This window comes from Hordeum vulgare, chromosome 3H (genome assembly GCF_904849725.1).
Source record: "Hordeum vulgare subsp. vulgare chromosome 3H, MorexV3_pseudomolecules_assembly, whole genome shotgun sequence".
In the NCBI taxonomy this organism is placed as follows: domain Eukaryota; kingdom Viridiplantae; phylum Streptophyta; class Magnoliopsida; order Poales; family Poaceae; genus Hordeum; species Hordeum vulgare.
In genome coordinates this window covers 95,824,126-95,895,276 of record NC_058520.1, presented here as the reverse complement: position 1 = coordinate 95,895,276, position 71,151 = coordinate 95,824,126, and the positions used below count along the sequence as shown (strand labels likewise).

The window sequence follows — 71,151 nt, the reverse complement described above, 5'->3', positions numbered from 1 at the left end:
GCATGTTGCACAAGCTTGGGAGAGAATGAAATTAATGATTAGAAATTGTCCCGCTCATGGCTTCAGCCTTTGGATGATTATTCAAATCATTTACGCTGGCTTGAATTTTGCTTCTAGAAATATCTTGGACTCCGCCTCAGGTGGAACGTTCATGGAAATCACGTTAGGAGAAGCCACAGAGCTCTTAGACAACATCATGACAAACTACTCTCAATGGCACACTGAAAGGTCACCTACTAGTAAGAAGGTACACGCTATAGAAGAAATTAACACGTTGAGTGCTAAGATGGATGAGTTAATGAATTTGGTTGCTAGTAGAAGTGCTCCTTTGGATCCTAATGATATGCCTGTGTCTTCTTTGATTGAGAGTAGCAACGCTAGCTTGGACGTTAATTTTGTTGGTAGGAATAACTTGGGCAACAACAATGCTTTTAGAGGAAACTATGTTCCTAGGCCTTTTCCTAGTAACTCCTCTAATAATTTTGGCAACTCCTACAACAATACTCATGAAAATTACAACAGATTACCCTCTGATCTAGAGAGTAATATCAAAGAGTTCATCAACTCTCAAAAGATTTTCAATGCGTCCATAGAGGAAAAACTACTCAAAATTGACGATTTCGCTAAGAGCGTTGATAGGATTTCTTGTGATGTTGATGCTTTGAAAGTTAGGTGTGCTCCTCCCAAAATCAACATGGATGAAACTTTAAAAGCTATGCGTGTTTCCATGATTGAGAGCCAAGAAAGAACCACCCAAATTCGTGCTAGACATGAATGGCTTAAAAAGGCGTGTTCTCGTGATGAGAATCATGAAGATCTTAAAGTGCTTGGTGTGACTCCCATTGAATCTTTGTTTGCTTGTGTCAAACCTAACTAGCAGAGTTACCCGCGCACTTGCGCGGCTAGATTCGATATGTACTACCATACATCTCTTCATTTATACATGTTCTTGATGATATGATTTTGACTAATACTTTACCTATGAGCATGCCTTTGCAATATAATACATGGTAGTTATATGAAGAACTCCGTGAAGAATAAAAAATATATTTATTTTTGTTTTGAATTTTATTAAATTTTGTGTTGATCGATAATATTTTTTATTGTGCATATTGTTCATGATATACACTTTTTTGATTCATGAACCATAGATAATTACATACCAATGAATACCAGTGTATAGTTGTTTTGGAATACCTATTTAGATAAATGTTAAGCAAAAAATGAATTAAATATCCATGGCTTACATCTAGACATTTCTTATTTTCTCCACCTATATCATATTGGTGGTGTTGCTATTATACGTTACTCGGTTAGTGCGATACCATGCATCCATATGCTCCAATATCTGTTCATCTTACTCAAAACATGTCATTCATGTATATTTGGAATTATTTGTTGGTTTCAAGAATTTAGGATGGTCTTTCGCAAGTCTGTTTCTCTTTCAATATGCGCATTCATAAGTGGGTCACATGGACATACATGAAAAACTTGCTTAGTGCATCTCCTATCGATTTTTATACACAGAAATTTACGATTTTGATGTTCTCAAGTTAGCACTTATAGTTGTTACTATTTCAAGTAATGGTGAATGTTTTCACTCATTTCATTCTACTCAGGTCAAACACACTCTTGCACTGCCCAACATACTCATGTTGTACTACTGTTTTTATTTATATACTGAAAGAAACACACAAAGTATGTCGATACATATGAGTTATGTTATATTCACATATTCATTCTCGCTACATCTTGCCTTATTTTAAAGAAATCAAATTCATACATTAACTGAAGTAGTTGGATGGCCTACACAATTGCACGTCTAGATTTACTTGAAAAATTCATATTTGCTATTAATTTGTTATTCTTATTTGACTATGTTATCGACTATGATTTTGGTCAGGCTACTGATATATTAGTACTTCTATACACTTAAAAGTGAAAATAGACGTATAAAATGTAAAGTATACCAAAGGATGTATGCCTAGAGAAATATGATTGTGTACTTTCGTACAAACATTCCATTGCATTGGATTGCATCCAAGGACTTTTCTAAGTCAAACAAAAGACAAATGGTACTCATATATGTGTCTGTCATACAAAACCATACATTGGTGTATGGCATTTTCTCTTCCACTCTACATTAAGGAGATGTACTTTTCCAATGACAAATTTGATGGCATCTTACACTATTGGCCCATCATGCAACACATTTATCCAGCTTCCTTCCCATGCATCGCTGGGTCAGACGACCAACCTGGCGGCACGCATGATAGCTATACGCGTTAATCCGCATGGCAAGGTATTCCAGTACAAATTGGTGGTCTTATGGTAATTAGAAATCTCTTCACTTTATCCATGAACGTATGTTTGAAAGCGGGCCTATAATATGCGAGAACTTGCACAAATATTACAACACGTGAGGTCTTGTATGATATCGCTTTTTGTACTAATCGTTTGCCCCCTGTCGAAATTAAAAGGTTTTACTTGCCACTACATTAGCCTTGTACATCCACCTGTTATATATATAAAAAGTCATTGTTGAATAAGAAATTGTATCTAAACACCATAGACAGCTGACTGCATGGGAGCAGCCTCATCGTCGTCGGTGTTGTGCCCGCATACCGGCGAGATCGCGTAGAGCATGAAGTGGTCATATGTCATGACTTGTTGGTTCGATCTAGAAAATCATTACGTTCCGAGAAGCCTCAGTTCCGTGCGGGCATGTTGTTTTCATCTAGAGAATCAATATGTCTCCCTTTCCTTTCAACTCATAATTTATTTATTTTGTTTGATCTGCAGCTCATAATGACTTTGACTTGCGTACGTACGTACGTACGTACGTACGTACGCTGAAGCAAACCTATTTTAGGTCCGACTTACTCAGCGAGACGGTCATGATGTTCAAAAAGAACTTGCTTTTCCTATCAAAAAACACGAATTGGCTGCTGCAATCAATCTTTACCTACTAATAAAGCAAATAATGCTTCTGTCGTCCGTCATGTAATTTATCCATGTATTTTGTATGATTTACCTCCCTATGCCATTGGCAAGTGCAGAAAACGTTTCGTTTGTATAAGTCGGTCGTTACATTTGAGTCAAGAGGTAGGTGTCCCTCATTGAAACAAAAGTCCCAGCCCACAACAACTGGTTTGCTACCTGCTCCTCTGCCCATGGGATGCAAGTTCGAATCCTCATTTCTCCCCAGCGTGGCCGTTTATTTTCTATATTTGCTTTGTTTTTTATTTTGGCTTTATTTAGATATACTTTAAATATTTAAATTATAAAAATACCAAACTTGAATAGAAAAGTTCTCCATTATATATAGAAAATGTACAATACATATTGATAATTAATATATATTTTTTCTTTCTTTTTAAAATTTTTTATCATGCATTTATTTTATTTTAATGTGCATACAAAAAAAATTTGATGTATATAGAAATGAATACAAAAGTGTACGATGTGTATGAAACAAAGTAGACATAAAAGGTATAAGTTTAGAAAAATGTTAACTATGTATTCAGAGAATGCCAAAGTGTATATCAAAAATGTTCTTAATGTATACAAAAAATATAGAATGTGTATTGAAAAATTAAACATCAAAACTAAATATATTTTGAAAAATGTTCACCATGAAGTAGGAAAATATTAAACACATCTCTGGAAAATGTTTCTAAATGTATTTGAAAATGCACAATGTTGCTGATACAAGTTTTACGTAAACCAATGGCTTAACTTTGATTTCATGTTGTTTTAAAAAAACATAATGATTTTTAAGACCTAACAAACTTGCCCGTCGGTCACAAAGTAGAGCATTTGGTATGCATGTCCTTACAAATTTACTGTTTTTGATGGAGTTGCCTAATATGTTTAGAATCAAACGACGCTATCAGCAATCAAGAGAAGAGTTAAGTTGGCATGCATCTCTCTGTATCTCGTCGGAGCCGCTCGTCGACGCAGTCGCTGGTCGCAAATCTTGCTCGCCTTCCTTGGTAGCAAATTTCGTTGTCGGTCGTAGCAAACAGAAACAACGATTGCAACAAAAAATGTTGTCATCCTCGCCGACGATTGTAGCTCACCGTTGCAGGTTGCCGCATTTTGCGTCAAAATGGATGAATATAGAAAAAAATATTATCAGATGTATTAAAATTCTACTACGGTTACATCAAAAAACATCATTGACATTGTTGCGGGGTCGCACCTCAGTCTTGAACGTATGTAGCAAAAACTAAAAAGGGTTATAGCAAAGAGTGACATTGGTTGTAGCAAAAATGTGACCTCGATTGTGCATTGTAGTAAAACATGACAGTAAAACATGACACCGATGGAAGTTGTACAAAATGTCGTTTGTAGCAAATTCTTACGCTGGTTGAAGCATGTAGCAAAAACTGTGACGTTAATTTTTCCTCGGACGAGCGTTGCTCGATCCTCGCTATACTGCAATCACTATGCTCACTGTCTCATGGCCGGTCGCAGCCTTCCCAAACACCGGTTGCAGTCATTCGTGAATCATGTGTCGCTATGAACCTTGGCTTATTTTAGAAAGAAAGAGAGATGTATTTTGAGAAAGTAGATGTGTGAAGGAGGACGGCTCAAAGCAGATAATGTAGTTTGCAAGGGACGTGGGACCATCAAAACGCATGGTTTCTAAGCGAGGGACGCACGACATGAGATGTATGATGCACACAATTGAACGATGCGCGCTGGAACGGCTGAGCGTTCCGTCGGTCTGTCGTAGAGAAACGTTTTCCATTATTATTTTTCCCGTTGCAACGCACGGGCATTTTTACTAGTAATATCAACGAATGCAATCTTCCTTATGGTACTGGATTAGCCGGCATGAGTTTTCTTAAAAGAGATTTTTTAAATATGGTTAGCCTCTTTTTTTGTCTTTGGTAATCCATATACCACGTTTTGGCAGCATGAAATACTTTTTTTGCATTGAGCAGCGTGAGAGATCTTATCAATAACGTTTGCATACTCCTTCCGCGTGAGTTTTCTAAAAAGAGATTTTTAAAATATGGTTAGCCTGCGCGCGTGACATATTTGGCTTGTTGCCTCCATTTTTTTCCTTTGGTAATCCATGTACCTCGTTTTGGCAGCATGAAATACTTTTTTGCATGGAGTAGCGTGAGTCGCCTAATCAATAACGTTTGCATACTACTTCCGCTCACGCATTATTCTTGTTGCCTTTTTTTTTGTAATCCATGTACCTCGTTTTGGCAGCATGAAATACCTTTTTTGCATCGAGCAGCGTGAGAGACCTAATCAATAACTTTTGCATATTCATTCAGCTCATGCATTATTCTTGTGTATTACATTAAATCTATATGCTATGAAATACCATTTTTGCATCGAGCAGCGTGAGACCTAATCAATAACTTTTGCATATTCATTCCGCTCACGCATTATTCTTGTGTATTACGTTAAATCTATATGCCTGGTATGTGACACGTGACATCTCAACCTATTTGTACATTATAATATTTTTATGTAACGCTACACTTTTTAATCTAATGTGTCCTTGCCTAATCATAACCGTTGATATATCTTATTTTTCTTGTGTATTACGTTAAATCTATATGCCTCGTATGTGACACGTGACATGTCAACCTATTTGTACATTATAATATTTTTATGTAACGCTACACTTTTTAATCTAATGTGTATTACGTTAAATCTATATGCCTCGTATGTGACACGTGACATGTCAACCTATTTGTACATTATAATATTTTTATGTAACGCTACGCTTTTTAATCTAATGTGTCCTTGCCTAATCATAACCGTTCATATATCTTATTTTTAGAGTGTCAAATGATCACCTTTCGTTTTCTATCGTTTTAAGTATATAATAGAAGATGATTATGGGGCTGGATATGAATCCACTTTAGTTGAAAAGTGCCCTAATGATTCGGAGTCCATCTATCTTGATGCTAAGAGCATTAAAAGTGGAGCAGAAGACGTAAAAACTTTGAGTAGTAATGAAATTACTACCATGGATTTCAAGGAATTCAATTATGATAGTTGCTCCTTGATTGAATGCATTTCTTTGATGCAATCCATGTTGAACTCTCCACACGCTTATAGCCAAAACAAAGCCTTTACCGATCATATCATCGAAGCTATGATGAAAGTTCTTGAAGAGAAACTTGAATTGGAAGTCTCTATCCCTATAAAGCTTCATGATGAGTGGGAACCTACCATCAAAATCAAAATCAAAAACTATGAGTGCAATGCTTTGTGTGATTTGGATGCTAGTGTTTCTGCGATTCCAAAATCTTCATGTGATGTTCTGGGTTTTAATGAGATTGAAGAGTGTTCACTTAATTTGCATCTTGCCGATTCTACTATCAAGAAACCCTTGGGAAGGATTAATGATGTTCTTATTATTGCAAATAGGAACTATGTACCCGTGGATTTCATTGTGCTTGACATTGATTGAAATCCTACATGCCCTATTATTCTTGGTAGACCTTTCCTAAGGACTATTGGTGCTATCAATGATATGAAGGAAGGGAATATTAGATTTAAATTTACTTTAAGGAAGGGTATGGAACACTTTCCTAGAAAGAAAATAAGATTGCCTTATGAATCCATGATGAGGGCCACTTACGGTTTGAGCACCAAAGACGACGATACGTGATTCTATCGCTCCTATGTCTAGCTAAGGGCGTTAAACAATAGCGCTTGTTGGGAGGCAACCCAATGGATTTATCTTTTTCTTTCTCTTTTGTTGCGTCCACATTTTCATAATTCTGTTGTGATTGTGTTTTTTGTGTTTCTTTTTGTGTTTGAGCCAAGCAAAGCCTTTATGATAAGTCTTGGTAATGGTCGTTTGATCATGCTGGAAAAAGACACAAACTTTCTGCTCACGAGATGATTTTTCATTTTTATTCAGAAAGAGATTTTGAGTTGATTCTTTTTTCTGCTGATTGATATGCTTTTCCCCCAGACCGTCGCAATTTTTCAGATTGATGGAGGTACAAGAAGTATACGAAGTATACAGATTGCTACAGACTGGTCTGTTTTTGACAGATTCTGTTTTTGTTGGGTTAGTTGCTTATTTTGATGAAACTATGGTTAGTATCGGGGGTACTAGCCATGTAAAAGTGAGAATACAGTAGCCCATCATTAATATAGATAGAATTCAAGTTTTCCACAGTACCAAAAGAAGTGGTAGTTTGTTTTGTTGTACTAATGATATCACAAGTTTCTGTTTAAGTTTTGTGTTGTGAAGTTTTTAAGTTTTGGGTGACGTTCTCATGGACAAAGAGACAATGAGTGGAAAGAGCTCAAGCTTGGGGATGCCCAAGGCACCCCAAGTCAAATTCAAGGACACCAAAAAGCCTAAGCTTGAGGATTCCCCGGGAAGGCATCCCCTCTTTCGTTTTCAATCCATCGGTAACATTACTTGGGGCTATATTTTTATTCACCACATGATATGTGTTTTGCTTGGAGCGTCTTGTATCATAGGGGTCTTTTATTTGTTGTGTCACAATCATCCTTTTTGAACACCTTTTTGAAAGAGAGAGACATGCACTCATCGTGATTTTGCTAGAATGCTCAATGAGCTTCACTTATATCTTTTGAGCTAGATACTTTTGCTCATGTGCTTCACTTATATTTTTTGAGCTAGATACTTTTGCTCTTGTGCTTCACTTATATCTTTTGAGCTAGATACTTTTTCTCTTGTGCTTCACTTATATCTTTAGAGCACGGCGGTGCGTGATTTGGTAGTTGGCTTATGCTATGAAAGTAGTCCCAAATGTGATAGGTACCCAAAGAGGATGCAAAAACCTCCATCTTCATGTGCATTGAGTAGAAAGAGAAGTTTTGATTCCTCTCAATTAGTTTTGAGACATGGATTTGGTAACATTAAGAGTTATGTTAGGAGGGTGTTGTGAATCTAGAAATACTTGTGTTGAAGTTGGTGATTCCCGTAGCATGCACGTATGGTGAACCGCTATGTTAGGAAGTCGGAGCATAATTGATCTATTGATTGTCATCCTTTGTGTTGAGGTTGGGATCGCGCAATGGTTAACATCTACCAACCCTTCCCCTTGGAGTATGCGTTTAGCACTTTGTTTCGATTACTAATAAAAACTTTCGCAACAAGTATGTGAGTTCTTTATGACTAATGTGAGCCCATGGTATAGATGCACTTTCACCTTTCACCATTGCTAGACTCTCTAGTGTCGTGCAATTCTCGCCGGTGCACAAACCCACAAAATTCCTTCCTCAAAACAGCCACCATATCTACCTACTATGGAATTTTCATAGCCATTCCGAGATATATTGCCATGCAACTACCACCATTCCGTCTCATGACTTGTGTCGTCACTCTCATATTGCCATTGCATGATCATACTAGATTGTTGCACATCCCGGTACACTGCCGGAGGCATTTCCTATGGAGTCATCATTATTGTGATCTTTGAGCTATGAGTAAATAAAAGTGTGATGATCATCATTATTATAGCATTGTCCCATGTGAGGAAATAAAAAAAGATGCCAAAGAGCCCAAAAACAAAAAAAATGTGAGAAAAGAAAAAAAGAGGCCTAAGAGCCCAAATAAAAAAATGAGAGAAAAAGAGAGAAGGGACAATGCTACTATCTTTTTCCACACTTGTGCTTCATATTAGCACCATGTTCTTCACGATTGAGAGCTTCTTGCTTTGTCACTACCATATACTAGTGGGAATTTTTTATATAACTTGGCTTGTATATTCCAATGATGGGCTTCCTCAAAACTGCCCTAGGTCTTCGTGAGCAAGCAAGTTGGATGCACACCCACTAGTTTTCCTTTTGAGCTTCCACATACTTATAGCTCTAGTGCATCTCTTGTATGGTAATCCCTACTCATTCACATTGATATCTATTAATGGTCATCTCCATAGCCTATTGATACGCCGAGTCAATGTGACCATCTCCTCCATTTTTGTCTCACAACCACCACCACACTCTATTCCACCTGTAGTGTTATATCCATGGCTCGTGCTCATGTATTGCGTGAGAGTTATAAAAAGTTTGAGAAAGTAAGAGTGCGAAAACAATTACTTGGACAATTCTGGGGTTGTGCATGATTTACATTAGTTGTGTGAGGATGATGGAGCATAGCCAGACTATATGATTTTGTAGGGATAACTTTATTTGGCCTTGTTATTTAATTTGAAAGTTCATGATCACTTTGCTAGTTTGCTTGAAGTATTACTGTTTACATGTCAATAGCAAACTATTGTTTTGAATCGTACGGATCTGAACATTCATGCCACGTGAAAGAAGTTGCAAAGGACAACTATGCTAGGTAGCATTCCACATCAAAAATTCATTCTTTATCACTTCCCTACTCGAGGACGAGCAGGAGTTAAGCTTGGGGATGCTTGATACGTCTCCAACGTATCTATAATTTTTGATGGTTTCATGCTATTATCTTGTCAAACTTTGGATGTTTTGAATGCCTTTTATTCATTTTCTGGGACTAACTTATTAATCCAGTGCCAGTTCCTGTTTTTTCCATGTTTTTGACCCCTTTCACAAGAGATTTTGAAACGGAGTCCAAACGGAAGAAAATCCCCGAAAAGATTTTTTCTGGAACGGAAGAAGATCGGGGAGCTTGGGGGCCAAGCCAGAAGAGTCCCAGGGGCCCCACAAGCCCCCACCCCGCGGCCAGGGGGCGCGCCATGCAGGCTTGTGGGCCCCCTGGAGGTCCCCTGACCTAGATCTTGCGCCTATAAATTCCCAAATATTCCTAAACAAATCAGGGGAGCATCGTAATCACTTTTCCGCCAACTAGATTTCTTCTGATCTCTCATATGCATGATTTCATATCCTTGTAATTCTCTTCGAGTTGTGGGTTTTGTCTGGCCAACTAGATCTATGATTCTTGCAATGGGAGAAGTGCTTGGTTTTGGGTTCATACCGCGCGGTGACCTCACCCAGTGACAGATGGGGTAGCGAGGCACGTATCGTGTTGTTGCCATCAAGGGTAAAAAGATGGGGTTTTTATCATTGGTTTGAGATTATCCCTCTACATCATGTCATCTTGCTTAAAGCGTTACTCTGTTCGTCATGAACTCAATACACTAGATGCATGTTGGATAGCGGTCGATGTGTGGAGTAATAGTAGTAGATGCAGAAAGTATCGGTCTACTTGTCTCAGACGTGATGCCTATATGCTAGATCATTGCCTTAGATATCTTCATGACTTTGCGCGGTTCTATCAATTGCTCGACAGTAATTTGTTCACCCACCGTAATACTTGCTATTTTGAGAGAAGCCTCTAGTGAACACTATGGCCCCCAGGATCTACTCCACACCATATTTTCAGCCTTACACTTTTTACTTCGTTGCACTTTCCGCCTTCAGATCTCACTTTGCAAACAATCTTGAAGGGATTGACAACCCCTTTGAAGCGTTGGGTGCAATCTTGTTTGTGTTTGCGCAGGTACTCTGGACTTGACGAGACCCTCCTTCTGGATCGATACCTTGGTTCTCAAACTGAGAGAAATACTTACTGCTCTTGTGCTGCATCACCCTTTCCTCTTCAAGGGAAAAACCAACGCAAGCCCAATCTCTGTCAACGTGTCAATTTCTGGCGCTGTTGTTTGAGAAGTAGCAGGTTACAAGTGATGAACTAGGGTTTGGAGATGATATGGTGCTGATGAAGATGCTCATGGTGATGAGTCCCCTCCGATGAGAGGAGTGTCGGTGATGACGATGCGACGATTTCCCCCTTCGGGAGGGAAGTTTCCCCAGCAGGATCGTCCTGCCGGAGCTCTAGATTGGTTCTGCTCAAGTTCCGCCTCGTGGCGGCTCCGAATCCTCCGAAAAGCCTCCTCTTGATTTTTTTTTTCCAGACCAAAACCCTTCTTGTAGCAAAAGAGGGGGGCCAGTGGGCCAACAGGGAGCCCACAAGCCCCCTAGGCGCGGCCAGGGGGTGGCCGCGCTAGCAGGCTTGTGGCCACCTGCTGGCGCCCCTCTGGCACTTCTTCGGCCCAGTATTTTTCATAAATCCCAAAAAAAAACCACGTTGATTTTCACGGCTTTTGGAGTTGCGCAGAATAGGCATCTCAAACTTGCTCCTTTTTCAGGCCAGAATTCCAGCTGCCGGCATTCTCCCTCTTCATGTAAACCTTGCAAAATAAGAAAGAAAAGGCATAAGTATTATACCGTGAAGTGAAATAACAGCCCAAAAAGCGATAAATATCAACATGAAAGCATGATGCAAAATGGACGTATCAGGGAGCATTGTGCCTTCGCACCGCTCCAAATGTTGGAAATATGCCCTAGAGGCCATAATAAATTAGTTATTATTATATTTCTTTGTTCATGATAATCGTTTATTATCCATGCTATAATTGTATTGATTGGAAACACAGTGCATGTGTGGATACATAGACAAAACACTGTCCCTAGTAAGCCTCTAGTTGACTAGCTCGTTGATCAAAGATGGTCAAGGTTTCCTGACCATAGGCAAGTGTTGTCACTTGATAACGGGATCACATCATTAGGAGAATCATGTGATGGACTAGACCCAAACTAATAGACGTAGCATGTTGATCGTGTCATTTTGTTGCTACTGTTTTCTGCGTGCCAAGTATTTGTTCCTATGACCATGAGATCATATAACTCACTGACACCGGAGGAATGCTTTGTGTGTATCAAACTTCGCAACGTAACTGGGTGACTATAAAGATGCTCTACAGGTATCTCCGAAGGTGTTTGTTGAGTTAGTATGGATCGAGACTGGGATTTGTCACTCCGTGTGATGGAGAGGTATCTCGGGGCCCACTCGGTAATACAACATCACACACAAGCCTTGCAAGCAATGTGACTTAGTGTAAGTTGCGGGATCTTGTATTACAGAACGAGTAAAGAGACTTGCCGGTAAACGAGATTGAAATAGGTATGCGGCTACTGACGATCGAATCTCACGCAAGTAACATACCGAAGGACAAAGGGGATGACATACGGAATTATATGAATCCTTGGCACTGAGGTTCAACCGATAAAGATCTTCGGAATATGTAGGATCCAATATGGGCATCCAGTTCCCGCTATTGGATATTGACCGAGGAGTCCCTCGGGTCATGTCTACATAGTTCTCGAACCCGCAGGGTCTGCACACTTAAGGTTCGACGATGTTTTATGCGTATTTGAGTTATATGGTTGGTTACCGAATGTTGTTCGGAGTCCCGGATGGGATCACGGACATCACGAGGGTTTCCGGAATGGTCCGGAAACGAAGATTGATATATAGGATGACCTCATTTGGTTACCGGAAAGTTTTCGGGCATTACCGGAAAAGTTTCGGGCTCATTGGTAGTGTACCGGGAGTGCCGGGAGGGGTGACAGGGACCATCGAGAGGGGTGTCACGCCCCAAGGGGTCTCATGGGCTATGGGAAGAGATAAACCAGCCCCTAGTGGGCTGGAATAAGTTCCCACTAAGGCCCATAAGGTTTGAGAAGGAAAAAACACAAGGTGGAAAGAGTTTCCAAGTGGGAAGGTGGAATCCTACTCCAAGTAGGATTGGAGTAGGACTCCTCCACCTCCAATTTCGGCCAAACCTTTAGGTTTTGAGGCTGCCTCCTCCCCTCCCTTCCTCCTATATATAGTGGGGTTTTAGGGCTGATTTGAGACAACTTTTGCCACGGCAGCCCGACCACACACCTCCACGGTTTTACCTCTAGATCGCGTTTCTGCGGAGCTCGGGTGGAGCCCTGCTGAGATTAGATCACCACCAACCTCCGGAGCACCGTCACGCTGCCGGAGAACTCATCTACCTCTCCGTCTCTCTTGCTGGATCAAGAAGGCCGAGATCATCGTCGAGCTGTACGTGTGCTGAACGCGGAGGTGCCGTCCGTTCGGCACTAGATCGGAGCGGATCGTGGGACGGATCGCGGGACGGTTCGTGGGACGGTTCGCGGGGCGGATCGAGGGACGTGAGTATGTTCCACTACATCAACCGCGTTTCTTAACGCTTCTGCTGTGCGATCTACAAGGGTACGTAGATCGGAAATCCCCTCTCGTAGATGGACATCACCATGATAGGTCTTCGTGCGCGTAGGAAAAAATTTGTTTCCCATGCGACGTTCCCCAACACCAAACGGAGATTTGCATCCTCAAGGGTGTGAACTTCGAGATACATCGTCGTCTCTGCGTGCCTCGGTTATCTCTTACCCGAACCCTGTACTTATGCACTTTACTTTGTGATAACCATATTGTTTCTTGCAATCACTTAGTTTTTTATCTTGCTTAGCCTAAGTTGTTGGTGCACATAGGTGAGCCTGGTTGTTTTAGGTTTTGTGCTTGACAAATTAAACGTTAGTTTTATTCCGCATTTGTTCAAGCCTAAACCGTAATTATTTTAAAGCGCCTATTCACCCCCCCCCCCTCTAGGCGACATCCACTTCCTTTCAAGTATATTTCAGAAAAGTTCAAAGATGCTTTGGCCATAGGATTGTGAGGAGATGCCCCTTGATTCAAGGAAGGAATAGGATTGTCTCAAGCTTCAAGAAAGAAGACTCTTCATTTTATAGTTCGTGAGAATCACTTTGAGTCCATAGAAAAGCCAATACTATTAAAAGGGGATGAGGTATTATGATGAATTTTTTGCTCAAGTGCTTAGAGGTAGCCACCAAAAATACTCACCCATTCTCCCACAAAATATCTGTGTCCAAACCCAAACCAGCAAAATCGGTGATACCAACAATTTCCATTCGGCCCTACCGATTTTACACTTGACACATCCAATGCCAAACCCTACCATCTCGGTACCACCAACATTCCTATCGGTGCCACCGAGATTCAGTGACCAACTTTTTGTTGATAAGATTTCAAGAATCGGAATTTCTGAGTTTGAATCGGTCTCACCGAGATTTGGAAACTAGTCTAGGTCATCGTATCGGTACCATCGAGATTCCTATATCGGTCTCACTGAGAATTCAAAAGTTGCCACATTTAGTGCAACTCGGTACCACCGAGATTCATTTCGGTGTCACCGAGTTGGACAATAATGTTGTAACGGTTGGATTTTGGGGGATGCCTATATATATACCCCTCCACCTACCTCTCACTCGTAGAGGAAGCACTCAAAACACACTTACACTTGCCGGATTCATTTTTCTGAGAGAGCGCCACCTACTCATGTGTTGAGATCAAGAGATTCCATTGCAACTATTTGAACCTTGATTTCTAGCCTCCCCAAGTTGCTTTCCACAAGAGCAACCTCTCCTACCCCTGCCAAATCTAAGAGAGAGTGATTGAGTGTTGAGGAGACTATCTTTTGAAGCACAAGAGCAAGGAGTTCATTGTTTTACCACATCTATTACCTTTTGGAGGGTGGTACCTCCTAGATTGGTTAGGTGTCTCTTGGGAGCCTCCTACTTTGTGTTGTGGAGTTGAACCAAGATGTTTGTAGGGGCAAGGAGATCGCCTACTTCATCAAGATCTACCGTGAGTGAGGCTAGTCCTGTGTGGACAGAAGCCGTGGTGGAATGGACAAGGCCGCTTCTTCGTGGACCCCTTAAGGGTGGATCCCTTCGTGGAATCCCGCAGCCGTTACCCTCTGTGGGTTGAAGTCTCCATTAACATGAACGTACGATAGCGCCACCTATCGGAACCATGCCAAAAATCGATGTGTCAACCTTTGCGTTTGATCTCCCTACCTTACCCTCTACTTTACACTTGCATGTTTTACTTTACGCTACTATACTCTTAGATGTGCATGTTTAGGGTGTACTTGACTAGTCATAATTACTAAAACTGGCCCACACTTAAAATTGGAAAAAGGCTAAGTTTTTATCTTGTCAAGTAGTCTAATCACACCCCCCATCTAGACATACTTTCAATCCTACAACCTCCTCCTCCGACCGATGCTCTGGCGTCACGAGCTTGTAGTAGGTCGCCTTGTTGCAGGACCATGGCATGACCGACGTTGGATGGCCTTCAAACTATGGTGGAATAGGGAGATGAGGGGGAAGTGTGTGAATGGGATGATGAGAATGGGCTAGGGTTACCTCACTATTCGACTTAAATTGCCGGATTATGCTGCTGGGGCAGCGCGCTGGAGCGGCGCCATAATGCATCCTCACCTAAATTGAAGGGGCACTCATTGATCCATTAACTATTAGCTCAGGCCCATTCATCATTCCTACGTAGCGGCCATGTTCGGGCGCGTCCTGGGCGTCCCCATATTCGCCGCACATATGGACAAGGTATGAGGGTTGATAAGGCAGTGACCAAGTAGGCCACCAGGGTGTTTGGGACGGACATGAGGCGTACGGTTGTGGATGCTCTTACGCGACGGGGGAGTGAGTATGGACTAAGGGTATAAGATTTACAAGATCAGCAGGGGATCCCGGTCTAGGGTTTGACCAGCAGGGCAGAAGGCAAATAGGATCGGCGATGGGTCCCACTTGGCATTGTCTCTCAAGAGATCGAGGAGGCAGGGGTAAAATGGTCTAGCAAAAATTCCATGGACGGTCGACACGCGGTCAAACGGCACTAACCGGACGGAAACGTGATAGAAGGGCAAAACCATAAGAGGAGCAAACAGACTTGGACAAAACAAAGGGTTTTCGAAAACTAGGTGTCGTGGGTATAAGTGTGACAGTAGAAGTGTAGGGTACGAAAGGATGGGCAGAGCCTTAGCTACGGCGAGGATGTATGAGTTCAGGCCCCTCTACGGTGGAGGTAAAAGCCCTACGTCTCAATGCTCTTGGGAACTTAGTGTCGAGTGGAATATAGGATTACAGTAAAAGCCAACCCCCGCACCAGTGGGGAAGGGCGGCTTATATAGAGTGCGCTGTCCTTCATAATGGCCCGGTGGACAGGGGTGGAATAGTGGCGAATAAATGCCTACGTTACAGGTAACGTAAGCCTTAAATGTTAATAATGGTGTATGAAAATGTATGACTGTTGCCCTCATGGGAGGTTACGATATACAGAGTGGAATCCAGTCGGTACGTTAAATATGCTCCGAGTGCTCGTCACCGACTGGATGATGGGGGAGTCGTTAGTTCAGTCGGAACTGTCCAAGGGCCTCGTCCTCTATGAAGGGTAGTCCTTGGGTAGGACCTATAGGGCAGGCCTATGACCCTATCCTGGGACTATAACCCCATCACTAGGGTCAAACCTATCGAGTGTGACACAACTAAGAGCATGAAATTAACTATCCCTATGAATAAAAGAGGTGTTACTATCCCCATGCAAGAGCCAGTTAGCACGACCATGTTGGATCCAATAGATCTCCTCTTGTTCCAAAAGATTTTCAACAAGAACCAAAATCTCCTTATGTCGTGCCTGGGATTCAACATTCATAGGTCCCCTACGAAGCTTCTCCAATTCATTTTTGAGTTTACTAATTATTTCCTTTGGTCCTTTTAGAGTATTACGGTCCTAGTTGTGCAGGTCTGCCTGTACTGCCCGCGTATGTTCAGCGAGTGATGGTCCAATATCCAAACTCTTTGATTTTTCTCAGGATGTACGTATAATTTCTACAATTGTGTCCTCTTTAGGGCATAGAGCTTCAAATTGTTTCGCTCGTACCCTTGGGAGACTAAGAATGTTGCCATCAAAAAATTCAGTATTGAGGACGATAGGACGGTCACCAGAATGAACATGCTCCTCGTTTACGATCGTAGCCCTAGGGAACTTATTCACCCATTCCACATTGCAAACCGCACGGTCAAGTCTCTTCCTAGTGTCATCTCTCATCAAAGTGAAGGGCTCTCCAAAACATCCCATATCCTTGAGACCGCACTCTGCTAAATAATTTCGAAAATCTCTCATCATTGCATTTGGTCTCGCATTGCCTCCTTCCTTTCCCGATGGCGACAAAATTTCATTAAAATCTCCTAGTACCACCCAGGGATAGTCACCCTTATTATGTAAATTTCGGATATTATCTCAAGACAAACTATGTTCACTCCAAGCCGGATGACCCTAAAAAACCGTAAATTGCCAATGTACAACATCTGCAGTCATAATAAGAATATCAATGAAATGAGGTGACACATAGTTTGAAACTACTTTATTCATCTTATGATAAAACAAAACTAGGCCATCAGCCCGACCATCACTCTCTACTACAATCATAGAATCAAAAGATAATAAACGATGTAGCTCATCGCCTTTACATTTATTTAAATGAGACTCAAAGAGAAAAATCAAATCCGCCATGATACGTCCTTAGATTTCCAAGAGCTCACGAACTGTCGTGGGGGAGAGCATACCACGGCAGTTCCATCCTAGGATCTTCATTTGGCATGGCGGACCCCCTCCTTGGAGGCTGCGGATGCACCATCATCTCCAACTGATTTCCTCCTATGTTGCATGTACGCCTCCTCCTCCTCTATTTCCTTCTCTACTTGTGTGAGTACCCCATCCACATCCATTCTAGTTTCTACTCTATCCATATAGATTTTCTTAGATGAAACACTCATCTCACCATACAGCATGTCTTCATAGCTATCAATCTCTTTCTGAAAAGAAAAATATAAGTCACCCCCTGTTCGTGGAGCATCAAAAGGATTACTCCTCTTTTTCCCTATAATTTCATCGCAAGCATTCTCAAATTTTCCATTCCCTCCCTTCCTTGTACCCTTCCTCTCCTTCCTTAGTTTCTACATGTGGTGTAGACGTGGATCCTCCCCTCCTTACGACATCACTAGTAGTGCCCTCAAATCCTCAAATCCTCAAACCAGTTTAAGAGTTGCAAATTGGCATTTTTTTGGCAGTTTTAAGGGTTGAAAACAGGGGCAAAGACTAGAACCCTCAAACCCAACCCTTATAACCGAATATTCTGTTATAAGGGTTGAGTTTGAGGGTTCTAGTCTTTGCCGCAACCCAACCCTTAAAACTGTCATTTGACATATCATAATTTTCATCATGTCAATAACGGTTTGAAGAAAACAATAATTATTCTAGTTATTATTACAACACCGAATAGTACTTTCAAACACATAATGATCATTCAAGTTATTACAACAATGTTTTCAAGCAAATTACAATAATTGTTCGAATCAAATAGGACATAGAAAAGTAAACAAAGGTAGATCATGGGCCTTGGCGCCGCCCAGCCAACTGCCACTGGTGCTCTACTAGATAATCCCAGAGCTGATCATGAGTGTTTGCATCCTCAATCTGACGATGTGCTTGAAGAAAAGCTTGTACGCGACAAGGGTTTCTTTCCGGTTGCACACGGGTACCAACATTGTCATAGAAACAAGGAGGTGGAGGGGGTGGGGCGGCGGCCGGGGGCGGGGCAGGGCGGGCGCAGGCGGGAGGAGATGGAGGAGAGGGGCCGGCCTGTTGCGGCGGAGGCCGTGCGGCAGCCGGGAAGGTCGAGGGGAGGCGTGGGGCGGGCGCGGTAGCCGGCCTGCTGTGGGCGGCGGCCGGGGGCGGGGCAGGGCGGGCTCGGACGGGAGGAGAGGCGGCCGGGGGGCGGGGGCGACGGCGGCTGGGGAGGTGGAGGGGAAGCGTCCGGGGGGCGGGACGACGGCGACGGCTAGAGAGGCGGACGACGGTGGCTCGAGTGGGCGCGGGCGGGAGTTGGGGACTGGAAATTTCCCTCCCGCGCTCGGATGGCTCGCAAGTGAGGGTTGGGGTTGGTTTTGCTTCCCAATCCTCACTTGTACAGGTTGGAAGAGGGTTTGAAGGTTAGATCCTTAAAAAAAATTTAAGGGTTTGAGGGTTAAGAGGTTCTAGTCTACGCGTTTTTTTGCTTGCAAACTATAAATATATAATTATTTTTAAAGATTTAAGGGTTTGAGGGTACTGGGGATGCTCTTAGGCCATGTTCGGTTAATCCCCTCATCAAGGATTAAAGGAGAGTGGGAAGGTTCGAGGGAGATTTTGACTTGTAAAAAATTTAATCCTTTTCAATCCCTGTCAAACCTCTTCAAACATTGCCTAACCGAACAAGCTTAATTGACTGTGTTTCTGTCGTCAATTCGATCTTTCACTGCTTTGTCGTAGTAGATGGCTTTGGTCTCTATCACCTACTGGATGATATTTCGTATCTTAGACTACGTACCTTGTTATATTTTGTGTCTGAAGGGTTCTGTTGATCTTGCATTATTAGTTGCTGGGTTAGCTGATTGGGGTGCGTTCTTTTCCCCCGGTATGTAATGTTGGCAATGGTTTCTTGTCTTCTATTAGTGGCTTTCTAAAGACATACAGTTTTCTATAATGAGAGGGTAGCCTGCGAAAATCCTACGCACCTACTTACCCCCCCAAGTCCAATCCTGACACCCCACATTGATTAATGCTGCCGTTTCAGAATATAAGAGCGTTTTTGACACCACGTAGATGTAGCAAAGCCCGGATGGCCTCTCTTTTGTTCAAAACAAAAAGCGTGTGGTGGCGTGAGCCAGTGCGTCCGCTTCTAAGTTGCACCCGTTGTTCGTAGGAGAAGAAAAAGAGGAAATGAGGGTACTACAAAGCAATCAAACAGCATCACGATTCTCGGCACACACCATCAAGCCGTACAAAACACCACCATCATCGTCCAAGCATTGCACCGCGCCCATCACCAACGCCCGAGACCTGGCAACAAACGGCGACTACAACAACAACGATCGGTCCCTCGCCTAAACGAAGGACCAGTCGATGAACGCGAAGCACACGCAGTGGGCGGCGCCGGCGCCGCCGTCGTCGAGCACCTTCCACGCCACCGCCTTCCCGTACGACGCCGGCCGGCCCATGCTCGACGCGCACGTCCCGCCCTCGACGCACGCGAACCCCTGCTCCGCGACGCTGGCCATCAGGTCCGCGCACAGGAGGCCCTTCCCCCCCTGCTCGTACTCCAGCACCTTGTCCATGGTGATCTCCCGGAGCGCCGCCAGCGTCGTCTCCAGCATGTCCAGCCCCGACTGGTTCGCGAACGTCAACTCCGGCATCGCCTGCACCACCATCACGACACCGTCAGATCGATGCCAGTGGAGTGTGTAGCATGTGCTGAAAAGAAGCTGTTCAAGGTGGGCAAAACCCTGGAACAGTACCTTGAGAGAGCAGCATAGTATGGCGCTGGTGTGGTGCCAGAGGGCTTTGAGCGCTGACTCGCCGCTGCTAGCGTCTGCAGGTTTGATGAGCTCGGCCCCAAAGTGAAACCTGCACGACCAACCCAGCAGCATTCAGCACAAAACACGAATTAACCAAATAAACCCTGGTACTATGATGACTGCAAGACCACAGACCTGTAGCTCTGGACAATCCATCGGGAGAGCGTGGCCGCCTCCGGGGTAACAGGGGGGGCGAGACGAGAGCTTCCATGCGGCACGAGGTGCGAGGACGACAGCGCCAGCGCTATCCGCTGCACCGACGAGATGATGCTGCGCATGTACTGCCGCGCCATGACCGCCACGCTGTCCTGCAGGTGGCTCTCGAAGGCAAACTGAAACGCGATCGTCATCACAGCCTTCGAGCCGCTCCTGGAGTGACCGGTTATCCTGCTTCCGGGTGTTCCAACCTCGAGGGTGGACGCGAGGTCCAACGTGCAGTTCGGGCTAGACGTGTCCTGCGAAACATATATGCAGGGGCAGGGGATTAAGTTGGATGAATTCTCTCGTATTTTGAAGCTAAGGTGTCCCATAGTTGTGTTGAAATATACTTACAAGAGGGGACTCAATCGGAATGATGCGGAAACCAGAAGGCAGCAGCGGTGAATCGTCACTGAAAGATGCGTCTATGGGTGCAAAGATAAGCTCTGAACAAGTGCCTATGGTGTTCTCGTCAACCCCGTTGTACATCTGCCAATTCAATCCAGAGCACAAGTTTTACAAAGGAGAAATGTGAATTTCCCAAAGCTCAATTGAGCAACTAGATGAAAAATATGTGCATCAGGTAGTGAAACAAACTCATTGTCAAAATGACACTAACAAGCAAATGTTACCTGCAAGAGAAAAAGATCGCGATGCATGAGTGTATCTTGATAGTTACTGGCATTTCCTATCTTGATAACTTCCAAGAACTGAAGATAATGAATTGCGCAGTTAAAGCAATGGAGCGGAAGGACATTATGGAGCAGGGATTTTTAAAAACTTCAGAACACCAGGAGCTTACTTCTTCAGGGTCAAACGTGTGTGCCAAAGGAAGTATAACCTGGCCGCTAAATCCTCCAAGACGAGACACAGGTAAATTGCAGAAATTGGGTTTCAGCGCAGAAGCAAAGAATGCATCTAAACTGCTATCAGCCCACTGTGACCGATGCTCCCGCAAAAACCGCAGGAGTGATGGCGGAGATACATCCTACAATCATTACCAGAGTCAATGTTAATATCATAGTCTGTTTCCAGAAAACAAACTTGAAGTGTGGCATGAAACTGACCTGCAATAGCATCGACGCCTTTGCACAAAGAACACCAGTACTAACCATGGGTAGTCCATCACTGAATGTTGCGTTGCAACTCATCAATTTACTTGGGGATGAATTAACAGAGATACAAACATCATCGACACCATCGCTCTCAATCACGGACCATCCATCATCAGCAAGCCCACCGAGAGTTTCATTGAAACCTCTGAAACAGGTGCGAAATCAGTTACACTCTTTACTGAAACAGATTCATGGTAAGGAGCATCTACAATCTGCCTGTGTCGGGTTTTTTTAAAGTAATCTGCCTGTGCTGTTCAAGAGCCCAACCTGGTGAGCTTTTGGCTCAGAGCTCGCAGGGCTGCAGGCTGTCTGCCCCATCCAGTGATTACAGAATGAGTATCTTCATGAGCAACTTGCCTGAGATAGCGCAAGGCCTGGATTTGCAAAATTGAGTTACTCCAAATATTAATGTTTCATGCCTAAGCATCAAGTGCCATCAAGAGAAATAAAAAACAGTATAGTCCATCTTATTGTACCGCCATCGACATCTTCTGGGCCACCATGGCAGAAGATTCATATAGTGGCCTCACAACTTCAGGCACACTCCAAGGCTGTGCATGAACACAAAGTAGCTTGCTTATTTTTCTGTGATAATTGAACTAGATAAAGAAACAGTTTGTCATTTGTTGCTGAATTTTTATTACCTCCAGGTCCAAATGGTCAACGATGTGAATCACGCTACCTCCACCATCACTAGGCCGAATCAAGAACCCACTGGGAAGCATCTCACCTCTAACGAAAGGCTGCACAAGAGGCATACTTGGGCCTCCTTGCTTGCTACTGAGTGATCTCTCACATACCTTTAGAGCAAAAACAGTCAAGCGGTTGACACACCTAAACACACTACGAAGCTAATTGGAAATGAATATTTGATGATAGGCAGCTCACCACTAGGCTTCCATCATCGAGAATGGAGGTGTAGCGCATCAACCAGAAGTCACGAGCAGGCGCTAATGTCGTTGGAGCATAGAGCTAGAGATGAAAGAAATGTCAAGCTCATCATATGGCAGCGTCAGCTGAGAGTTGTCATGGTAGAGTTAACGAAGCAGCTCGTACCTGCATGTAGAGCAGCTCGATGGTACCATTGCTTCCAGCAGGCAGTACATTCACTATCTCCATAGACCGGCAATCACGCAGCCACAGTGGCCGATCCTTGAGGATGTCGGCAACCTGAGTCGACAAAGCTTAACAACAATAAGGAACGCTATTTGATTTTCACAAAATTAAAAGTGAGAAGGAGATGTAGTAAAGTGAAAGCAATGAGCTTACTTTGGCAGGCTCCATGCCTACGAGGCCGCAAGCTCGCGCGGCAACGCCCGCGCAGCCGTGCGAGATGGCGATGATTCCAATGGAATCCGGACCAGGCTGCAGACAAATGGTTGGTTGAGCACACCATGCAAGAAGTTGAGAGTTCAGAAAAAAGAGGAGTTGAGAGGAAAGAGACCTTCATCCCAGGCATTTGGACCCACTCGACGGCGGTTCCGGTGGCCTTGGACAGAAACTCCGTTAGTGTCTCCTCCGCGATGGACATCAATCTGCATGAAACGAACAGGACTGAACAATCCATACATACACACGTACATACATGGCCTCCTGCAAGGACTGAACACAAGTAACGTACCCAGCAGGGCTGGCGTCGCGGGGCGGCGGCGGCGGCACGGCGACGACGTTCTGCTGGCCGCTGGTGACGACCGACTCGCAGCTCGTGTCGGTGGTGGCCAGCCCCGCCTGCAACGGCAACGGGAGAAGAGGAGGAGGGGTAAAGGCGTGAGCTGGCGGGCGCGGCAAGGGAGGAGGAGGAGGAGGAGGGCTCATCGTCGTCGCCGTCGTGGGAAGAGGAGGAGGAGGGGGAGGGCGTACGCTGTGCGTCTGCTGGCGGTAGTATCCGTTCTCGTAGACGAGGTGGGAGACCTGCTTCTGGAGGCGGTCGTTCTCCTCCATGAGCAGCTTGTTCATGGCGGCGAGCTTGCGGTTGAGCGACTGCAGGCGGCCCGACTCCTTGCGCTGCTTCTCGCGGCAGCGGCGGTTCTGGAACCAGACCTTGATCTGCTTGGGGTCGACGCTGGCCAGCACGGCGCACTCCCGGACCAGCTGCTGCCGGCGCAGCGAGCTGGGCTTGGGGCACTCGTAGTAGAGCCGCTCCAGCGCCTCCACCTGCTCCGGCGTGTACCGCACGTACTTGCTCGCGTCCATGGCCGCCGCCGCCGCCTCCCTCGCCTCCCTCGCCGTCACCATCGGCACCTACCTGCCTGGCTACACGCACGTACGTACGTGCCTAGCTACCCACCTGTCCCTCTCCCTACCCCGCAACGTTGATAGAAGAGTAGTCGATCGTACGTGGATGGAGTGGAGTGGAGTGGAGTGAGGAAGAAGGCTGGGGAGGGGGCATGTGGCTAGCATGGGGAAGGTGGGAGGGAGCGAGAGTCCTTAGCCATGGCCGGAGCGCCGGTGCCGGTCGATCGCGTAGCTTGACCTGGTGTGGCTAGTGGCGGGGCATCGGCAAGCACAAGGAGGGCCGTGCTTTTTTGGTCGACGAGCTGTGTCGCTTCTTCTTTAAAGAAGCAAGCAAGAAAAAAAAAACTAGCTTGCTGCTCGATCGAACCAACCGCGCGCGCGTGCTATTAAATTTCGAAAAGGAAAGTTCCGTGCGGCCTCGTCCAACCCATTCCCGGCCGTCCGGCATAGTTTTCGGCAAGGGATCCTTCGTTTCGTATCCCCCACAGTTTCAAAAACAAAAAAATCGTATCCCCAACCTGCAACACCGGTAAATCATTTGCCTTTTTTCCTTCTTTTTTTTGGCGGGAGTAAATCATTTGCCTTTACTACAAGGCAGCGATTTTGCAGAACAGATTAAAAAAAAAAAAAAAACACTTGCTGGCCCATCAAAAACCGATTCCGCACTTTTCGTATCCTCCACCAACAACAGTAAGCAAACGACCATCCTCCCTGAAAACAAAAAAAAGCAAGTAAACCATTCGGAATGCAGGGATTTCACGTAGATTTCACCTCCGTTATTAAAATCCAGGACCCATATTCGGAGCTAGTGAGGATTATTAGCACCACCACCACCAACTGATCGCTACATTCCCAGTTAGAATCAGTACCGTAGTTTAATTTAGCTCTAAACACAGACAACAACAACGGACCACGTACTACTGCTAGTTTACGCAACTGGCCGGAAGCTTTCCGCACATGCTTTAGCAGATTCGAGGCTTTACCTTCTTCTTTGCTTGTTTTTTCTATCGGTAGAATACAAGCTGCATCTTTTTCCTTTGTCGCGCGCGCCACGCACAGGGAGAAGCAAAGAGAAAACAACTGGAAAATCAGCGGCAGTGGCTAAAGGAATCCCTTTCCCTTTATCTTTTTTTCCTGCTCTCTCCTTTCAATATTTTCCGCCAGCGCTCTACTCAAGAGACATTCCCCCTGGCTCAGGGCGTGAGCCCTCGATCCCTGAGATCGCCCGCGGATATTCCTCGCGGATTCGCGTGAATTCGCTCGGCCCTCTTGCGCACCCCCGATCTCCTCCGTGGAAACACTCAAAGCTCCTCTAGGAAACAACAAAACTAAACTAAACGAAATCCCGTTCCTTCAGTGGCCCCATAATCTCTATCTCTTTGGCGTTCTTTGAGGTCGCGAGGGATAGCTGCGTGCGCGCGTGCAATTTTAGTGCTGCTTCGGTTATTTGACGGCCGTTTTTTCTGAAAGCAAAGCAGAGAACAAGACGCTGTTCCAAAGAGCAAAGCAGTAGCAGCAGTACCTGATCAGGGCCAGAGAATTTTCCTCGAGATTGGAGACGGGGAGGCAGAGAGGCGGGTTCGTCTTCCTTTGGTACTTGGTAAAACGCACACGTAACGGGTCGGGTTGTGTGTGTGTGCGCGAGAAACGCAGGAGACCCGGCGAGAAAGCGGATTTTCCTCGGTAATTGGAGCCTGATTAAAGCCGGCGTTGCGCATCTTGGACTCCGATACGGCCCATACGGATTCCCCAGCAGACTATCAGTAGTATCAGCAACACACCACGGCGTCGGTGAAAATACGCCCAGGCTTTTTCCCCCTTTCTTTCTTTGCAACGCTTCTTTTTACCGCTTCTTTCTTTTTTTACTGCTTTGCTCCATCCTGGTCTCGGTTCGACAACGGGCAGCGATCATTTCGAACAGCTTTCTTTTACTACCTCCTCTCAAGGCTTCAGACACTCGTCAAGCATTTACAACTGTATATTCCTTGTGAAAATGCTCGCCCACATTCCACGAAATAACATCGCAGAAATCACATAAAATGCTTCACTTCATGACTCTTTATCACATAAAATGCTTCACTTCATGACTCTTTACATAGAATATACTCCCTCCGTTCCTAAATATAAACCATATACGGATGTACGTAGTCTTACTTTAAGATGTAGATTCACTCAGTATCTAGTCTATAGTAAAATCTCTAAAAGGCCTTATATTTAGGAAGGGAGGGAGTATAAAATTTTGACTTGGTTGGAAGTACTGGTTCCTCCTTTTTTTTAACAAATATAACTGGAGTTTCGATGCTGTATGTGATACTTTCTTAAAATGGGTCTTATGATCCTGTTTTCCAGGTGGGTGTGAATTTACAGGTGAAATTCATGAGTGTGTTTCTATTTTGTGATTTTGCGGAGGGTGATGCTATACATACGGACTGTTACAGGATGGCTACGGACCCTTCCATAACTTTTCCTCATCCCTTCCTGATTTTCATCCGGGTGGGGCCCAACTCTCACCCTTAATCCAATTAGAATATGCCAACTCAAGAATCAGCCTGTAAACTTAAGTAAACGTCCGTACATGTAGCATTTCTCTTTTGCGGATATGCTAAGTCGGTTTCTCCTCGCCCTTGTAGTACTTGGGACCAAACTACCATCTTCAGGATGACATCAGCCTATTTGGAATGCTGGATTTACACATAAAGAAAATGTAACAGCTAGTAGTATGGACACTCACAAATTATCTATCTCCGGTTATTTTCTCTAGAACCTAACCATTGCCTGTCTAAAGTGCCGGAAATGGATGAGAACAAACATGGCAACTACTCCCTCCGTTCCTAAATATAAGTAGTTTTAGATATTTCACTAGGGGGCCACATACGGAGCGAAATGAGTGAATCTCACTCTAAAGTATGTCTATATACATCCGTATGTAGTATCCTAATGAAACCTCTAAAAAAACTTATATTTAGGAATGGAGGGGGTATACAGGAGTGGCAATGCAGCGCAATTCTTTAAGAATACAAGCAACATACACGTAAAAAAAATACAAATAACATTATTGTCCTGGGAAGATGTTTGCTCTAACAGCACACAAAAATTGTTTCCAAGGGATCTAGCCTCGCATGTTAGAATTTCTCATCATATTTCACATAGATTGAGCCATTTCCCAAAAAAATTGTAGGAAACTAGGAATGTGCACTCAGAAGGGCCTAGAAATGCACCAGTTTAGGCTTTTGTTTGGTCATTTAAATGAATGGGCACTACAGGTTAGACCAGTTCCCATCTGCATTACACTGCAATGATACCGTATTAATGCAGGTAACCACAAAGGGGGGCTGCAGGCTATCAGCTTGACAGCTGCAAGCCAACCACTATTGAGTACTGGTCCACATGGCACCTGCCAAGACCACACTTTACCTCATATCAAAACTCAAAAGGAGATACTCCATGTTTCCTTTCCCACTCTAAGGAGAGGAGATACTCTGCTGCAAACATATGAAAATGATTATTTTTTTTCGCATTAAAAACAGCCAAAGCTAAAAAGCTAGGGCTTGTCCTATCCCACTACCAACACCTAACCTGGGTCTGACGTGTCATGGCCTGGATATGCACACCTTTTGTGTTATTCTAAGCTAATCACCCATCCATGGCCCTCTTTGGCCTCCCCAGATTTGCAAAACTATTGTTTTTTTGGTGATCTTATCAGCCCATCACTCCCATTCTTTTGAATAAACAGCAGGCTTATTCTAAACCCACCACCACCAATCCCTCCTTTCACTGGGCAGTCGGCTTTCGTTAACAATGCCACCAAAATCCCGCTTTTCTTCCACTTAACAATGGTGGTGGCCAAATGCAATGCTTTATGTTTTATATATTTTCAATCAAGATTATCAAGGAGAGCACTAAGCACATATTTAAGATGTGGGTTCACATGGAAAAGCATCAGGCATGTGGCAGATAATGGAATGGAGTTTAAGGGGGGACAAGATGGCCTACCGTGCAGGCCACTGCCACTTGGGAAAGGTGCCGAGATCCAAACAAATTCCGAGGCACACTGCTCTGTGGAAACGAATGGTGTCTGGATTGACCACTACTGCAGTGCAAAAGCATAGTCGGCAAATCATTACAGGATCTGTACAGGAGCAGTAACGTTCCAGAATTCAAGAAGCGACAGATCGTAGTAAGATGCGAAAACATATTTGTCGCCACAAAGTATACTGGCCTTGGATTGGATGCGCGCGACCAAAACCCATTGAATAAAACAAGCTTGGAAGATACCCCCGTGAAGTACTCGCTTCCACACAACTGTCTGGTCCATTTATCTCGACCAAATTGTCACCTTCAATTTGAGACACCTGGGATAGTTGATGGATCCTGCGACAGGATGAATTCAGTCGACAAGTGTTCTCTAGATGGTGAAATGAGAAGGACAGTGAAAGTCATCATCTCTGCCTGACTTACAACTAGGTAGACAGGAATTCAATCAGTCGCCTGTCAAGATCAAAGTGCTGGCAGAGAAGCTTCTGCAAGAAAGGTATAGACATAATACCACTATATCAGACATCTCTCCCAAAAGCAATACCACATAGTTGGAGCTCATCATTAATGCTTGATATAGTTGAATTTCACAATAAGGTCAGTGAGGAAGACAGTATGGCTAACTGAAGTTTCAGGAGCTCTATCATTGGTGAAGCTTTGATGTGTTTATCATCTCGGTAATCAGTGCTTTGAATGAGGCACAATGCCAGATATCCAGCCCTAATGTTTCGGCGGAACTAAAACAAAAGGGAACTCTGGTGCTATATTGCACCGCATATCATCTGCTTTCACGGCTTTTTTAAGTGGGCCATATCTCAACTATTTCACGTTCACCCTTTTCTTTAACAGGGAGATGGAGAACCGGAGAGAGTGTTGCTCAATTAGCTAGGTGCGTGAGTGCACACCCAGCCCACCTGTGTTCAAGTTCTGGACCAGGCAGGAAGCTCACGATTGTCTCTCCTTGATAAAAATGCCCTAAGGGCTAGTCTGTGTAGGTCTAGTTTTAGGTCCGCCACCCTCGCTAGCTTCTCTCAACTGCTTTTTTTTCCTTTTTCTTTCCAGGAACTGGAGTTATCGGTTTCCCACAATTGGAATAACCAGCCAAATAAAAATTAGATACAGAAGTAGAATAATGAAGCTCTTTAGACAAAACAACCATATTCCTAATTCTTGTTATCAAAACCTGATTTGGCTATATGCCTAGAAGTAACTTGTTTCCGGCTATCCGTCCAGTTGTGTAAATCACAACAGTTATTGATTCTCTTGCTACAAGACAATTTGATCGAACAGATAATATTTCAAAGCTATATCATATTAGTTTGTACATGAAAAGGGAGAGATGATGAGTTTATTTCAGTCATATTTCATAATAACAATATGGAAGTGATGAAAATTAACCTTGGTAACTTTTGGCACGAATACTTTTGTTCCGTTTCCGATTTCTGGGAGCCGAGCAACTTCAGTCGCCTTGTCAAACAGTATATAAGTGGGAAGATGATCTGTCAATGAAATCAACAGACTGTAACCCATGTGGGAAGAAAGACTAAAGCACATTCTGAACTAGATCCCAGTAAGGAATTCATGGATTATGTAGACTGAAATGTCGACCATCCAAACCAAGTAGAAAAGAGCATAGGTGGCAGAAATAAAACTAAAGATTTACCCCACATGGATATTCCAAACCTCGCTGCAGCATTTGGAAAATGCCCTATATCAACTAATCCAAAAGAAATGTTCTTGTTAGAGTACCTGCATTAAGAAAATTATCAGAATGTGATCCAATATATATAACATACTATGGATATTGTGCTCAGAACAAACTATAGCTATTTGATAGATTATATTACACTAATCATACTAATATTTACTGGGAAAAGATCAGCTCGCTAATCAGTAAAATAGTGCATATCCATTTTAAAAGAAAACTATATTTCAGAAGCAAAGTAATGTTAGTGGCATGAGGCTGCAAAGCTAAATGACAGGAATATCTCATGCTTCCAGCTAAGACTCAACCTTGGATTCTCTCAGAATAGTAATGCCTAACTGTATGTTAGAGAGTTCAGGCATGTACTCTAAACAATTGTTAAAGGAGTAAACCAAAACTCCAAATACATACATGTTAGAGAGTTCAGGCATGACACTGCTTGCTTGTATACATGGTGTTAAAAAGGAAGTCCGGAACTCAACCTGTTCACATGGGATTGAAATAAATATATGTTATTAGAAGTCCCCTAAAAATGAAATAGTAAGTGCAGTAAAAAAAAAGGGTACACGGTAAAAAAAATATAAGTACAAGAAATTACCAGCCAAAATCGTGTTGTTGGCTCTTCAGTTAGCAGGCTTTCCAGTTGTAACGGGGTCAATTGATTTAAATGACCTAAGTAAAAAAAAATGAACATCTTATCTCATCTCCGACGTAAGAGAGAACTGCAGTGATGTTTGAAATTAGTGTAAAATGAATATGAATAATGGTAGTCCATGTAATACTTCAGTATTATCACTTAACAGAAGAATATGATTCTACAGTGTTGCCTTTTTAGCAACCGGATCAGATATGGGTGTGCTTAAGGAAAAGAGTAGTACTTGCACATAGTAAAAAGATTGAAATTGTTGAACTAGAATCCAATTTGTTAGCATAATTTATTCAACTCGTAATCTTGATCCGGCTGAAAACCTTCTGTCAAGCATTTTGTCCAGTTTTGTAATGTTGGTAATCCCCAGCTAAATTAACTTTTTTAAATGATTCAGTTTACCAATTTAAGGCCTTTTAGGCTAATTAGTGAATAGGTAGCACAATTCCAACTGCAATAATACTCGCCAAGAAGTAATTAGAAGGTCCACGTTGTGGCAATTCCACCGTAAGTAGGGTTAATCCTACAACATTTCCTGGTATACCACTGTGATTCAATGTTCCAAACTCCTGTCTACGAGACCCCTGGGAACAAAAAAGGCCACGTCAATTGCCTATTTATCTACATTGTCATCCTCTGGTCTCAAAACTCCATCAGCAGCCATATCAGGCGTAAGCTATGACAGATGATTCTCAAGTAGGTAAGCCACAACCCATGTACCCCACATAGAATATACCTGACAGTATCAATGGGTTTGCAACTATGAGTAGCATATTGGCACATGGTACGCATCGATTGAAGTTTAATTACAAAGATGTGGAATAATCACATCAATGGTGCAGACCAAAGATACAAATACAAATTGAAGGAATATCATCTAACTTTAGGAATACAGTTCACTGACAGAGAGTTCTTTTTTTTCTTTCGAGGGGGACAACGCTATGCATAACTTCCATGATTAAATGACTAAAAACAGAACTGCAAACCATACCTGTACCATCATAAGGTGGCTGTTGAGCCATAGCATATATAACTGCAAATGTAAAACAAAATGTAAGCAAAGGTAAAATGGGTAAATGAAGCAGTTCAGATTAGCATGAAAATTGTATCCACAGCATATCTCAAATTTTACTGCCAGGAAAAATTTCTGATAGGATTTGAATGCATCTTGAAATCAGAATATTAAGATGCATCAAGACTTAGACAAATCAGGAAATCTGAGAAGACCAAGTAGGCAATCCCCAACCAGTGTGCTCCATGTCAGATATATTTCTCCTTGGTAGTTTCAATGCTTTCTGTACTATGACTAGCATAATGGCTCATAACTTGACACACACAAAAATACACTTGGTACTCCGCTGTGGTGACTGCTGCAATGCCACTGGTGTCAGCATTGCCACACAGTATGTCACTCATATCAGAGCTAGTCAATGCGGATCTTGCTGGGCGTGGGAGTGTCTTGCCATGCTACATAGAACAAGGAAACAAAATTGTTCGCATTCTGCCTAAAGAAGATGGTCCCGATCTCATTTTTATGGTCCTTGATGTTATGCTACAAGCATGGGATGGATAATCTGATAAGAGTTTCGGCTAAAATTACGTTGCAAGTTGCAGCTGACACTTGTTCCATAGCATATATTCTTTCTCAGTGATCCAGTAGGAAACATCGTGTGGTATTTATTTTTCTTTACGGACTGAGTAATGTTTTAAGAAGAATTCCACATCAATAAAATTGCAGTTTAACAATTTCAGTTATTGAATATTAATTCATTCACAGTCTTTTATAGTCTAGTGCTACTAATCTCATGGCTACAGATTCGTATTGCAAACTTGGATGGGTGTTTGATGATCAGGGACACAGTGTAAGGCTGTGTTTGGTTGAGCTGCAAATTCTGAAAAAACTGCTGTGAGCTGTGAGCTGTGAGAAAGCTGCTGTGAACTTTCAGCTGTGGAAAAGTTGGAAGCTGTTTGGTTGAAACAACTGTCAAACTGTAGCTTTGTCTGTGAATTGTCCGTATTGCCCTGGATTAAGTGAAAGTCATCAATCCGTACTAACTGAAATTGTAGAATAGTTAGCATATTGACCTATTTTCATGAAAATAATTACAATGTTTATCACGGGATTGTAACCCAAAAATTTAAGCTAAAAGATGTGAGTTTACTTATTTTATGTGATTTTATTATAAATCGTGACTGTAAGAATATGACTAACGACCTACCTATGTATACCATATATGTATGTAATATGACTAATCGTGGACACATACTACTGTACTAGACAGTGTCATATCTCTGAAATTACCAGACAGTTTTCTGTCTCTCAAACTGCCAAATCTATCTCTGAAATTAACACACAGCAAGCACAGCCAGCTGCAGTAGAGCACGCCAAGCAGATCACAAACATAGCTGACTGGATCAGAGCTTGCCCGCAGCCGGCTAGCTTGGACGTCTGCAAGAAGATGAGGCGTCAAACTAGGGCAGCGACGACCTAGGACGGAACAAGAGGCGATCACCACGAATCTTGACGCCGACGGCCGCGTCAGTGTTTCTGGGATGCTAGGCGCGGGAGGGAAGTCGGAGATGGGGGACGCAGGCAACCGGAGCTGGGGCTTGCTCGAGGGGTGGAGGGATGGAAAGGGCTCGATGCACGAAGCCTGGAGGGGCGGCGAAGGGTCCGACCTGACGAGCAGCACCACGGCAAAGGGCCGGCCGGAGTGGCGGCAGCGGCTAGGAACCCTAGCCCGTGCGGGGAGGAAAAGGGAGCAGGAGGTCGTCAGTGCTGTTTGGTCAGGGCTGAGAGGGAAAAGAAATGAATCGGTATTGACTTGGGAGTGGCAGCGTGGGTAATTTTTGCCCAGAATCTGATTCTCACAGCCGAGAAGTTGGTTCGAGCCTGCTGCGAGCTGATGCGAAAACTACACTACCGAGAAGTTGTGGCTTTTCAAAATCTGCTGTGAGCTACCACCCCTTTGGTTCAGATTCTGCTTTTGCAAAGCAGAAGTTGGCTATGGAAGCCCAACCAAACACAGCCTAAGTAATAGACAGATTCAGTATGCAGGACAAGGGTACAAACGTTACATCATAACATCGATCAAACTAAGAGACTGCTACATAAACTAATATAACCTACAAGTTGTGTTGGAAAATGATTGAGAGCAGTTTAATCAAGCATTAAAAATAGCATTGCATGAATACAGATCCAGCAAAAATATGAACCACAGAATGAACACTGTAGGAGATTCAGAGAAGAAGGAAATTCTCCATTAAGTGCTCAAGACTTGAATGTATTGTCAAGGGGGTGATATAAAACACGATAGGCATTTTACTTTGCAGTTGATAAGAATGCACACCAATAAAACCCAAAGATAAATTAAAACATACCAATAAATCCCAGTAAGTAGCCGACAGTCAACCAATAATCAATAACAAAAGTAACCACCAACAAGAGGCCCTGCAAAGCAAAACAAGAACATATAAGAAGCATTAACATATTTAGCAATATCAACCGTAGTAGGGAACAACAATGTTTTTAAGTAACCTGGCTTACCCTTGCCTAGAAGTTACATAAAAACCCAAAATAATGATAAGTTGATAACAAATCAAGAGAACACAGCCATTCCATACTAACACACCTTTGCATAGAGCAATGAATCAGCGATGAATGTTTCCCAGTGTTCCTCCTTCACAATCTGGTAAGCATTACATTATGTGATCAGCAAATTACAGGCTTCATTCTCCATACAAATCATAGAAGTGCTTTTGAGAGACCTGCGTTTCAGACCTAACTGACCCCGAATGCATAGGTAAAAAATTAAAAAAAAGAAACATGACTAATGAGCATCATATCTCGTAGTGGCATTATGGTCACGCTAGCATAGCTAGGAAATTGTACATTTCCAGCTCTATTTCACACGCAGCTCAGTACTCCAACCAGTCGAATGGCCGAATTCCAGTATGGTACAGGGGAAATTTCACTCGGAAACACTAATGGTGGTCATTAAACACCGTACCTTCACCGTGAAGAGCACCAGGAAGACGAGCACCGCCTGGATCTCCTGCAGAAACAGACACAGGCGCCGATCCGCGTGAGCCAAAGCAGTTCAAAGGACCGGCGTGACGGCACGTTCCGGATCTAGAATCGGTGACCGCGGGATCTCACCCGTCGGATGAGGCGGCTGTGGAATTCGGCGTCGTCCTCGGCCGAGGGCGCCGTGGTGCGGGCCGCGAAGTAGGAGAAGAAGGCGATGAGGTGGAGGAAGTAGTAGGGCTCCGAGATGGCCACGTCGAGCCACGGGAACGGGTGCCCCCGCCTGCTCGCCCCGCCGCCCGCCGCCGGCGCCGACGCCTCCGTCGCCGTCGCAACCTCCATTTTTGCCTGCTTCAACTTTTTGACCCGGAAACAGTTACGCCTTCGCAGTAACCTCTCGTCTCGTGTGTTTCCCTTCAAGTAGGCCCCACCAGTCACGGGTCCACAAGTCAGTCGGTGAGCCTCCGTTGCTGACGCCTTCGCTCGCGTCGATAAACCCAAAGCCACACTCAGACAGACAGTCGATCGTGTCGCTAGGGTTTCTGCTCCTCCTCCTCCTCGCCGCCGCGATGAGCGCCACCAGGCCGGACCACCGGCGGCACCAGTCGCCGTTCCTGCGGGACCTCTCGTCCCCGGTATCCTCGTCCTTCCGCATGCCCCCGGCGTCCGTTCGCCGCGAGGCCCAGGCCTCCACCCCGCCGCCGCCTCCCCCGCTGCTCTCCCTCGATGACCTGTCCCGCCACTCCCCCTCCCCGCCGCCCCACGCGCCCCCGCAGGAGGCCATGTCCCCGTCGCCTCCGCCCGCTCGCGGGGGGTTCTTCTCCACCCCGCAGCGCTCCAACGGCTCCCCCTCCCCGGCGGCGTGGTGGACCCCCTCGAGGGAGGAGAAGGCCAGGGATAGTTCCCCGGTCGACGGAGTCGTACATCAGCAGCAGTCTCCGCCGACGGCGTCCGGGCAGCAGCAGCAGCAGCAGGTGGCGCTGATCACGCTGCCGCCGCCCAGGGAGGTCGCGCGTCCGGAGATGCCGAGGGATTCGGTGCTCTCCACTGGCCGGGTCGACGAGGAGGAATGGGTCACCGTTTTCGGGTATGTCCCCCTCTCCACTTGCTGACTCGATATGAAGAATGCACTAGATTATGATGGAATTTGTGACGTTGGGTTCATATAGTTGTGTATGTCTATACTTTAGGTGTTGTTGCAATTATAGGTAGGGTTGTTTAAGTGATTTGTAAGTGTTTGAAGTGGATCAGTGTACAAAAAATGGAGACTCGTGTATGTCTTGTATGCGGTATACCTGTAGGAGTTGTATGCAATCAGACAGAACCATGTGGTCATTGGGTGATGCAGTTTCGACATACCGTGATCTAATTGTGTTTTTGATACCAAGATTAGCTATATGAAATTAGCTAAAAAAACACCATGGTGCTTAAAATGATGATAATTTTAGGACATAGTACCATTATTATACTATTGCTGACTCTGACCAAATCACCGAACTCGTGAGCACATTAACCAATTCAGTTTCGCTAATTTTCTAGACTAGACTATATTTTGGTGGTTCGAGCCATCGACGTGTGCACTTTGTAGAAACCTCTTAGTATTTGTGATTGATGAAATTTATTTTCTGGCTTTTATAGTCTGAGAGCTATTCATTTTCAAGCTTTATGTGCCAATTGTTACAAAACAACCCTGCCCGCTGTGTCTGATGAGGAACTGTTAAAGTTCTCTTGTTATTTCACATGTGTATTAGGCTATGGACTGCATTTCCTGATTAACACATGCTGTCTGTATTATACAGTTACACGGTATATTTACGATTTGGTACCCTTGCACATTTGTTGGCTTTGTGATAGCTTACTATTGGCTATGTGTATTCTTCTGCGACCTTGTGTGAGTGGGAGTGATTTAATGTCCATATTCGATGGGTTTATTTCTGCCAAAGAATGATGGTTTTCTATGCTTTCTCATTTCATCATTTGTGCTCCTGTTACAGATACCTACAGTTAGTCGAAACTTAGCTAATCTGAAAGTAGGTAGCATTGTTTTTAATGTGTCGCCTAAGCGCTGAGGCGCCCCGGGATGGTAAGGCGTCCACCCTGCCTTAGATATGAAATGTATGGCTACTTCAGTGAAAGGTCCACTGTTGTCAGAGGTCTCTGCTACCGCCTGTTCCTCGCGGCATTATCATTGTGGCTGCTTCTGGGCCTTGAAGACGATGACCCCACCAAACCCCAACACTCCGGCGAGCATCCCTTTATGCGCCTGCTTCCCCTGTTCCTGTTGCCTTCCCTTGCCGGATCTACTCTGCTGTTGGGGAAGAAGGGATGCTGCGGTGAGGGAGAATCAGAGAAGGCTAGGGTCATGATCAAAAAGGATGAGTTTTAGGGTTGTGTGCTGCTACAACGAGGAAAGAGAGCAAAAGGTGTGCGGTGGCTGTGGTGAGGAAGGAGTGAGGATAGTGGAATTAGGTCACGGGACGAAAGTGCATAGGAGTTCTCAGGTGCTACGCCCCCCTATATTCAAAAATAATTTAGTAATTGAAAAAAAGTCAAAAAAATCCCGGAACTTTTTATAGAATCAAACATGACCAACTATTGCACTCGTATAAAAAGATTAAACAGGGAATTACTTTCATTGCATCCGGGATCAAAGATTTCCCAAAAAAAACTAGATAAAAGTACTATTCATGCTATATTGTCGTCATAATGTTGTTGTTTTTTTGCCCTAAGTCAACGTGAATAATTACTTAGCCAAATTTTTATACGAGTACATTACCTAGCCATATTGGATTCTAAAAAAGTTCTGTGACTATTTTACTCTTTTTTTTGAATTACTAAATTATTTTTTAATATAGGGGGGTGGAGCACCGAGTGCTCCTCATTCGCTCCCCACGGTAGGAGTATATAGCTACTATATGGTGTTTTGGGCCACAGGGAACTGAAGTGCATAGGTAGTGGCCCATCTCTCGGTCTTTCTTATTTTCCCTTGCATTTTATGTGTTAAACTGCTTGATTTCTCTGTTCCTTCTATATCTAAGACGTTGCCTTCGACTTACCGCCTCGCCTTACATGCTTCAAAGGTAAGGCGGGGGGGTTAGGCGCCTCGCCTCACCTTACTTTAGGAGGTTGAGCAATGAGAACAGCTGGTAATCTAGCAATAAATTGTTTTAGGAACCTTATGTAAGTTCTGCATCTAGGCGTTGGATACACCTATGATATCGTTGCATATGGAGACGTTTCTTGAACATATCAATAAGATGGCATCCCCATGGTGCCAGTTATATCCCTGCATCTGTTCAGCTTCTGATATACAGACATGATTATTATTGTTGTACTTGAATGTATATTTTCTTAAGCTATGTCGTTTGAAGCAGATCCTCTCCGATGCATGATCTAGTTCATTGGTTAATTTTCCTGTCCGGATTAAAATGTGCTTATGTATTCTTTGTCTGATCATGCTACTTGCCTTGTTTCTGCCAGTTTTCTGCCGGCTGATACCAACTTTGTACTGAGAGAATTTGAGAAATGTGGTTTAGTCTTGAGACACGTTACTGGTCCGAGGGATGCGAACTGGATGCATATCTTGTATCAGGTAAACTTGTACTTAATTGTTTGAGCACTGATACTTATAATATACAGATCTCTGTTTTTCCCTACTCATAATGAAAATATTAGCCTGAAAGTAATCTGATAGGATAAATATCATTGTGCGTGAGGGTGTATCCTCAAAAACATGGAGTGCTCTGGTACTCTGCCTGCAGACACCACTTCAAAAGTCATAAAAAACAAGAAAAGATGAAGATGTTCATTCAAATTGGGCTTGTGACTTTTTGGCCCATTATCACTGTCAGCACTGTCATTTGTGCTTCTTGAGCTACGTATTGAGCTTGCATTTGAAATTTTGTGACAAGATAGATCCATGCAGTGTCAGTGTTTTTCCAGAATTTTTAACGACTTTGATGGTCTGAAACATATGGGTGTATCGGGAGTATCAAAATCACAGAATCGGCTAAATACATCATATTTTTTGCTAGCTTATGTATTTGTTTATGAACTGATAATTAAAATGAAATGAAGACTGAAACAGACCGTAAGTAACAAAACAGTTCCTTCTGTGCACCTACTATACTATATCAGCATATCATATGAAGTGATGATGGACACAATGGTCAATATTGCCCTGTAGTTTGATTGTCCTTTACTATGACACAGTGCCTTGGATGTGATAAGCTTTTCCTAGCACCAATTATTTGAAGTGGGGCCTTGCTAATGTACTCTAGTTGAAACTTGAAACATGCCAACAGTTTGTAGATGTATGCAAGATTCCACTTTAAGGCCCCAGTTCGGCGCCTTGTTGGTAGTGCATCTGTCTCATTGCTGATTTGTATTTTCTTTTATGTGTTTCAGAGCCGTCATGATGCGCAGAAAGCGCTCGCCAAGCATGGTCAGCAGCTAAACAGTGTTCTTATCATTGGGGTGAAGCAAGTGGATCCATGGCAGCGCCCGTATCTGAACGAAAACACCAATGACACCTACAACGGCGGCATGTCGGTTCCATTTCCGTCGCAGGCTGTTGCACCGAGCGGTTTTGCCACCAGGAACACGCTGGCGCCTTTGCCGAACAATTCCTTGCAAAACGGCAACGAGAGCAACCGTGGGGCGCCTGGAGCCATCGCTTCGCCCGCGAAATCGGTCCTGTCCAAAGTCATGGACGTGATGTTTGGCCTCTAAAATTTGTTGGCGATGTATCAAGGCAAAACGAGGATATAACATATGTTTTCTTGTTGCTTGCTTCTGTTGATGTGATGCCGTTACATGGTGTTTGGCCCCAAGGATTACAAGTTCTGGAGTTGCATGCATATGGCAGATGAATCATCTGTCTATCCCTGGTTTTGACCTCCCTTCCAAATTCATTGATGCTGGCATAATGTTTGACACGTCTTTACCGAAAGATTTAGCGGGTGCACAAGAAATGATATCTCATCAACCTGGACACAGGATGCGAACGGTTCCCCCCTTGGAAACAACGGATCCGGCTTTGCTTCTGCTCTCTTGTTCTCTGCACCTTGGTTGACCTTTGTTAGTCAGCCACGGGAAGACTTTCTGCACACATTCTGAATCCTTCATGATTAGGGATGTATGAACGCAAACGGTTTGACAAACGGAAACAACTGCCGACCGATCATTCGTTGACATAGCGTGCTTGAGTCAATCCAGCACGCTAAATTCAACATTGATAGTACTGCTATGCTTCATTTTTTTCTGTTCTTTGCGGGGTGTAGTACTATGCTGCTTAGCAGTACTTGTTATAGATGATGAAATATAATTAACTTGATAAGTAACAGCATCAAGTACGTTCGGGGCGGTTCCAGGTCGGAATTTCAGCACGTCGGATGAACAAATCAACGATGAATGCGGTACGTGGAAAATGTCAACAAATATATTTTAGCACAAAGTAAACTCAAAACCTTTCCAAAATTGTGGGCTAGTGCAGGCTACAAAATGTTTGAAGCCACCACGTTGCCATCTTCTGCGCCTGCAGAAAAGATAATATATGTCAACTCCAGGTACACAAATTGTGAGCATTTGTTTGAATCAAGCTCGTACGTCCATTGTACTATTGAATTAAACTCTAGATGTTTCTTTCTTAGTGATAATATTATTATCTAGGAGTGCCTCTGGCATCAAAATAGTTTTGTACGTCTTGTCAGCCGGCCAAGTGTCTCCCACAAAAGCTGTCTTTACCCAAGGCCGTACACAAATGCCTTGCATTTTATAAAGACATGAGTTCGTCCTCTTGCCAATCCTGGACATTTTTAAATCGTGTGGAAGCAGAGAGAGCACGTACTTAAAGCATATAATATAGTACTTGATCCATAAAATATTGATAATTTAGATGCCGTGGTCATTGGAATTTTGTTATGACACAAACCTCTCAACCGAAGAGGCAACTTCCAATCACTATTCTTGAATAAGAAATGCAGTAATACCAAATCGAGCAAGTGTGATGTGGGCTTGTCGTTACTTTGGTCATTAGTGATGAGTAATCACTGTCAAAGCTGGTACTTAACGACCTGGTCACAACCAAGTCAATGCAACGTTTAGGGCCTCTTTGGTTCAAAGAAATAGCATACGAATTTTGGAGGATTTCGTTCCTTCCGATTTTTTTCTGTATAACTTTTGGTTTATAGAGTTACAAATCACGGGGTTATTCTGCAAAAAAAAAATATAGGCTTTTTCTGTGGTCTGCTTTGTATGAAAATCTAAAGGAAATTCCTATTCGAATTAACCTAAGGATTTTGTTTTCCGTTATTTCTATCACAACTATCTTATGTGCCTAATCTTTTGGGAATATTCATGTGTTTTTATGTCGTCTAGACAAACAACTTCTATTATATAATCAATCATGTGTCTTCAATTACCGTAGGAATTAATATGGCATGGCACCTTGATCATACGTTTTCTCTATCCTATATTTTCACAATCTTGTGAACCAAGAAGACCTAAGTTGTTGGTTTAGCTTAAGAGTAACCTTACTAATCTTTTAGGTAGGTGGCCACTTTTCATTGCCAATTTAGTTAGTTTTAGATATCTATACTAATTAATTATGCGAAGATCTTATTGTTGCAGCTTCAAAATGTATATGCTCGCAACTAGCAACACGTATAAAAGATTAAAAGAAGGTGTTGAAAAGTGCGGCAAACTAATAAGAAGGTAGATAATGACAAACGTATATGGTCATTCATGTATAGTATATCACATCTTTCAACAAATAATCCCTTCATGTTAAGAAAATTATCTTGCAGCCGGCCATTGGTTTCAAATATTAATAGTTACTTTTCAAGGGCACACACTGTTTACGTATCCTTCCTGAATTTCAGAACCATATACGTCAGATTTATCATCATCCTAGGGTGGAACTTTATGTAACGGAACAAATCAGCTTCACTGTCAGTTTTAAATCAAGAATGCTAGAACTAAGTTCGTTGACATACTTAATCTAAACAACAGTCAGAAATGCGGCTGATGACAGCGCCTGCCGGACGCCATGGGCGCAAACTTCAGCATGTTGATTTGGCCGGTCAAGGATCAGGGGTTAATTAGTTACAAAATTATGCTTACGTATTTGAATTGATTATCTCCGTCGCTTTAATTAGCTAGACGATTTCTTTGTCGCGGATCTACAGTACAATGATGCTTAAAAGATTGATACCGTACGTGGTCATGTAGTTTGTCTTCTGTATACATACGTGCACTAGGCAATACTAGGATCTTATTTAACTATATAAACGTATAGCTATGGTATGATTGGTATCTAATCGTGTATATGTACATTCTTAGATGACGTTGTGTGTGTCGTCCGTTGCGAGCTATTGCATATTTGCATAAATAATTAGTGACCTATGATGGTACACTATATGATCTTTGGTTTTGATTTATGTGCCAACCTTGTTTAGAAAAACAAAAAAATTATGTGCCAATTGTTTTTGTGTATGTTTACGTCAGGTAATCATAAAAAAAAAATTAGCTTTGCCCAGCTGTGCGCAAAAGTCAAATTGATAGTACTACATAACTACTACCTCGGTCCAGATTTATTAGACCCCTCTTATTTTGAGCTCAAGTTTAACTGCACATTTGAATTATAAAATGTAAACTATATGTCATAAAAATTATATTATGCAAAATCTCTTTTCAATACAAATCCAGTAACATATATTTTTCTGTATCATATAATTTATATTTTGTTAGTACATATACAAACAAGTCTACATAATCATCAGCGCTAAATTTCCATGTAGAGTAGTAATTATGTATTGCTATTAGGCTGGTCATAGTGGGGAGTATTATATAGTAGTATCATGCATATGATAGTATTGTATGATACTACCTTCATAGTGCATAATATCATAAAATAGTATCATAGATGACCTTATTTATTGACATGCATGACACATAGTAACATAGCATTTAACATGTTACTGTATCTACCTATGTCACTCTAATCCTTTCTCTCTTCTTTAATTATCTGTCACATCAGTATGTTTGCTAGTCCCAAGTATATGATAGTACCTTAGTTACTTCCACTATGGACAGCCTTAAATCAGTTGATCGGTGTGGCGGCGAAAGTTGGTGAATGGCACAAATTACAACAAGCAATTAGATGTCCTTTGGGACAAACTGTATATGCTTATACGTTTGCTGACAAAACTGCATGCCAAGGCTAAGCTTAAACAGGGTTTTCGAGGTAATTTTGCTCACTGATTGTTGTTTTCGCAGGGCACCTCTGAATTTTCTTTCTTTCTTTCTCTCTTCAGGTCAGAGGGGGATTGGACAATACTTTTATAATACTAAGTAAATAGAACTCTGAATCCCCTGCACTGCACCACACATGTCATTGATTATTCCGGCCAGTTTGATCATCCAGCTGTGGGTCAGAATGTTAGTTTTTGTTCTCAACCGCTACGGCGCGCCTCGACGCACCTCCTGGTTTCTGACTGACTGCTGTACATGTACACATCGCAGTTAGTGGCATTCATGTACTATACGAGATCCCCGGAAATCTTCACCGGACCTATCCCGGGCGTCCTCGTGTGCACACGTGGCCGTTCCGCGGCTCTTTTGAGCCCCATGCACTGTCGATGAGCGATGCATATCGCGTTCATACAGATATACATATACAGGTGTGTGTATGTGCGCCCTGCATGTACTGCTCGCAGGGCCAAGGAAGTTAAATTCTTTCCTTTTCGGAAAAACGTATTTCCTGTTGCTCAGTTGTGCTGTGCCGTCCCTGGCCTTTCACTACTCTCCTGGGGTGTTTACAAAACCTTGTCATCAGAGATGTACTTCTTAGCAAAGTCGTATTCCCATGTCTTTGTACAGTGCATGTTGAAACGCAGAAAAACACAAGATTTTCATGAAACAAAACAATAACCTTCGTTCTGGTGCATGACCACCTGGAAGGAAAATGGTGCTGCTCCCTCCGGACAAACATATAAGCCGGGCACAAGGTTTGTTAATTTACCTAGTAAATCATGTAAGGTGACATGAAAATGAATCTAAAGATATATATTTTGAGGCATAGAACATATCCATCGCTAGTAAAATCAAACACCTAAGAACCCGGGTTTGACTTATATTTCCATTTGGAAGGAATAAGAGAGATAATATGTCAAGTCCCAATCAATTGTGTCTAGATGTTGCTTTCATAAACGGATCCCTCGGGGCGTCCATGCGTGAGACCCAAGACCCAGTAGATTTTTCTTGCGAAAGCCACCACCGCCTTTTTACCACATTATCGTCCTTGAAGGAGACCTCAACTTACCATCTTGGATGGCAACAACCCTCGTTGCTCGGACTCTTCGGTTTCTCTTTGTAGCATGACTTCTTAGCCAGTGTGTGTTGAGAGGCATGCGATAAATGTGGTGCCACCAATCCAATGAGGTAGGACACTTCTCGTGATCGCGAGGTTTTCAAAATAGCCGGCTAATGTCGTAGTGGTTCGTCCATGTTTGGCAGATGTTAGTGGCAATGAGCTATTTTTGCATGTGCACTTGAATCTACCTAGTTTTTTTTTCATGCAAAAATAAAACCCACCTAGCTTTTTGGCAACAAAATGAATCCACCTAGTTTGATTGCATTTCTAAATGTCTCTCGCTAGGTGGTAAATGACCAAAACACATTTGTGATGGCCTAGTCCTTAGATTTTGGTGCGGCAATTCTGAATGGTGAGGGCTAAATCAGTCAATCTATCTATGGCGAAGATATACGTGTCGCCGTTGTCTATATCCGGTGAAAATGACGTTCTATAGCACCTTGTTGTTGAAGACGTTGATGTGTGTTAATATGTATTGTCTTGGGTGAAAACCTAGAACTTAACCTTCACTACACTAATTCGGTGACGATGATGTGACTTGCAGGGTTATCTACTAGTCTGTTATCCAAATTGATCGCGTTGATTCCCTGATTAACTGAATCGAGTGACGATTATGTGAGTTGTCGTTATCAGAATAGCTATCTATCATGCAATTCTGAGTTTGTTATGCAAATTGATCAAATTGATTCTACTCGATAGAATATATGGTTTTAAGACACGATAATAATGATATATATGATCTTTTATCTTACTTTATAGGTTCCGATCCGATTTAGAATCGTGATCTTGACAACCTTGGTTAGCGATACAACTCGATGGAGGATTCAGTTTGGCAATTCGCCTCGTCAACCATGTGTAGTTGATGTTGCGTGTAGATAATTTCGTGTAGCCCTTGCGTACGGATTACAAGAATTGGATTTGTCAGTTTTTAGGAGAAGTGTCATATTTATATTAGTAATATCCAAAAATATTCCGCAAAAAAACAGTATCGACAAATTAGAGCACATATGTATAAAATTCAAAGAGACAACACACCAAGCGGAATTACAGGGAACAACGAAAAATTACAGAACAAATCTTCCTAGTCTTTGCAACCACCAACAAAACGATCAAAATCTTTAAATGACTAATAGTGATATCACTATTTCAAAATATGAATCCAATACATTGTTTGTTAGTAATTTATTTAAGGGAGTATATCTTTTAGACTATCAAAAATAGTATATATATGTCATGTTTTTGCAATACTAATTTTAAAATATAATTCTTTTCAAAAAGGGGATAACCCTTGCCTCTGCATCATATGATCCACACAACCATTTTACTAAACCTAAAGTACACCCAAGTCATCTAGTACCAAAGGGTTTACAATAAAACACGACCATCTCAAATGAAAACAAGATTACATAGACAATCCACATAATCTGTTACTGACACGTCAATCTGGCTGAACAAACCCCGTACAACCGTTTCCAGACGGTTGCACCCAGAAGTCATGGTCTCTCACGCATCCACGCTGCAGTGATGACCACGTACGGATTGACACTGTAACTCTGAAGATAACATACAAAATATTAAAATAGATGATCTCTTGAAAACACAATCATTCCAATAGTTTCAAATCTCCCAAAGAATGGCACGAATTCCATCAAATTTGGCCCCTTTTTATGGTTAATATCCCCACACCAATTACCAAACAAATTTGGTATGCTTGTTGATGGTGGTAAATTGAAAGTAACATAAAAATACACAAGTATACTTTAAAGATTGCGACAGTTGAGATGCATAATATATTCAATATGAAAATACATATCCATATGAGAATGTTATGCTACTATCTTCTTTCCGGTTTATAAGGCTTACGCGTATATCTAGGTTGACAAATAGACCAACGTAATACAAGTGACATGTCACAAAAAATATATCATTAGAAATTTCAAATTATCTACTTTCTAATGGTAGTACAATCTTTAGACTATACTACAACTCATTTTATGTAGTAACATTTAATTTAGCATGCGAGAGATTTGTACAATAGGTTCTTCAATTATGGCCTATGATGAGCAGTTTACTTAAACAGACGGATGTTTAAGCAGCTTACCTAATGTTTGGAAAAGTCTATAGCTGACAACTAAGATCAAAAGCTTTCTCGGGTTATGAACAGACATCAAAATATTGGTTTCATGACAATTGAAATTTGCTCTGACGCACGGATGCGATGTGTTTCTGACAACTGATGTTTGCTCCACGACGAAGCACAAGCATTATGCATTTACGCTACTCTCTCCGTCTCAATTACAAAGCATGCGCATAGTTTTAGATTAATATTTAACTAGCTAAATATGCATCATACGTGATAAAAATTATATGTTTAGAAACTACTTCTGCTTAATAATTTAATAGTAGTATAATTTTTATGACATGGACACTTCTTGTAAAGTTAATGATATGGACACTTCTTGTATTAGCCCAATGGTGGCATGGCATGTGGATGTCAAGATACGTGGCACAGTCCGTAACAAGCAAGCAGTTCCTTTGAATGCACCGTGGCCTGGAGGCTGGAGCTAGGCGTCGCCCCCCTACGGCCTACCCACCACCGATGATTTACTGCGAGTCGTTGGGGCTGGACAAGCACCTGCACACAATCGTCCGTCTTCTTCTCTCCAGGACAAGAAGGTATTAAATCCGTTGCGCCCGTTTGGCCGACCTCCAGCAGGAAACACAAGCATACTGCATACTCCGGACAGCTAAGTTTAATTTAATTTAGATCGATCGATCGATCTTCACATCGCCGGCCAGCCGATACATGCACCCATTTACTCTTTCGTGGCGCCATTATCTTCGGCTCCAACCAGAAATGTCAATGATTTCATGCGCTAAATAATCAAGCTAGTACTCCACTTAGTTTGGATAGAGTAATTGAGGAGATGATTAGCAGGATAATCATGTTTAGACACATGTTGTGGTCGAATACATGTGATATTTTTGGAAACGCTAAGCTCAAAAACAAACACAAGATCCATGCGCACAAAAGAGTAGGCGTGCTCGATTCGATCGACGCAAACTTATCGCTGCCGCACCAAGTCATGTCATCAACTCATCACGTGGTGTAACGAAAACGATTCGACCTGCCCAGCAATAGAAGTCATTGTTTCTTTTGCAAAAAAATAAAATAAATAGGAGTCACTGTTTAATAGCGTCTAGATAGGCACGTTTCAGCGACAGTTAATTCCGGACGGAGGGAGGGAGTAAAAGTCAATAAGTTTTTATCCCTCCGCTGTTGACATGAGATATAGTAGTTAGGTTCGAAAAAGATGATGCTTCCCGTGTTGTAAATCAAGTGAGCCAACATCGTTATCAAGCAATTGCGTCACATATCTGAGGTGGTATGTCAAGTTAATTCCTGAAAACAACATCGCATGGCCAGAGTATCACCACAGCTATCATGTTGAGGTTGCTTCGTTTCACCCATAAGAAAACCCGCGGTAACCTAAAGCCCGCATAATTCACATCATGTACACGTTGGATTCTTGTGTTCAATTTCAAGCTCAACTCACATCGTCTAAGCTAACATCTCAACTTACAAGTAGTCCCAACCCAAATTAACATGCGCAAACCAGATTAAAGGTAGAAGAAAACGTGCTTCATTTTAAAGCAGCACCAGAAAACCACACAAAACCAAGAAAAGAAGAAGAAGGGAAACCAAGTGTTTACAGGCAGCACCAGCCTAATACTCCCACAGGAGAGGCTGGAATCCGATTGGGTCGAGGCAATCGTACGCCGTCCAGCAGTGATCGGACGGCGCGAAATCCACCACGTCGTCCACCCACAGCGGCGCCAGCTCGTCGAACACCATCTCCACCTGTGCAGCCGTGAGCTGCTGCTCGTCTCCCTGGCTGGGCTGGAACGGCGGCTCGTCTCGCGCGGCCGGCTGGTCGCTTGCCGCCGGGGCATTGCCGCGCGCGGCGGCGGGAGCGGCGGCGGCGGCGGGGGAGGTTGAAGAAGGGGAGCAGCACTGGTGGTCGTGGTCGTGGTCGTGCATGAGGGCGGCGCGCGCGGCGGCGGCCTGGACGTCGCACGGGGCGAGGGAGGCCGGGCGGGGGAGCGCGGGCGCGAGGTCCGGGAAGTTGAGCACGGCGCGGGCGCCCTTGATGCTGAGCGCGGCGGCGTCGTGCGCGCGCGCGGCCATCTCCGGGCACGGGAAGGTGCCGAGCCAGATGCGCGACTTCTTGCGCGGCTCCCTGATCTCCGACACCCACTTGCCCCACGCCCGCATCCGCACGCCGCGGTACGACGACGACGACGCCGCCGCCGCCGCCGGGGCCGGCTCCTCGTCGGCCGCCGCGCGCTTACGCTTGCTGCCGCCGCCGCTCTGCTTCTTGTTGTCGTCGGCCCTGGGCGAGCACGAGGACGTGGAGTAGGAGGATGCGTAGGACGACGTCGTCGTCGTCGACGAGGACTCGGAGCTCTGCTCGCTCGCAGCCATGCGCGCGAAGAGAGCACCACGTACCCCCGTCCCTGTGGAATGCCACGCGCTCTCAAGTGGTAATGGCGAGGGCCGTGCAGACTCGAGTTACTACGAGGGAGGGAGATGTAGAGGAGGTGGAGGGAGGTGGTGCTGTATATGTAGGGGAGAGTGGAGGCAACGTGGCGTGGGATAGGAACCCATGAACGACAGCTGACTCCGCCATGACCAATAATTAGGGTCGCATGGCCTCTCTCTCTCTCCCTCCCTCTCTCAGGGAAGGACCGGGCCGGAGCTGTGCATGCTCTGCTACACCTAGATATTCAAGTCCTCCCAACGGTGTAACTCACTCACATTTCATAACGCAGCAAACCTTCTTCAAGATTACACATGTGGTTTTCGAAATAAAAACGTCTATAGCACGGTCGAATTATAAATAATTATTTCTTCCTTGGATTTATTTTTTTTGAAAGGGCAACGGTAGGATCAAACCCCGCTGCGATTTTTATAAATTATTATTACTTCAAGAGTGGATTCTATTTCTACGCCATGTTTTTATAAACCTTCTTCAACATTACAGTCGAATTATAAAGATCAAAAGGAAACGCGAAGCATCGACCTTGCAGGACAAGATAGATTCCACGCTGCAATCAAATGAGGTATTGCTAGCGAAGTCTTTGGAGGCAAATATACAGTTGGCCGAGAAGAAGGCACGAGAAAAGCAAGAGAGGTGGACATTGCTCAAGGAAGTTGAGGAGAGAAAAGCACGTGCCGCTGAGAACAAAACCATGGCCAACCTCCTTGTCGAAGAGAATAGGATCATGACTTTGAACCCCAATGACATGGACGACATGAGCAAAGAATGGCATGATATGACAAGGAGATAAATCTTGAAGAGGAGGATGCTTGCGTGTTACAATGGCGGCGATGATTTTGGTGCCGGAGTAGGGACAAGTGTTGGAGTAGGAACAAGTGCAACCGATGGATTCGGGGGCGGCGACGACCTCGATGGTGCAGACTGAAGAACGTTCAGGATGCATGAAGTCCTTTTGCGTTTGTCTTTTAAACTATGCTTTCATTTCGCACGTGAACTATGTTTTATTGTTTAAATTCGAACTCATTTGCCGGAATCGCTGTCAAATCTCGACTAAGTTTTATTTAGAGGTTTTTCGGTTTGCGGGTCAACGCGGTGGCGTTCGAGTAGACCCCTCATTAACGACCCTTATAATAACATATTCTACGAATATCCTTTTATATGGATCCGTTTTGAGGGGTCTGCCTTTGTCCGCACGAGTGTCGGCCCGCAAAAATCGTTTTTCCAAACTTTAAACCACTTTTGCAGGTCGACATTATACGGAGTCCGCTAGAGATGCTCTTACCTGGCTGCGGGGAGATTTTGGGTTCGAACTACATCCGCACTTCCAATTTTTCACTCGTATTTCTTGCTCTCAATTGACCGATAGGGCACATTCCTTGACAAATCAAGAGCATTTTAGAAAAGGGTAAAATAAACCACCCGAAATGGCATGTACAATCAACATTGATAGACAAAAAAGATAGGATAATTTGTCGCGCCAGTTTGCTTAAATTTGGTAAATATGTGAAAAAAACTGATAAATGGAGTACTTAATGTCACAAAATGTGAAACATGGAGGTAAAAATAGAATACACTCTTAATCAAAAGAATTTAGACAATATCTACAAATGGCTAGAATAAGTGTAAGGAAGAAAACAGAAGAAAGAAAGTCGGAAAGCAAATTGATTGGGGCTGCGTGAAGTGAATCGCGCGTTGACACGCTCGATGGTGAAGGAGTCTTTTCGAAAAGAAAGATTAAATTTTAACACACATTTATAGTCGACGGAAACGTCTCCTTTCACTAAACATACATTGTCAAAAGATCTGAAATAAATTCAGAAAAATGCAAACATCAAAGTCAAAGTATTTGAAGTCTAATGGGTAAGGGATAGAAGAGTCCTCCTAACCATTCAACCACATGTTACAATTTAAAGTTTACAAAAGGAGTCAGACCTGAAGACAAAAACAGCTTCATGTCTCCTCTTAATCCTAGATTTCAGCAGGGAGAACTCATGATGGTAAATTTATTTCCATCTCTTTAAACTGGGCGCCTCATTTGAATATCTTATTACTTAAAGTCTAGATGACCCAAGAAGTAAGTACAATAATTTCCATAAAGAAGACACTCTTGACTTTTCCTTTCGATCTGGCCTAAGAACAGAGAGATGTATGTTCCCTTGGGGACAAGCAAAGTTCCAACAGTTTTCAGCAAAGGGCCGGCTCCAAAAAGGTTTCTCATTTGACTTTGATAACCATCTGATCATGATCTTGTCCTGTTAATTGTACATTTATAAATCTCGTGTTAGGATGGTCTGCAGTGCATTTAGGGTGTGTTTGGTTCGGGAACGAAGTGGAACGGAATGTCATTGTTCCATTCTAGTGGAATGGGTCGGTTCCGTCCTTGTGTTTGGTAGTAGCGACTTAAAAGAACGAGATGGTTACATTTTGATGTTTGGTTGGAGGGACGGAATGGAACGGATTTGTTCATCTTCCTCTGCTGCATCTCGTCGTCGCCATCACTGCACGCCATGGGAGAGTAGAGATGATGGGGATGCGGCCGCTGCTGCCAGCGAGGAGAGGAGGGACCGGCCGGCAGGGAAAGGAGGGACTGGCCGGCGGGGAGAGGAGGGACCGACTGCTGCTGCCGGCGAGGAGAGGAGGGACCGGCCGCTGCTGCCGGCGGGGAGAGGACGGACCGGCCGTCAGGGAGAAGAGGGACCGACGGGCGGGGGTGGTAGGAACCGACCGCCGGTGGAGGAGGGACCGGCCCCTGCTGCCGACGAGGAGAGGACGGGCCGACCGTCTGGGAGAGGAGGGACCGACGGGCGGGGGTGGTAGGAACTGTTGGAATTATGCCCTAGAGGCAATAATAAATATAGTTATTATTATAATTCCTGTATCAAGATAATAGTTTATTATCCATGCTATAATTGTATTGAATGAAGACTCATTTACATGTGTGGATACATAGACAAAACACCGTCCCTAGCATGCCTCTAGTTGGCTAGCCAGTTGATCGATGATAGTCAGTGTCTTCTGATTATGAACAAGGTGTTGTTGCTTGATAACTGGATCACGTCATTGGGAGAATCACGTGATGGACTAGACCCAAACTAATAGACGTAGCATGTTGATCGTGTCATTTTGTTGCTACTGTTTTCTGCGTGTCAAGTATTTATTCCTATGACCATGAGATCATATAACTCACTGACACCGGAGGAATGCTTTGTGTGTATCAAACGTCGCAACTTAACTGGGTGACTATAAAGATGCTCTACAGGTATCTCCGAAGGTGTTAGTTGAGTTAGTATGGATCAAGACTGGGATTTGTCACTCCGTGTGACGGAGAGGTATCTCGGGGCCCACTCGGTAATACAACATCACACACAAGCCTTGCAAGCAATGTAACTTAGTGTAAGTTGCGGGATCTTGTATTACGGAACGAGTAAAGAGACTTGCCGGTAAACGAGATTGAAATAGGTATGCGGATACTGACGATCGAATCTCGGGCAAGTAACATACCGAAGGACAAAGGGAATGACATACGGGATTATACGAATCCTTGGCACTGAGGTTCAAACGCTAAGATCTTCGTAGAATATGTAGGATCCAATATGGGCATCCAGGTCCCGCTAATGGATATTGACCGAGGAGTCTCTCGGGTCATGTCTACATAGTTCTCGAACCCGCAGGGTCTGCACACTTAAGGTTCGACGTTGTTTTATGCGTGTTTGAGTTATATGGTTGGTTACTGAATGTTGTTCGGAGTCCCGGATGAGATCACGGACGTCACGAGGGTTTCCGGAATGGTCCGGAAACGAAGATTGATATATAGGATGACCTCATTTGATTACCGGAAGGTTTTTGGAGTTACCGGGAATGTACCGGGAATGACGAATGGGTTCCGGGAGTTCACCGGGGGGGCAACCCACCCCGGGGAAGCCCATAGGCCTTGGGGGAGACACACCAGCCCTTAGTGGGCTGGTGGGACAGCCCATAAGTGCCCTATGCGCCAAGGAGAAGAAAATCAAGAGAGAAAGAAAAAAAAGGAGGAGGTGGGAAGGAAGGGGGACTCCCTCCCAGCAAACCTAGTCCAACTCGGTTTGGGGGGGGGGAGAGTCCTCCCCCTTGGACTCGGCCGACCCCCTTGGGGCTCCTTGAGCCCCAAGGCAAGGCCCCCTCCCTCCCACCTATATATACGGAGGTTTTAGGGCTGATTTGAGACGACTTTTCCACGGCAGCCCGACCACATACCTCCACGGTTTTTCCTCTAGATCGCGTTTCTGCGGAGCTCGGGCGGAGCCCTGCTGAGACAAGGTCATCACCAACCTCCGGAGCGCCGTCACGCTGCCGGAGAACTCTTCTACCTCTCCGTCTCTCTTGCTGGATCAAGAAGGCCGAGATCATCGTCGAGCTGTACGTGTGCTGAACGCGGAGGTGCCGTCCGTTCGGTACTAGATCGTGGGACTGATCGCGGGATTGTTCGCGGGGCGGATCGAGGGACGTGAGGACGTTCCACTACATCAACCGCGTTCTCTAACGCTTCTGCTGTACGGTCTACAAGGGTACGTAGATCACTCATCCCCTCTCATAGATGGGCATCACCATGATAGGTCTTCGTGCGCGTAGGAAATTTTTTGTTTCCCATGCGACGTTCCCCAACAGTGGTATCAGAGCTAGGTTCATGCGTAGATGTCTTCTCGAGTAGAATACAAAAGTTTTTGTGGGCGGTGATGTGCGTTTTGCTGCCCTCCTTAGTCTTTTCTTGATTCCGCGGTATTGTTGGATTGAAGCGGCTTGGACCGACATTACTCGTACGCTTACGAGAGACTGGTTTCATCGTTACGAGTAACCCCCTTTGCTCAAAGATGACTGGCAAGTGACAGTTTCTCCAACTTTAGTTGAATCGGATTTGACCGAGGAGGTCCTTGGATGAGGTTAAATAGCAACTCATATATCTCCGTTGTGGTGTTTGCCTAAGTAAGATGTGATCCTACTAGATGCCCTTGGTCACCACGTAAAACATGCAACAACAAAATTAGAGGACGTCTAACTTGTTTTTGCAGGGTATGCTTGTGATGTGATATGGCCAACGATGTGATGTGATATATTGGATGTATGAGATGATCATGTTGTAATAGAAATATCGACTTGCACGTCGATGGTACGGCAACCGGCATGAGCCATAGGGTTGTCTTTATACTAACGTTTGTGCTTGCCGATGCGTTTACTATTTTGCTAGGATGTAGCTTTGGTAGTAATAGCATGAGTAGCACGACAACCCCGATGGCAACACGTTGATGGATGATCATGGTGTGGCGTCGGTGACAAGAAGATCGTGCCGGTGCTTTGGTGATGGAGATCAAGAAGCACGTGATGATGGCCATATCATGTCACTTATGAATTGCATGTGATGTTAATCCTTTTATGCACCTTATTTTGCTTAGAATGATGGTAGCATTATGAGGTGATCTCTCACTAAAATTTTAAGACGAAATTGTGTTCTCCCCGACTGTGCACCGTTGCTACAGTTCGTCGTTTCGAGACACCACGTGATGATCGGGTGTGATAGACTCAACGTTCACATACAACGGGTGCAAAACAGTTGCGCACGCGGAACACTCGGGTTAAGCTTGACGAGCCTAGCATGTGCAGACATGGCCTCGGAACACATGAGACCGAAAGGTCGATCATGAATCATATTGCTGATATGGTTAGCATAGGGATGCATACCACTGAAACTATACTCAACTCACGTGATGATCGGACTTGGGATAGTGTAAGTGGATCATGAACCACTCAAATGACCAGAGAGATGTACTTTTTGAGTGGGAGTTTAGCATATAATTTGATTAAGTTGAACTCTAATTATCTTGAACATAGTCTAAGTCCACTTTGAATATATTTGTGTTGTAGATCATGGCTCACGCGACAGTCATCCTGAATTTTAATACGTTCCTAGAGAAAGCTAAGTTGAAAGATGATGGAAGCAACTTTGTAGACTGGGCTCGTAATCTTAAGCTAATCTTACAAGCTGGGAAGAAGGATTATGTCCTTAATGCTGCGCTAGGAGATGAACCATCCGCTACGGCTGATTAGGATGTTAAGAACGCTTGGTTAGCACGTAAGGAGGACTACTCAATAGTTCAATGTGCAGTCTTGTATGGCTTAGAACCGGGACTTCAACGTCGCTTTGAGCGTCATGGAGCATTTGAGATGTTCCAGGAGTTGGAGTTTATCTTCAGAAGAACGCCCGGATAGAGAGGTATGAGACCTCCAATAAATTCTATGCTTGCAAGATGGAGGAAAACTCGTCTGTCAGTGAACATGTGCTCAAAATGTCTGGGTACTCAAACCGTCTAGCTGAGCTGGGGATTGAACTCCCGCAAGAAGCTATCACTGACAGAATCCTTCAATCACTGCCGCCAAGCTACAAAGGCTTTGTGTTGAACTACAACATGAAAGGGATGAACAAGTCTCCCGGCGAGTTGTTTGCGATGTTGAAAGTCGCAGAGTCTGAACTCCGTAAAGAGCATCAAGTGTTGATGGTGAATAAGACCACTAGTTTCAAGAGAAACGACAAAGGCAAGAAGGGAAATTCGAAGAAGAGCGGCAAGCCTGTTGCCAATCCGCCGAAGAAACCCAAGGCTGGACCTAAGCCTGAAACGGAGTGCTACTATTGCAAGGGTATGGGTCACTGGAAGCGCAATTGCCCCAAGTATCTGGCAGAGAAGAAGGCGGGCAAAGAAAAATCAGGTATATTTGATATACATGTTATTGATGTGTACTTAACCGGCTCTCGTAGTAGTGCCTGGGTATTCGATACCGGTTCTGTTGCTCATATTTGCAACTCGAAACAGGAACTGCGGAATAGACGAAGGCTGGCGAAAGATGAAGTGACGATGCGCGTAGGAAATGGTTCCAAGGTTGATGCAATCGCCGTCGGCACAGTGTCACTTCAGCTACCGTCGGGATTAGTGATGAACTTAAATCATTGTTATTTACTGCCTGCGTTGAGCATGAACATTATATCTGGATCTTGTTTATTGCGAGACGGTTACTCTTTTAAGTCAGAGAATAATGGTTGTTCTATTTCTATGAGTAACATCTTTTATGGTCATGCACCGAATGTGAGAGGATTGTTCATATTGAATCTTGATAGTGATACGCATATACATAACATTGAGACCAAAAGAGTTAGAGTAAACAATGATAGCGCCATATTTTTGTGGCACTGCCGCTTGGGTCATATTGGTGTAAAGCGCATGAAGAAACTCCATGCTGATGGACTTTTGGAGTCACTTGACTTTGATTCACTTGACACGTGCGAACCATGCCTCATGGGCAAGATGACTAAGACTCCGTTCTCCGGAACAATGGAGCGTGCAAGTAACTTATTGGAAATCATACATACCGATGTGTGTGGTCCAATGAGCGTGGAGGCACGCGGCGGATATCGTTATTTTCTCACCTTCACTGACGATTTGAGTAGGTATGGTTATGTCTACTTGATGAAGCACAAGTCTGAAACATTTGAAAAGTTCAAGCAATTTCAGAGTGAAGTGGAAAATCATCGTAACAAGAAGATCAAGTTCCTACGGTCTGATCGTGGGGGTGAATATCTGAGTTTCGAGTTTGGTGATCACTTAAGAAAATGTGGAATTGTTTCACAGTTGACACCGCCTGGAACACCACAGCGTAATGGTGTGTCCGAACGTCGTAATCGTACTTTGTTAGAGATGGTGCGATCTATGATGTCTCTTACTGATTTGCTGTTATCATTTTGGGGTTATCCATTAGAAACAGCTGCATTCACTTTAAATAGGGCACCATCAAAATCCGTTGAGACGACACCATACGAACTGTGGTATGGCAAAAGGCCAAAGTTGTCGTTTCTTAAAGCTTGGGGATGTGATGCTTATGTCAAAAAGCTTCAGCCTGAAAAGCTGGAACCCAAAGCGGAAAAGTGCGTCTTCATAGGTTACCCAAAAGAGACAGTTGGGTACACCTTCTATCTCAAATCCGAGGGCAAAGTGTTTGTTGCTAAAAACGGAGCTTTTCTCGAGAAGGAGTTTCTCTCGAGAGAATTGAGTGGGAGGAAGATAGAACTTGATGAGGTTGTCGAACCTCTCTTCCCTGTGGATGGTGGCGCAGGGCAAGGGGAAACCTCTATCGTTGCGACGCCGGTTGAGGAGGAAGTTAATGATGATGATCATGAAACTCCAGTTCAAGTTTGTGTTGAACCACGTAGGTCGACGAGATCACGCGCTGCTCCAGAGTGGTATGGTAATCCCGTCTTATCAATCATGTTGTTGGACAACAATGAACGTGCAAATTATGAAGAAGCAATGGTGGGCCCAGATTCCAACAAATGGCTAGAAGCCATGAAGTCCGAGATAGGATCCATGTATGAGAACAAAGTGTGTACTTTGGAGATACTACCTGAGGGCCGCAAGGCTATTCAGAACAAATGGATCTTTAAGAAGAAGACGGACGCCGACGGTAATGTGACCGTTTATAAAGCTCGACTTGTGGCAAAGGGTTTTTCACAAGTTCCAGGAGTTGACTACGATGAGACATTCTCACCCGTAGCGATGCTTAAGTCCGTCAGAATCATGTTAGCAATAGCTGCATTCTTCGATTATGAAATCTGGCAGATGGATGTCAAAACGGCGTTCCTTAACGGTTTCCTTAAGGAAGAGTTGTATATGATGCAACCCGAAGGTTTTGTCGATCCTAAGAATGCTAACAAGGTGTGCAAGCTCCAGCGATCCATTTATGGACTGGTGCAAGCATCTCGGAGTTGGAACAAACGCTTTGATGAGGTGATCAAAGCATTTGGGTTTATACAAGTGGTTGGAGAATCTTGTATTTACAAGAAAGTGAGTGGGAGCTCTGTGGCGTTTCTAATATTACATGTGGATGACATATTATTGATTGGAAACAACGTAGAGCTTTTGGAGAGCATAAAAGGTTACTTGAATAAAAGTTTCTCTATGAAGGACCTAGGAGAAGCTGCTTACATTCTAGGCATTAAGATCTATAGGGATAGATCAAAACGCCTGATAGGACTTTCACAAAGCACATACCTTGATAAAGTTTTGAAAAGGTTCAAAATGGAACAGTCCAAGAAAGGGTTCTTGCCAGTTTTACAAGGTACAAGATTGAGTAAGACTCAGTGCCCAGCAACTGATGAAGATAGAGAGCGTATGCGCTCCGTCCCCTATGCTTCAGCCATAGGTTCTATCATGTATGCGATGATGTGCACTAGACCGGATGTTAGCCTGGCCATAAGTATGGCAGGTAGGTTCCAGAGTAATCCAGGAGTGGATCACTGGGCAGCGGTCAAGAATATCCTAAAGTACCTGAAAAGGACTAAGGAGATGTTTCTCGTGTATGGAGGTGACAAAGAGCTCGCCGTAAAAGGTTACGTCGATGTAAGCTTTGACACAGATCCGGACGACTCTAAGTCGCAAACCGGATACGTATTTATTCTTAATGGGGGTGCAGTAAGCTGGTGCAGTTCCAAGCAAAGCGTCGTAGCAGATTCTACATGTGAAGCGGAGTACATGGCTGCCTCGGACGCGGCTAAGGAGGGTGTCTGGATGAAGCAGTTCATGACGGATCTTGGAGTGGTGCCAAGCGCACTGAATCCAATAACCTTGTTCTGTGACAACATTGGTGCCATTGCCTTAGCAAAGGAACCACGGTTTCACAAGAAGACCAGACACATCAAACGACGCTTCAACCTCATCCGCGACTACGTCGAGGAAGAGGACGTAAATATATGCAAAGTGCACACGGATCTGAATGTAGCAGACCCGCTGACTAAACCTCTTCCACGGCCAAAACATGATCGACACCAGAACTGTATGGGTGTTAGATTTATTACAATGTAATTCACATGGTGATGTGAGGGCTAGATTATTGACTCTAGTGCAAGTGGGAGGCTGTTGGAATTATGCCCTAGAGGCAATAATAAATATAGTTATTATTATAATTCCTGTATCAAGATAATAGTTTATTATCCATGCTATAATTGTATTGAATGAAGACTCATTTACATGTGTGGATACATAGACAAAACACCGTCCCTAGCATGCCTCTAGTTGGCTAGCCAGTTGATCGATGATAGTCAGTGTCTTCTGATTATGAACAAGGTGTTGTTGCTTGATAACTGGATCACGTCATTGGGAGAATCACGTGATGGACTAGACCCAAACTAATAGACGTAGCATGTTGATCGTGTCATTTTGTTGCTACTGTTTTCTGCGTGTCAAGTATTTATTCCTATGACCATGAGATCATATAACTCACTGACACCGGAGGAATGCTTTGTGTGTATCAAACGTCGCAACTTAACTGGGTGACTATAAAGATGCTCTACAGGTATCTCCGAAGGTGTTAGTTGAGTTAGTATGGATCAAGACTGGGATTTGTCACTCCGTGTGACGGAGAGGTATCTCGGGGCCCACTCGGTAATACAACATCACACACAAGCCTTGCAAGCAATGTAACTTAGTGTAAGTTGCGGGATCTTGTATTACGGAACGAGTAAAGAGACTTGCCGGTAAACGAGATTGAAATAGGTATGCGGATACTGACGATCGAATCTCGGGAAGTAACATACCGAAGGACAAAGGGAATGACATACGGGATTATACGAATCCTTGGCACTGAGGTTCAAACGATATGATCTTCGTAGAATATGTAGGATCCAATATGGGCATCCAGGTCCCGCTATTGGATATTGACCGAGGAGTTTCTCGGGTCATGTCTACATAGTTCTCGAACCCGCAGGGTCTGCACACTTAAGGTTCGACGTTGTTTTATGCGTGTTTGAGTTATATGGTTGGTTACCGAATGTTGTTCGGAGTCCCGGATGAGATCACGGACGTCACGAGGGTTTCCGGAATGGTCCGTAAACGAAGATTGATATATAGGATGACCTCATTTGATTACCGGAAGGTTTTCGGAGTTACCGGGAATGTACCGGGAATGACGAATGGGTTCCGGGAGTTCACCGGGGGGGCAACCCACCCCGGGGAAGCCCATAGGCCTTGGGGGAGACACACCAGCCCTTAGTGGGCTGGTGGGACAGCCCACAAGTGCCCTATGCGCCAAGGAGAAGAAAATCAAGAGAGAAAGAAAAAAAAGGAGGAGGTGGGAAGGAAGGGGGACTCCCTCCCACCAAACCTAGTCCAACTCGGTTTGGGGGGGAGAGTCCTCCCCCTTGGACTTGGCCGACCCCCTTGGGGCTCCTTGAGCCCCAAGGCAAGGCCCCCTCCCTCCCACCTATATATACGGAGGTTTTAGGGCTGATTTGAGACGACTTTTCCACGGCAGCCCGACCACATACCTCCACGGTTTTTCCTCTAGATCGCGTTTCTGCGGAGCTCGGGCGGAGCCCTGCTGAGACAAGGTCATCACCAACCTCCAGAGCGCCGTCACGCTGCCGGAGAACTCTTCTACCTCTCCGTCTCTCTTGCTGGATCAAGAAGGCCGAGATCATCGTCGAGCTGTACGTGTGCTGAACGCGGAGGTGCCGTCCGTTCGGTACTAGATCGTGGGACTGATCGCGGGATTGTTCGCGGGGCGGATCGAGGGACGTGAGGACGTTCCACTACATCAACCGCGTTCTCTAACGCTTCTGCTGTACGGTCTACAAGGGTACGTAGATCACTCATCCCCTCTCGTAGATGGACATCACCATGATAGGTCTTCGTGCGCGTAGGAAAATTTTTGTTTCCCATGCGACGTTCCCCAACAGAACCGGCCGCCGGTGAGAGAGAGACGAGACGAGAGAAGGAGCAGTTCCGCGTGGTTCCTCCGATTTGAAGGAATGCGTTGGTTCCGCATATCAGGGGAATATTCCCTTCCCAGGAATCAAGGCATTATGGTTCTCCTCCCAACCAAACACTAGAACGAGGATGAGGAACGGGTCGGACCCGTTCCATTCCACCCCATGACACGAACTGAACACACCCTTAGAGACCCCGCAAAAAAACAATGAACTTAGAGATAGTTATTGCTGAGGCGCGGGAGAATAATTAGTAAATCTTTTGGTAAAACCTCTTGCGCCTAAATATTTTAAATTCTTCACCTGGCTTACTTTGTAGAATTGTATCTGAACGACCGATCATCTCGAGAAACGAGGATGGACAAACTGCAGGTTATGTCCTCTTTGCAAAATGGAAATGAAAATATATGCACACCTTTTCTACAAGTGTTGCTTCACCACTCGACTCTTGAACCTTCTCATCTAAAAGTACGGTCTACACTATTTGAACACTGAGCTCTGGCAGGAGAGTTTTATCACAGAATTGTGGGACAGGCGTAATAACATGCATAAACCCAATAGAATAACCTTGGCCTCCCTTGGGATGCTCGAACGATTTGAAACGAAAGAAATGCTCGTGTTTTCCGTAATAAAAATGCATCGCGTCCAATTCTCCTAAGAGCTATTGTCGACGAGCTAAACTTTGGATCACCGTAGGCGCAAAATAATTAGGGTCTATTGTAATCCGCGAGTAATTGACATGCCGTTTTTGGAAGCCCTTGTAACACTTTGTAACTCTTTTCTCTTATTTAATGAATTAGGCAAATCTTACGCCCCCGTTTCAAAAAAATTATGCATCAACCGATTTTAACACAGCCACTAGCATGGCTTTGAAGGTGGGGACGAATAAGAGTCAGCCTGGGCATTCGGGTATTTTGGTTATTTAGGTTTAGGTAGTTCGGGTTATGGGAAATTCGGGTACTCAAAAATGAGAACTGATTTTTTTGTACCAAAAAAGTATCTGAACCCAAATTATCCAATATTTCGGTTTTCGGTAATTCGGGTACCCCAAAAACCCAAAATATTCGGAGCACACATGAAATTTTGAAATGAATAATTTGCCTAGTGTGGGTATTTTGGATTATCCTGTTATTTCTTCACGCTTTCACTTTCAGTTCGACACTTCGTGGCTTCTTGTAGAGGGTTTCCCTAATTTGATAGCTACGAAAATCTCTGGGCTGCTTTCTTCCGTCCGCCGTTCTTGGGCCCATGGATGACTGACACAAGTGCTCCTACACTCTTCGCAAATGTTTGTGTGGTTGGTCGCGCTACAGGGCGACGGAGGCTCGCCGCATGAAGGGCTCTCTGGAGGCCCAGATTGCGAGCCCTCACACGCAGGCTAATGGTCCAGGTCTGTCTAAGGGGGAGTGGGGCTCGTGATAGGGTATCGAAGAGGCCCTTATGCTTTTGCATCATTAGTCGGAGATATATTGGCGCCAAAGGGGCACTTTGAATTGGACCTTGAAGGGTGACGCCCCCACGGCTTATTATTATTTTTGATATTGCTAATGGTAGGAGAAGTAGATGTGCTCTCGATAGTTTAATCATTAATGGGGTGAAGGTTTCTGACCAGGCTCAAATTTTGGAACATGTGGTTGATTTCTTCTCTTCCCTCTATACTGCTAGGACGGAGTCTGGTCTGTCTATCTCTTGTTCCTTATGGGATGCTCCTTCCAGAATTTCTCCTGCTGAGAATGATGCCTTAATCCTGCCTCTTTCTGATGAGGAGATGTGGGAGGTTATTAAGTCTGCTAATCCTAATGCTGCGTTGGGCCCTCATGGTTTTTCCATCCCCTTCTTTAAAAAATTCTGGCCACAGCTTAAGACCCTCGTTTGTAGCATCATCCAAGGGTTCTGTCTTGGGACGGTGGATATCTCCCGCCTAAACAACGCTATTATCTCCCTCATCCCCAAGGTCAAGGGCACGGAGCTGATCTCCCAATTTAGGTTGATTGCCATTATCAATAATATGGCAAAATTTCCTGCCAAGGGTGTTAGGGCATATTTCTCCTAAGTGGTTTTAGTGATTGATGACAATTGTTGTGCGGACTAATCTTGCGTCCTGAGCATTTCAGAATATTCTCCTTTAGGCACAAGATGACTCGACGCCCCTCGGAGGATCTCGAAGACGGATTTTGTTCTACATTTCTCTTCCTAGTTTGAGTCATAGGAAAGTCTTCGTACCAAGAGGGGGTCCGCTTCGGAAAGTTTTGGGTGGAATCTTCACGCACACACCTCATGCACCCACCCATATTTTAGCCTCAATGGAGCACCATTGTATTTTTCCTGCCTATGTGAAAAGGGGTAAGCGGTAGTACCGCTCTCAGAGCGGTAGTAAATTTTTACTACCGCTCCAGGAGCGGTACTACCGTCCCAGGTGTGGTAGTAAACTTTTACTACCGCTCCAGGAGCGGTACTACCGCCGAAAGAATGGTAGTAGTTTTTTACTACCGCTCCAAGGGCGGTACTACCGCCCTCAGTGCGGTAGTATTATTTTACTACCGCACCGACGGACCTTTTCTCGCATACTTTCCTACGGAGGGGGTGGCGCGGTAGTACCCGCGGTACTACCGTGGTTGGTAAGGAGCTGAGCGGTAGTACCACTCCCTGGAGCGGTAGTACCGCTCGGGGAAGCGGTAGTACCGCTCGTGCATTTATGTGGGAGGTGGGTAACGGTTGGATCTGCCCCACCCACTATATAAATGCATCTCCTTCCTCCTTGAGCTCACCTTTGACCTCTCTAAGCTCCATTGTTGCTCCACAAGCTCATTTTAGCCCGATCTCTCTCCCTAGCCAATCAATCTTGTTGATTTTCTAGGGATTGCTTGAGAAGGCCTTGATCCACACTTCCACCAAAGGATATTTGATTCCCCCTACTAATCCCTTGCAGATCTTGTTACTCTTGGGTGGTTGAGCACCCTAGATGGTTGAGGTCACCTCGGAGCCACATTCCATTGCGGTGAAGCTCCGTGGTCTTGTTGGGAGCCTCCAAGCTTTGTGTGGAGATTGCCCCAACCTTGTTTGTAAAGGTTCGGTCGCCGCCTTCAAGGGAACCTATAGTGGAATCACGGTACCTTCCATTGTGCGAGGGTGAGGAGAATACGGTGGCCCTAGTGGCTTATTGGGGAGCATTGTGCCTCCACACCGCTCCAACGGAGACGTACTTCCTGTCAAAGGGAAGGAACTTCGGTAACACATCCTCGTCTTCATCGGTTCCACTTGTGGTTATCTCTTACCTTTACTTTATATATGTTGGTGTTGTAGAGTATCTCCTACGTGCTTCGTTACTCGTTACTAAGTAGCATCATATAGGTTGTCCTCCTAGTGCCATGTTAGTGAACCTTTATGATTGCTACTCCATATTTATTTAGAAAAGCTAAAATTGGTAGTTGCCTACTCACCCCCCCTCTAGTCAACCATATCGATCCTTTCAATTGGTATCAGAGCCTCGTCTCTTTATTAAGGGTTTCACCACCCGAAGAGTATGGAAGGCGAAGAGGGAATTCCCCATGGGCAACCCGAGGCCATGGACTTGACTTCGGTCATAAGGGACGACTTGAATACGGCTATGGCAGCTCTCAAGACGTCCTTGACGAACGAAGTCAAGACCATGCTTAAAGAGTTAATTGAGGGATTTAAAAGTCCACCCGAACCGGCGTTAGTGGTTAAACCCACCATCACCGATTCGGAGGCCAATTCATCTAAGGAAGCGGCTAAAGGTATGCGACCTTCCTCATCTCACGAAAAGGATGGGACTGGAACCTATGCCTCAGTTCCACCTCCCATGGTCTATGGAGGACCCGTTCCCACACCGCGTCTTAATCTTGTTGGTCCTCCTCCTAAGCTTGTTAAGGGTGATTTTGCTAACTGGGTGTTTTCTATTAAGTCTCATTTGAATCACAGCTCAACAAACTTATGGAGAATCATCGAGCAAGGCTTCTATCCTCATGATCCAAGCAACCTCACTCCACGAGAAGAAGCGGACAATCAATATAATCACTCCGCATTGTTCATCTTACAGTCCGCAGTACCGCCTGAAGATCTTACTCACTTGCGCCCCTTCTCTCTGGCCAAGGACTGTTGGGAGCACATTATGGTGCTATACAAGGGAAGCTCTAGCATTCAACGGTCAAACTATGAAGTGATACTTGATCAGGCTGATGAGTTTGTAATGAAGGAAGATGAGGACCCTCGTGATCTCTATCGGAGGGTGACTGCTATTGCTGTTGCTCTCAAGGATCATGGGAGCAAGGATGTGGATGACACATGGTTCAAGCGCAAGTTTCTTAAGGCCATCATGCCTTTCAACAAAGCCATGTCATCAGTCATTCGCCAACGACCAGATTTCCACTCGTTGTCTTCCAGTGAGGTGTTGGATGAATTCATTGCAATGTCAATCATGAACGAGACCGCTGACAATGCACTTGCTCGAGTTCGGTAAAAGACAGCTTCACCTAACCTTGCTTTGAAGGCAAAGGCTGCTTCTGAAGAAGAAGAGGAGGATGAAGAAGAGGAGAGCTGCCCTGAAGACACTAAGTATGCTTATCACGAGTACATGGCTCTTGCGTCAAGGCAATTCTGGGGCAACAAGAGGAACTCAAGACCCAACTTCACCAAGAACAACTCAAGTGGTTTCAAACCCAAGCAACGAGTGAGAACATGCTATAACTGTGGTAATGTGAGCCATTTCGTGGCGGAATGTCCTTATGAGAAGAGGGAAGACAACGGAGGCAAGCTCATTCGCAAGGACAAAACAAAGTCATTCCCAAGCAAGAACAACTTTGTCAAGAAACCCCATCCAAAGGGTATGGTGGCACTTGAAGAGTACCCCTCCGATGATGATGATGATGATATGGTGGCAACTGCGACTGTCGCCATTGCCACTCCTTCTTCCAAGAAGGTGTCCCTCTTCAACGCCCCCAACGATAATCACATCGCCAAGTGCCTCATGGCTAAAGGTATCACTCAGGTAACACCCAACATTAAGACCAACATCACTAGTGCTCCCTCATTGTTGAATTGTGTTGATGATAGTGATGTTGCAGAACTTAATGAGCATGATCTTGACAAATTTCTGTGTACTATCAAAGGAGAAACCAAGAGGCACTTTGTTGCCCTTTTGGAGCAATTGGGTGAGGCTAATGACCTCATCGAGTCTCATGAGGAGACCATCTCCGAGATGCAAGGTCATAGTCGTGACTATGCCGATGAGATTGCTGAACTTTCTATTGCTCTAGAAACAGAGTGCACTCTTCGTTTGGCTCCTGAGGAGTCATACAACGATGACTGCGCTAAATTCCAAAAGAAACTAGATCATGCTACTGTTCTTACTCGTATGCTTAAGTCTGAAAAGGATGCTCTTGGGGTTGACCATGACAGACTCAAAATGGAGTTTGACACACTTGACAAGGCTCACAAGGCCTTGAAAGGTAGTCATTTATCCCTGAAAGAGTCTCATGATCAACTTCAAGCAAAGCTTACCAAGGAAATCTGTACTTGTCCTCCTTTTGTTTTAATTGATAATGCTTGTACAACTAACCCTTGCTGTGAGCATGTACATCTTGTGGAGGAAAATGCCAATTTAAAGGCTAAACTTGAGAAGGGCCTTGTGTCATGCATCCAAGGCAAGAAGAGCTTGAACGACCTTTTGAGCAATCAAAAGGGTGTGGTAGGAAAGGAGGGGCTCGGACTTACATCTAAGTCTAAGAGAAAAAGAAAGAACAGGAACAACAGATCCCCCACCCTCATGGACATCTTTATCAAAGAGGGTGAAGGGACTCAGGAGGTGAACAGGAACAAGGTGGAAAATGGGAGCATCAAGAAGGGCAAAACCATCCCTACCAACACGGTCGGCAAACTAAATCCTTCCTATGTTTTATGTCGTGCTGGTGATGGGCATGTTTATGCCAGATTTATTGGTTCTTACTATGAGTACATTGAATGTGCTATTTGGGTTCCTAAGACCCTTGTCTCTAACGTTAAAGGACCCATTCAAAAATGGGTACCTAAAACCAAGCCTTGATCTATTGCAGGAGTTTGCTTCCGGAGGGGTGTCATGGTTGCTCGATAGTGGAGCAATAAATCATATGACCGGAAGAAAGGACTTAGTGGTGGATGTGCATCCTTCCCCATCTATGCCCACCCATGTCCAATTCGCCGATGCATCATTGTCAAAGGTACTGGGATTTGGTAAGGTGGTCATCTCTCAAGAGTTATCTATTCAGAAGGTCATGCTTGTTGAGTCCCTTGCTTATAATTTACTTTCATTTCGTCAACTTGCAATCATGGGCTTCTCCACATTCTTTAATCTTGATACTGTGGTCCTTTTGTGGAGCAAGACTCTTAAAGTAGCCTATGTTGGACATGTCGAAAATGGTCTCTATGTGGTTAACTTTTCAAAGCGACCCACTAAGACTGCGACATGTCTAATGGCTAAAGTTTATGTGGGCTGGCTTTGGCATCGCCGACTAGCCCATGTCAATATGAGATCTTTGCAAAGTCTCCTTAAAGGGGACCATATTCGTGGACTAACAAATGTGAGTTTTGCCAAAGATCGTGCTTGCAGTGCTTGTATTGAAGGAAAAATCCATGAGACTGCTCATCGTCCAACGACTCTCATTTACACTAAGAGACCGTTGGAGCTCCTTCATATGGATCTCTTCGGTCCTCCATCATTTGATAGTCTTGGGGGCAGAAAGTACTGCTTGGTGGTTGTTGATGACTACTCAAGATACACTTGGGTATATTTCTTCAAGAGGAAGAGTGAGACTCAACAGACTGTTATCAACTTTGCTAATGAAGCTCAACGTCAACATGAAGCAAAGATTTTGATGATCAGAAGTGACAACGGCACCGAGTTCAAGAACTACACCTTGGATGAGTTTCTAGGTGATGAGGGAATAAAACATCAATATTCGGCACCATATACCCCTCAACAAAATGGTGTGGCGGAAAGGAAGAACCGAACACTGATAGACGCTGCAAGAACTATGATGGTGGAATACAAATCTCCATATAACTTTTGGGCCGAAGCCATCAACACATCATGTCATGCGTCAAATCGGCTCTATATTCGCAAAGGCTTGAACAAGACCCCATATGAGATTCTCACCGGAAACAAACCCAATCTCAAGTACTTCCGGGTATTCGGGTGTAAGTGTTTCATTCTCAAGAAAGGTGCACGTTTAGCTAAATTTGATTCTAGAGCACACGAGGGCATCTTTGTTGGTTATGCTACAAACTCTCATGCTTACCGTGTCCTCAACAAGTCCACCGGACTTATTGAGGAGACGTGTAACATGGAGTTTGATGAAAATAATGGCTCCCAAGTGGATCAAAGTGGTCTATGTGATGTAGGTGATGAAATTCCTCCCCAAGCCATAAGAAGAATGGGGATTGGTCAAATACTCCCCATTGAGGAACCCCTTGTGGCCCAAGAATAAGGACAATGCTCTACTCAAGTGGAGCCATCATCCTCACAAGTCCCACACGCTTCCGATGAACAAAGAGAAGACCCCTCAACAAGTTGAACAAACTCAAGATCAAGACCAAGTGCCTAAAGATGGTGATGTGCCCCATGAAGTACAAGCACTCACCCAAGGTTCCGAACCGGCTCAAGATCAAGATCAAGTGCAACCACATGATCCAGACCAAATAGAAGCACAAGATCAAGATCAAGAGCAACCACAAGAACAAGGACAAACCAGTGAACCTGCTCAAGACGAAGATCAAGTTGATCAGGATGCTGTCTCTCAAGTCCCTTCTACGGCGCCTAAACGGGGTACTGGTGCCAAGGGAAGATCAAAACACACGGGCACACAAAGCAATCAAGTCGATGTTCCCCAGTTATCCAATGAAGAACTCTTGGAGCATCGCGTAGCCAAGATTGCGAACAAGCTGAGAGTCAAGTCACATCTTATGAAGAATGTACTTGGTAGTTTGAAAAAGGGAGTATCCATTCATCAACAAATTTGGAATTATTGTGAGCATCACGCATTTGTTTCGTATTGTGAACCTCAACAGGTACAGGAAGCGCTCGATGATGAGGATTGGCTTATGGCCATGCATGAAGAACTCAACAATTTCGAGCGCAATCAAGTCTGGGATTTAGTGCCAAGGCCAACGGAGGAACATAATGTCATCGGGACCAAATGGATCGTCAAAAACAAGCAAGATGGCAATGGGATTGTGATTCGAAACAAGGCAATATTGGTGGCTCAAGGCTACTCCCAAGTCGAGGGTATCGACTACGGTGAAACCTTTGCCCCTGTTGCTCGTTTAGAATCTATTCGCATGATGCTTGCATTTGCTTCTCATCATAATTTCAAATTACAACAAATGGATGTGAAAAGTGCCTTTCTTAATGGTCCTTTAAATGAGTTGGTATATGTCAAACAACCCCCGGGATTCGAACATCCCAAGCTCCCCAATCATGTGTACAAACTTAATAAGGCACTCTATGGCCTTAAACAAGCCCCACGTGCGTGGTATGAGTATCTTACTGAGTTATTACAAGATCGTGGATTTGAAATTGGGAAGATTGATCCCACTCTTTTTACTAAGAGGGTCAAAGGGTATTTGTTCGTATGCCAACTATATGTTGATGACATCATTTTTGGTTCTCCTAACGAATCGTTCAATGAAGAATTTGCTGCACTGATGACCGAGAAATTTGAGATGTCGATGATGGGTGAGTTGAAGTTCTTCCTCGGGTTCGAGATCAAACAAGGCTTAGAAGGGACTTTCATTAAACAAGCCAAGTACACTCAAGACATGCTCAAAAGGTTTGAGCTAGAGGATGTCAAGCCGGTCAAGTTTCCCATGCCAACACGATGTAAGCTTGACAGTGATCCCAATGGTAAAGCAGTGGATCAAAAGGTATATCGCTCCATGATTGGATCCCTCCTTTATCTTTGTGCATCTAGACCTGATATCATGTTGAGTGTAGAGATTTGTGCACGGTTTCAATCTGCACCAAAGGAGAGTCATTACATGGCTGTCAAACGAATCTTTCGATATTTGGCTCATGCCCCAAACTTTGGTCTATGGTATCCCAAAGGAGCAAACTTTAACCTAGTAGGCTATTCTGACTCAGATTGGGCAGGCGACTGTGTGGAGAGGAAGTCAACCTCTCGAGGATGCCAATTCCTTGGTCGTTCACTGGTAAGTTGGTCTTCCAAGAAGCAGAACTGTGTATCACTATCCTCCACCGAAGCTGAGTATGTAGCAGTTGCAAGTTGTTGTGCCCAGTTACTTTGGATGAGGCAAACTGTAAAGGACTACGGTGTCACCTATGACAAAGTACCTCTTCTATGTGACAATCAAAGTGCTATCAAGATTTCTCTCAATCCAATTCAACACAGCAAGACCAAGCACATTGATATTCGTCATCACTTCATTCATGAACATATCAAGCTAGGTGATATTGAGATTCACTTCATCAACACTGAAGAGCAACTTGCAGATATTTTCACTAAGCCCCTAGATGAAGCAAGGTTCCGGGAGTTAAGACATGAGCTAAATATCATTGATTCAAGTAATGTGGATTGAAACTAGGCACTCTGCACCTCACTCTACATTACATCTTGCTCTAGATGTAGGCATGGACATAGGGGGAGTGTTGTTCTCTCAATGAACTTTCGCTCCCCCCATTATGCATAAATCGATCAAGTCTTTCACTTTGGCCATCACCAAATGGCACTTGTGCTTCAAAGACGAGATATGGTCATGAACCCAAGGATAATTCTTCGCGGTGTCATACCATTTGTCTCAAACATTGGTGGCCTAGGCCACCGCCCTCTCCCCTGGAGTCTCTGTGTTGTTTCTCTCTCTTCGGTGTGTCCTTCTTGTTTTCGTGTTTTGGTTTCTCTTGGCTTGATCAAGTTTTTTCACCACCTAAGGAGTAGAGACCTCTTTTTGGCCATTTTTGTGACTTCATGCACGGTACTACCGCCCCCAGCACGGTAGTAAAATTTTACTACCGCTGGGGGAGCGGTACTACCGCTCACCATGCGGTACTACCGCCCCTAGCACGGTACTATTTTTTTACTACCGCTGTGGGCGCGGTACTACCGCACGTAGAGCGGTACTACCGCGATGACTGCGGTACTACCATGCCGCCTCGCCCACGGGACTATTTAAAGGGTCGGGAGGCCTTTCTTTTTCCCCATCTGCCCCGAGTTCTTCTCTGTCTCTCTCTCTCTCCTCTCCTAAAAAACTGCCCTAGGGCATCGCCGGATCTCCCTATCCGGCCATCATCCTCCGATTCCGACCGGTGGGACTCTTCCCCACGCGCCATGGACTCCGGTACTGCCCCTCATATGCAATCTTATGCTCTGTTCGTTGATTCCTTCTAGGGATAGGGCATATGGACACATGGGATTGTGATTGGGTGTTCATGGTAGCGTTTTGGGTAATATGATTCTTTGCTTAGGTGTGTGTGTGCCTAGGCCTGCTTAGGATCTAGATCTATGGTTTTCTATGTCTACTTCACAAGTTTTTCCCCGTCAAAATTGATTTGATATGAGATTAGGCCGTCCCGTGCGGTACTACAACCCCTCATGGCGCGGTACTATCGCTCGAGGAGCGGTACTACCGCTTGTCGAGCGGTAGTAAAATTTTACTACCGCTCCCGAAGCGGTACTACCGCTCCTAGAGCGGTAGTAAAATTTTACTACCGCTCCACCTGCGGTACTACCGCTCCCCTTTGTGCACACCCACTGATCTATTGTGTTTTATGAGGTTTTGGGTCGCTCTTGTTCATTGCATTGACTTGTTTCTCCCTTCTTTCGTGTTTCGTGTGTTTGTTAGAGCATATATCTCCATATGTGGTTTTGGTAATTGATGACAATTCCTATGGGCTAATGGTTGCCTTAAGTTATATTTATAGGATTTGTCCATAGGCACTTCTTGAAGTCCATCTGTTGGGTTCAAGGAGTTTATATGATGACCAAGATGGTATTCAAGGTATTATCCAAAGAATGGTCATAGAGACACTAGGTTGATCAAGATCTCAGAAAAAGAGTAAATCAAGATGATCAACACACAAAGCGTATAAGATGTACCGAGACGGATCAAGTGACCCCATGGTATGGTAAGCATTGTCCATTACGTGTTTGTGTACTAACCCATGGTCTTTGTGAGAGTCCTATGTGGGGGTTAGGTGTGCTTCCATGGGCTTGCGTCAAAAGGAAGATCTCATACAACCCATGAAGGATGACGTCAAGTGGTGATCGTCATCAAGATTGTGGTGTGCAAGTTCAAGTGGATCAGCACGAATATATCATTGAAACTATTGTTAATGATCATGTGTTGATAAGGACAAGCTCAAGTGCTAACAAGGACAAGATCAAGATAAGCATTCCTGAG

General features: G+C 44.2%; 4 protein-coding genes across 7 annotated transcripts; 1 reads left to right on the top strand and 3 right to left on the bottom strand.

The window, feature by feature from the left end:
- Positions 1-19,436: 19,436 nt before the first annotated feature.
- Positions 19,437-27,697, bottom strand: LOC123443113 (homeobox-leucine zipper protein HOX29-like). Of its 4 annotated transcripts, none has more exons than XM_045119375.1 (18): positions 27,612-27,692; positions 27,033-27,097; positions 23,244-26,908; positions 23,005-23,111; positions 22,828-22,918; positions 22,653-22,748; positions 22,440-22,553; positions 22,272-22,355; positions 22,028-22,183; positions 21,860-21,934; positions 21,651-21,757; positions 21,336-21,528; positions 21,071-21,256; positions 20,901-20,978; positions 20,623-20,757; positions 20,206-20,525; positions 20,011-20,119; positions 19,437-19,911 (listed from the first exon to the last, which is right to left on the bottom strand). In XM_045119375.1, the coding sequence occupies exons 3-18, from the start codon at positions 23,616-23,618 to the stop codon at positions 19,600-19,602; spliced, it is 2,538 nt and encodes an 845-aa protein (XP_044975310.1). In that variant the 5' UTR covers positions 23,619-26,908; positions 27,033-27,097; positions 27,612-27,692; the 3' UTR covers positions 19,437-19,599. The 4 variants fall into 4 exon arrangements, with proteins under 4 accessions (XP_044975310.1, XP_044975309.1, XP_044975311.1 ...); XM_045119374.1 differs by having other exon boundaries at positions 27,033-27,100; positions 27,612-27,632; XM_045119376.1 differs by lacking the exon at positions 27,033-27,097 and having other exon boundaries at positions 23,244-26,299; positions 27,612-27,697.
- Positions 27,678-34,417, bottom strand: LOC123443115 (thioredoxin-related transmembrane protein 2). Its single transcript, XM_045119379.1, has 11 exons — positions 34,164-34,417; positions 34,015-34,059; positions 33,637-33,693; positions 33,386-33,455; positions 30,996-31,037; positions 29,957-30,030; positions 29,770-29,840; positions 29,317-29,402; positions 29,052-29,152; positions 28,077-28,138; positions 27,678-27,989 (listed from the first exon to the last, which is right to left on the bottom strand). Exons 1-10 carry the CDS (start codon positions 34,371-34,373, stop codon positions 28,079-28,081), a joined length of 816 nt encoding a protein of 271 aa, XP_044975314.1. The 5' UTR covers positions 34,374-34,417; the 3' UTR covers positions 27,678-27,989; positions 28,077-28,078.
- Positions 34,418-34,545: 128 nt separating this feature from the next.
- Positions 34,546-38,924, top strand: LOC123443114 (nuclear pore complex protein NUP35). Its single transcript, XM_045119378.1, has 3 exons — positions 34,546-35,118; positions 37,512-37,623; positions 38,439-38,924. The coding sequence occupies exons 1-3, from the start codon at positions 34,601-34,603 to the stop codon at positions 38,760-38,762; spliced, it is 954 nt and encodes a 317-aa protein (XP_044975313.1). The 5' UTR covers positions 34,546-34,600; the 3' UTR covers positions 38,763-38,924.
- Positions 38,925-46,909: 7,985 nt separating this feature from the next.
- Positions 46,910-48,227, bottom strand: LOC123439605 (ethylene-responsive transcription factor ERF038-like). Its single transcript, XM_045116296.1, has one exon. It carries the CDS (start codon positions 47,888-47,890, stop codon positions 47,132-47,134), a length of 759 nt encoding a protein of 252 aa, XP_044972231.1. The 5' UTR covers positions 47,891-48,227; the 3' UTR covers positions 46,910-47,131.
- Positions 48,228-71,151: the final 22,924 nt, after the last annotated feature.

Excerpts from the sequence above, each read along its gene's own strand:
- LOC123443113 (XM_045119376.1), bottom strand. The coding sequence starts at position 23,618 with ATGGTGACGGCGAGGGAGGCGAGGGAGGCGGCGGCGGCGGCCATGGAC. Across the intron at positions 22,356-22,439 it reads TCGAGCTGCTCTACATGCAG|CTCTATGCTCCAACGACATT; the intron begins GTACGAGCTGCT and ends TTTCATCTCTAG. Across the intron at positions 20,120-20,205 it reads TGGATTGTCCAGAGCTACAG|GTTTCACTTTGGGGCCGAGC; the intron begins GTCTGTGGTCTT and ends TTGGTCGTGCAG.
- LOC123443115 (XM_045119379.1), bottom strand. The coding sequence starts at position 34,373 with ATGGAGGTTGCGACGGCGACGGAGGCGTCGGCGCCGGCGGCGGGCGGC. Across the intron at positions 33,456-33,636 it reads ATTCATTGCTCTATGCAAAG|GGCCTCTTGTTGGTGGTTAC; the intron begins GTGTGTTAGTAT and ends TTTGCTTTGCAG. Across the intron at positions 28,139-29,051 it reads TCGTGCCAAAAGTTACCAAG|AAGCTTCTCTGCCAGCACTT; the intron begins GTTAATTTTCAT and ends CCTTTCTTGCAG.
- LOC123443114 (XM_045119378.1), top strand. The coding sequence starts at position 34,601 with ATGAGCGCCACCAGGCCGGACCACCGGCGGCACCAGTCGCCGTTCCTG. Across the intron at positions 35,119-37,511 it reads GAATGGGTCACCGTTTTCGG|TTTTCTGCCGGCTGATACCA; the intron begins GTATGTCCCCCT and ends TGTTTCTGCCAG. Across the intron at positions 37,624-38,438 it reads GGATGCATATCTTGTATCAG|AGCCGTCATGATGCGCAGAA; the intron begins GTAAACTTGTAC and ends TATGTGTTTCAG.
- LOC123439605 (XM_045116296.1), bottom strand. The coding sequence starts at position 47,890 with ATGGCTGCGAGCGAGCAGAGCTCCGAGTCCTCGTCGACGACGACGACG.